This window comes from Ricinus communis, chromosome 2 (assembly GCF_019578655.1).
Source record: "Ricinus communis isolate WT05 ecotype wild-type chromosome 2, ASM1957865v1, whole genome shotgun sequence".
NCBI classification, from domain to species: Eukaryota; Viridiplantae; Streptophyta; class Magnoliopsida; order Malpighiales; family Euphorbiaceae; genus Ricinus; species Ricinus communis.
This window is the reverse complement of record NC_063257.1, coordinates 9,395,107-9,456,054: the sequence shown is the minus strand read 5'-3', so window position 1 is coordinate 9,456,054 and position 60,948 is coordinate 9,395,107. Positions and strand designations below refer to the sequence as shown.

Here is a 60,948-nt window from a genome sequence, read left to right as displayed (position 1 = left end):
AAATAAAATATTATTAATATTATGTTATATTATACAAATAAGATCAAAGAGATAAAATAATAATATAGTAAAATAAAAATATAGTATAACATATATCTTTTAAAATATATGTATATAAATATTATTATAAAAATATTTCTTTTAAAATGAGATTTAAGATTTTTATAATTTTTTATCATATATAATTTATTTCTATTTATAACTATTTTAAAATGTAATCAATATGTCATTAAAGTAAGCAATTATGAATTCAATGGTTAAAATTATTTAAATATGACCTATCATATTAATAATAAAAATTTTAATCTTTAGAGTAAAAACCGATACATTAAGATATATATATATTTTTTAAATCTTATTTCGGCCTGTTGACCTTTGAATATATCCACCTTACTGCTTAATATAATCAATCAAAAAAGAATTGAGGAAAGGAGTGACAGAAGTTGGTGCAATTTGATTTTTTTTCCTTTTTTATTCTAATTGATTATTAAGAGTTTATTGACAGAATATTTCTTTAAAAAATAGTTAAGACTTACTTTGAGTAAAATATATTTATATTTTAAAACCTCTTAAAAAAAATCAAGTGAAAAATGATGACATGTGAAGAAAAAAAAGTATATAAAAACTTATTAAACAGTTGGATCCCTTTCGAACTACATAATTTGCTCATACTTTAAGTTTTAAAATTACAAAGGCTAATTGACAAGTAACTTTTCATGTGGAAATAATATTTTTCTTTTCCGGTCAAATAAAAAACTGCATCAAAGGAATCAACGGATAAAAGATGGACCAATTCCTTAAGAGGGACAAGTGACCCAAGCAAAAGGAAGGCTTCCCCTGAACAAAGCAGACGCCAGCCATCTAGCTGGTCACCCTTACAAAAAAAAATATAAAGTATTACTTTTATAGTAAATATGATTTTAAAAAATACCTAAATTTGAAATAGAAAAAGTTTATAACTAAGGAATTTATATTTTATTATTCTATTTCTACAAAAATTAATAATTTAATTATTCATATTTTCTTCAATAAAAAAAATAAAAATATTAATTAATAAAATATATAAATATTTATAATATATTTATTAATTTCAAACTAAAGAGTGACGTTTCTTCTGCCCCTGACCGACAGCTGTTGTATCTCTCATCTCTTTTAAATTTTCTCCGATCTTCGGCCCGAACTATATGAGGCAAAAACTTATCTCACGTACGGTTCGAAGGCCGAGCCCAAACCTAGCAGTAATAGTGTTGTTTAAATCAACTAACACAAAAAAAAAATATAGTTCACTCAATGATTGCTTTTAGATTTTGAATTCTAATTTTTTATTTTTTATTTTAAAAATTAATAAATTATTAAAATTTTAATTTATGAATTATTCTTTAACAAATATTTAAAAATTATCAAATCTTCTTTCCTATTAATATACTACTATAATATATTTAAAATTATCCAACTATTTTTTAATTTATTATTAAATTTAATTGAGAATTTACATACAAATAACTACATTTAAAATCGTGTCAGTTACTATTCCTAATATCCCGAAGTGATTGTTGATAGTTGATATAATTATTAATGTCGACGTTTATTTTATAATTAATTTTGTCATCATCTATTTGTACCCAAAATTATTAGTTTTCTTTTTATAATAAATGGTTTTTTCTTTTTTACCAGACTAATTTCTACATTTGCTGAATTTTTTAAGGGTTACATGTTATTAATCCCTTGTATTGCGGTTTAATATATAAGTCGATTTGTATTTTCTTATTACATTAAATATTTTTTTAGTTTCAATAAAATTAACTATTACTGTGTTAGTCGAATGACTAAATTTATAATTTAATATTATGATTTGATCCCTAAATTTAATATTAAGTATCAAACTCGTTCAAAATTAATTTTATTATCAAATTAAAATAAAATATTATATTTAGCACAAGTTAATTTTTGTGTTTAATTAAAATAATAAATTTAATATTTTTTCTTGCTCTAATTCTTTATTTTTAATATAATTTAATTCAAGTAAATTTAAACAATTAAAAACTATTTAGATTTATAATAATATTATTAAATTATTATAATTTAATTTTAGTTATTAATATAAAATAAACATTTCTAGTTAAAAAAATATCATTCCATTGTAATTTTTATTATATATTATAGTTAAACTATATATAAAGTAAAAATTAAATTAAATAATCATATCTTAATCTAGTGAAACAATCTAGACACCAAATTGATAAGTTCATTATCATTTAAGAATATTATAATAATCTTGTATGTTAAAACTATAACTTTTTATTAATCATTCAAATGAGATTAATACAAGTAAATTTTTTATTGTTAATATAGTTTAATTTTAGTGTTTAATAAAAATAATAACTTTTAACTATTTATTTTGTTTAAGAATTTAAAATTAAACTACATAGTAATTTAAAAATATTAAAAAAAATTATTAAAAATTAAATTATGGTAAAAAATAAAAGATATAAACAAGTAAACAATATTAAATTTATTATTTCAATTAGACACTAAATTAACTTGTCCTGAAAATAAGATTTTATTTTAAGTTGATAATAAAATTAATTTTAAATGACTTTAATATTTGATAATAAATTTAATGATAAAGTAATTTTAAGTTAGTTGTTTAGCCTTCAACTAATAGAGAATGAGTGCTAATTAGTTTTATAAAAAAATATAAAAATTTAATATAATAAAAAATATAAAAATTGAATCATATATTATACCAATCTCAAAAATGAAACAGTATTTAACCTATTTTTTAATGCAGGTTTCATAACCTAATGGAGGGATTTATCAAAATGTATTTTCTTTCTTTGGCAATTTACTTTCTGTCACGAACCTTTATGGGCCTTCAGGCCCATAAGCCTTATTGCATTCAGAAAGAAAGGGAGAGAAAAATAAAAGAAAGAAAGAGTTAATGACATATATTTCGAAAAAGAAAATATTATTCAATTATTTCGTATGGTCACATTTATAAGTACAAAGTTGAAGATTCTTACAGTAATTAATCTATTAGAATACAAATTTACAATTTACTCTTGGCCCTTTCTCTTTACGTCAATTTCAATTCTAAATTTAATTTCAATTCAAAATTTTATAGTTTTGAGGACGATTTCAATTTTTTAAAATTTTTAATAATAATTACCTTATATTAAATTTTAAAATATAATCTTCCATGATCATCTATGCTCGTCTCGCTTTCCCTCTACCTTATATACGATATGATTTTTCTAGTATAGATGATTAGATCTAGATTTTCATGTTCTTTTGCCCTTTATGCATTGTATACAAAATTCTAGTAAAAGAAACTCAAATAATAAGGAAAAGAAAGAGTTGTCGGTTGTTTTTCCATTGGTTAATTTTGCAAGTGAAGTAATCAAATAAAAGATCATAAAGTAAAGTTTTTATTATTACTATTATTATATTATTGTCATCCTCGTGGAATTTGAAATAATTTTTATCTTTTTATTGAATCAAGGCACCGTTAAGTCCTAATTAATTGAGTTTTCGAAAGAGTGTAATTCATTTTTTAATATTAATTTATAAAAAAAACTATTAAATAAATTTGATTTATCATATTATTTATAAACAAATTTAATTGTATTATAATATAATATTATTCCATTATCATTAATAATAAATATTAGACCAAACTTTGTAATTCTACCAATAAAAACATGGAGCTTTAGTTGACAAGATATGACAATGAGTTGGTCGGTTACAGTTGTCCTTTTCGGATCCTCAATTCTGCATAAACTTAAATGTTTGTCTATATTTCTTCTATTTTGTGCTTTTATAAGTGGAGTTGATTGTTGATTTAGAGGGTTTTGGTGATGTTATTGTCACTAATATGATAGTAGTTAGCGGTGGTGAAAGACATGAAACGAGAGAAATAGAAATGATTAGATGAAGATACATGTCGGATTCAATCATTTTAGAAGAAAAAACAATGTAATTTTGTTTGAATTTGTGTAATTGCAAACTATAGATTTTTATAAATAAAACTTTATCCAGCGAACTTCCTACATCAGTAATTGAATACATTTGATAGCGATTAGATTAAACTAATACATATAATAAAAATAACGAGATTGTAGTCTGATAGTCGGAAATTTTCATGTCTTGAGATGGGTCTCGAACCTTTTTCTCCAAAAACAATTGTAATATTTATGAAAAGAAATGATGGAGTAAATAGATAAGTAGGGTAGAATTGAAAAAGGTGACAAAGTTGAGGATATAAGAGATCAATAGCCATAAACATAATGAATTTATGGTTGTTTTACATGATAATGGATTGAAAATATATTTGTAGTGCCTAAAGCTACATATCTATTGATCAAAATCCAACAAAGATCATATTTTATTGATATTGGCTCCTCCATAATATGATGAGAAAGGAATTTGTGAGTCTTGATTTCCCACGTTAGGGATGAAAGGGAAAAAGAAAAAAAAAAGATGGAAAACTATACAATAATACTCAACTCTCATTTGCTACTTAAAAAGGATAAAACTAAGCATTCTCAAATGGTCACACACAAATTTGATTCTGCAATAATGTGAATCATCTGCCATATATCAGACAGAGATGCACTTGAATGGGCTGCTGGGGAATACCATTGGCTTGACATGGATCAACAGATTTCATCAGCAATATGAAGATCTCTCGATGTTGGGGCTGCTGATTGAAGATATTAGAATATTTTCTCAGTACTTTACTATCTTCTCGTTCTCTCATGCTCGTAGCTCTGTAATTATAATAGCTTATTTCTTAGCTAAGCATTCTATTAATGTGTCTGACTTTATTATTTAGGAGGTATTATTACCCCACATTTTTTAGCAAATGTATTTGCAGTGGACTGCAGTAATCCTTTTTTTATTTTTTTATTATTTTTTTTATTAATGAATTTCACTATTTTTCAAGAAAAATAAATATTTAGAATACATATATTAAGTTGAAGACCTTATAGTGAAACTATAAAAAAAAGAAAGAAAAAAAGTGAGTAGTAAAATTACTAACTCATTTCTACATATTTTAAAGTAATTATTTCTTACCATTTCTGTTTAAAATTCTAGAAATTTAAGGTTTTAAATACTTCAAACCATGCAACAAATATAGAATAAAGATAAATAAGAGATGGATAAGAAGTTAGTTTGTTACATCATTATTTTGAACCCTAATAAAGATCAACAAGATGTTAGAGAAAAACATGCATTGTTAGATAATTTGTTTATTTATTTAAATAATATCTTTTTTTTTTGTTATAAAATAATCCGATAACTCTATTGTTGATTGAATCTTTTTTGTTATTGTCGGAATTATAACCACATTAGAGATTTCTGACGGATTAGTTTGTTGAATATTAAAATTGAAATTAACATTAAAATACAATACGAATTGAAAATTTACGTGTTAAATTTAAAAATAATGACAATAAAAGAGCCATGATGTGATTTATAACAATAAAATCCCTACAAAATTAGTTTAATTACTTATATTTAGCTAGGATGTGACTTATAACTCACAAGCACATGTGGTTTTAGGTGGGTTTAAGAGAAAGAAGAAGTAAGGTTTGAAGACATGGTGGAATTAAAAGTATATATTTAAGTGAGTTTGTTTGTCTTTAACAAGAGATGGAAATCTCAGATAAGAGGAAACAGAGAATTTAATGAGAGTGAAAAAAGGACAAACAAATGAAGATTTTGGTCAACCTTGATGAATGGTGAAATATAGTACAATAAATATATAACATTAAATGCATACGAAAGGGGCCAAATGGACAAGCAGACTGCAAATAGACCACCAAACATACAATTAAATCCCACCCTAATTAAAGAGTGTAGCTTAGGGTTTATGAGGAACACATCAAACAAGAAGAAGCAGAAGAAAAATAAGATAGACATTACAATATTATGAAGACGGAGGTAGAAGGGATCATCAGCTCATCACAAAATGAGGTGACAGCAAAAGAAAAGGAAGCTGCAGTAACTACTGTTAACAGCAATTCCTACAACTACAATATAGATCGTTGCTTTCTAATTGAAGTACTTCTCAGGTGTTTAGGTATTGAAACTAGAACCCATCAGAGTTGCTCTTCTTCTTCTTCATCAAGTAGTTCAGAACAGAATATTAATGGTGAGGTTGAAGAATATGGCAAGGAACCCTCTTCCACAACTGAGCTTGACCCATCAACAGATCCTCCCCTCATTACTGTAAGTTTCTCTCTCTCTCTCTCTCTCTCTCTCTCTTGCTAGTCTATGAAGAGAAGAAGAAGAAAAAGTGTTAGATTATAATATTTATATATATTACATAAATTAATTGTAAATATTGTGTATATATGTACATATACAGGAAGATATAGGTCGAGTTCCTGCCAGAATTAAACCTCCACCAAAGCCACCAGTAAGCAGTGGAAGTGGGCCTCAGATTAATTAATATTTGTATTAATTTTGCATATCTGCTGCTTCTCAAAGCTTTTCCTTCAGTCTTTTAATTAATTGCTTCCTAGCTAGCAATTGCCACCTACCTAGATTTTCTATATCTGTATTCTTCCATCTGCTTGTGTGTGTTTGTAACAGTCTCTCTCCTGCATTATTATTATATATATACATAGTACTTCTGCAAATCTACAATATAAATACCCTTTGATCTGCTCTGGTTTAATATTGCACTGCTAGTTAGTGTAGTATTAATAGTACTTTGGTTTTTGTGAAGGAAACTTCAAGCTCTTCAATGGTTTTATTTACTTTTGTTTTTTTCTTTTTCTATTTAAGGAAAATCTTTTTCTTTCTTGCTTAATTATGTATGCAAAAGTAAGATATAATGTTTAATTAGGTTAACTAACCTCCCTCCACCTTAATTGATGTTCATTTCTAGAGTGTTTATTTTCTTTAAATAAATTTTCTCATACAATGATAATAAAATGTTTAAAAAGGAAAAAAATAAAAGGTTATATATAATTCATTTATAATTATCATTTGAATTTTTCTTGTAGTGCTGCTCTTTAAGTGTCATCACTCTATTCTTACATTGCATCTATCACTCATTCGTAAATATAACTAAACTAATATATAATCTAAAATTAAATAAATTAAATATAATGATTATTTCTATCATAATTTCTTAGAAAAATTGTATAAACACACAGTTGGCTGTAAATTTTGAACAAAGGCTATGTTTTTTTTTTTTTCTTCCTTTTTGACCTGTATTAATCACCTGGAAGAACATCAATTTAAGACGTTAGGGACAGGAATTCCCTATTTCTTAAGGGCAAAAGAGGAAAGAAAAGGATTTACAGAGAGATCAATGTTAATATAAAATTATATTGGTGAAATTTGGTGCATTATCTTTTTCAAAATTTAAGTCAGGTGCATGTACGTACTGCCGATTAGGTATTGCTTGAATTACGAAAGGAATTTGATTTTAGTTAAGCAATGGTAGATGCTTTTATCCTTAATTTATGTGCATGCAAATTGCAAAAGTTGCATGCCACCTTGTTAACAAATTTTGTAAAAAAAGTTTGGGCTGTACGGTATTTATTATTATTTTAATTATAAAATTAAATTTATAAATATAATTTAATTTTTAATTTTAATTTATAATATTTTAGAAAGTAATAATAATTTAACTATATTTTTTAAATTTTTAGAATTTTATTTATATAGTAATATAAAAATTATTTCAAAAATATTTATTAATTAATTATAATATTATATAAATATGTATTTATATTTTATTTTTATAATTTTTAATGCTTATTTAATTTAATACGTCTTTAATTAATAATATTAAACTACATGATATTTAAGACATATTGATATATTAAATAGACTATAAAAATATTTAAATATTATAAAAGATATAAATTACGTATTCTATATCTTTTATGATATATTCAATTCCAATTTCATAAATAAATTTATATCTTCAACTTAACTTTGAATATTTCATAAAATTCACTTCGTAAGAATATTCAAAAATGCTAATTGCAAAAATAATTGTGATTTTAGTATTTTTTACGAATTTAACATGACTTTTTAATTTTAGTAATTTCAACATGAATTTTATAATTTTTTATAATTCAAATCACCAATTGAGAATCCGGCATAATCGGCACCAGAGTTAATAGAGTTATTCCATATAGACGCCATGTCAAGAATCTTACCTTTATCTAATTATAAATAAAATTACAAATTTTGATTTTTTAAGATTTTATTACGTTTTTTAATATTTGGCAAATTGGTATATAAATTTAAACATTTGATATTTAAGATATAAATTCAATTAAAATAAGTGAATAATAAGTTTAATTATAATAATAGAATAATAAAAATTAAAATATTTACTACTTAATATAAAAATTTAATTGCAATAAGAAAGTCATTTATTTAACTAGACAAAATGTGAGACTCCATAAGAATTCGCCTAAAAATATATCTCCTATCTTACTAACACTAATAAGTAATATATATTAATCAATTCCTTTTGAAGAAAATTAAGATAAATTTATTAAAAGTATTTATTCATATCTTATGAAGTGAAACAAATAAATTTTAAATTATGTTAAGCAATTAAGGATTGATCATGAATAAAATTATAGATTATAAATTATAAAATTTATTTTAGAACCTACTTATACCTTATAATTTTATAATTAATTAATATTAATATTAAAATCACATTTATAATTTTCTTAAATAATTTTAGTAATTTAAAAATAAAAAAATATCACTTATTTATTATATTTATATTTTATACTTTAATTAAATGCATAACTTCCTTATTGTAATTAAATCATATATTCAATTACTAAAAAATTTAATTTTAATACTTTTTCTTATTGTAATTAAATTTTTTTATTACTAGTTTTAATTGAAATGAATATTCTTATATCGATTTTTAAAATTTAAAAGTCATGGTAAAATTATAAAAAATAAGTTTGTGATTTTTTTGCAACGAAGCAAAGATGAGATTCTTGATTCGGCGTTTACATGGAGTAGTTCACTTAACTCCCGTGACATGTTAATAAAATTATGCCAGACTTTTCAACCGTTATTTTGAATTATAAAAAATTATAAAATTCATGCTGAAATTATCAAAATTAAAAAATTATATTAAATTCGTAAAAAGCACCAAAGATCATAATCATTTTTACAATTAGCCCTATTCAAAATATTCAATTCCAATTTCACAAATAAATAATTGATTTCTTCTTTTTCCTTTTTATTTAAAAAAAAGAAGTAAATACAATTTTTCCTTTTGAGAATAATTTACAATCTTTAGTACAGTTGCTGTTATTTTCTTATTTTAAAATAATACTTGAATACATAATTTTTTATCCAAGAATATAAAAAATTAATCTTAGTTCGTGTGCAACTAGAGTTTTTTGAATAAAATTTAATAAAATTTTTAAAATAATTAAATAAAAATCTATACACAATAATAGTTCTACATAAATAATAAAATTAAGTATTAACTGTTCAAAAATAATATAAGTAATATAAAAAATATCTATACATTAATTTTGTAAAAATTGAAAAAAAAATCTATAAAAGATCGAGCAGTAAAACTCAAACTATTCCATTTTATGTGATAGATAGAACTTTTGGTTAAATTTAAGAGGAAAAGACGAATTTTCCATTTGCCGCGTTGGATTTTACCATCTCTACTCCATCCACTCGCGGTTAGCTAGCTTCCCAATACAGAATATCATTAAAATTGACCATAAACAAAAATAATTTTAACCAAGAATCCATTTTACTAGTATTTTATAGTTATTAAGTGAAAAATTATAAAATCTAGATTAGTTTATATAATTTTTTTAATAAATTTATATAAGAATATTTTAGTATGTAATTTATAGAACAATGTATATATTAAAATATTTCATGTAAATTTTATTCAAATTTTATAAATTTTAAGTAAATAAATACATAAAGACATTAGTGTGGGCGGCGGTTTCGAGAGCGCGTTCAAGTGTTTTTAGTGACTACAACACTGTAAGGGTTTTTAATCTAATTGAAAATACGCTAACTAGTCACTAACACTGAGACGTGGAAATGAGAGTCGCTACCTGGGCAATTACCGGGACACTTTTACTAATGATGGTATTTCTCAAATTTCATAATGAAGCTTACGCTACAGCGTCCAAAAATAGATCTGGAAGCCAACTTCCTTATTTGTGTATATTAGTCTTTAATTTTATTATTTAATAAATTATTCCCTAAAAATACAAGCAATTTATACATAGGTATATCATATAACACATATAATAAATCTACGTCTAGCCCATTTTATTCAAGCCCAGCCCGTATTAAAATGGTTAATCTAGTTTACTCGTCGATTATGCATGTGGCTCACCTAGTCTAGCCTAATTATATGTTATGCTTTTTGATTTCCACTCTTTAGACCTATTAGATTACTTATTATGATGAGGCTCATTCAGTGTGATCCTAAATCTAATTAAGTCCAAGCCCTAAGTAAGCATGCCAAAACCACTAAGTCTCGTTAGATTTTAGGGTTTTAGGCCTAGTTAAAGTTGATTAGCCTATTAGATTACTAAATTCATATTGGATCAATTTTTAAACCTAAGTCCATGTGCCCATTTTAATTAATCAATCATGCAATCACATATTTCATTAAGTAAACAAAAAATAAACAAAAAAAGTAGAAAGTAAAACCTAATTATTACAACCTGCCTACAACTATGATACGAAAAAACTATACAGAAACCAAAGTACATCAAAAATCGCCATAAAAGCATAAAAATTAGAGGCTAGTTTGAACAACTGATTAGCTTTAGGGTTTTCGAGCTGATATTTGTCATTTGTCAACACATTCTTGCATCCTTAAAGCCGAAATTTATATGCATAGATATTAAAATCGATTAGAATAAAAAGAAAATAGGATAAAACATTAAAATAAAAGCAACATGAGTCGATTAAACTATCAAAATCCTAAATTACTAAAAAAAACTCTAAATATTGTAAACTAATAGAAGGCAACTAAGAACATATTTAACAACTATAATTACCTAATAGAAAAATAAATTTTATATATTAATTATATAATATATTTTTAATTAGATCTAAAATCCTAATTAGTAAAATTTTAGATTTCAAAATCCGAAGTTTTTATTATCAAAATCGAACCCAATAATCATGCATATTCAAAAAACTCTAATCTAATCATATTTATCATAGAACAAAATCCTAATCATGTTTTTAAAAATAAATAATCAATAAGAAAATAAAAGAGGAATGAAGGAACTAATTTTATGATGATGGTGTATGTATAATTGAAAGAATCTTCAAGTTGTCACCGTGAATGTTGAATCTACGGGTTTCAGGTGATGAGGATGCAGTTGAATCGAAGACCGGGCACGAATCTAGTACTGGATCTGGCTTGAGAAATTTTCTGTCGATTTAGAAATTGTTTCAAAAAATGATCTTTCTTTAGTGGCTTGTTTTCTAAAATTATTCTTTCTTAAATGGTTCAGTTCTTCTAATGATGACTAAGAACGACAATATTTTTTTTTCTTTCTGTTTTTCCGATCCTAGTGTCTCTCAAATGCCGATCTCATTTACTGTCAAATTTCAGTTTTTGATTCCTATCTCAAAATCCTAATCATCTCTTTCTATTTATAGAGGTAGAGTTTCAAAAGAAACTTTAAGATAGACTATATAATTTAGAAATATCGATAAATATCTCATTTTTTTTAAAAAATTTAAATAATTATGAGTAAAGATGATAATTATCATAAAAAAAACTTCTAGAATCTATACCTGGACATGAAATTGTTACAGAAAATGATGTCGGAGTGCAAGAATTCCAATCCGCTTTATATAGAGGAAGTTTGAAAAATTTTAATTAGGTCCCTAAATTTATAAAAACTGCCGTTTTAACCTTCAAATTTAATTTTTTTGACAATTAAGTGCAAATTGATTTCAAAAAAATAATTATAGCTGGATTAACTTCAACTTTAGCCTCAGAGTCGCCTATCTTTCACCTCCTGAGACTCGAGAAGGCAGTAACTTTCATCATTAAGATTTTTTTATTTTTTTCTTGATATATAAATCTGGAAAAAGAATACTGAAAATTAAAAAATTAAATTTTATAGAATTTTTATTATTAAAATACTAAAAACATTAAGAAAAACTACACTAAACTAAATGCATACAGAAATTTACCCAAATCCTTTAGCACCTATTGCCGTGTAGCCCGGCCTATCCAATAGATAATAACAAGAAAAGGCATTTGGGGCGATATACAAGCGTACTGGACTTGGGCTTAGTTAAATACGGCCCAATTGTTTCAGGGAAATTTCGTTACTAAGGAACGATGTCGGTTCTCTGATTCTCTCTCTCTCAAATATATTTCCGCAGTTAAGAGCAGACGAGAAATAAAAAACTCCATTTGATTCTGATTAGTCATCTCTGATTAGATATTTTTCAAATAAATTTCTTTAAGGTAGCCAACTTCTGTTATTCTCTTCTTAGTGTTTGTTTGTTTGATTTTTCTTTTTTTAATTCTCACTTCAATTTCTGGCTAAATATACATATCTGTATGTGAATCTTAATTTAACTTGTGTTCTTTGCTTGTGTACAGAGACAAACCCTAGAGGACGCGTCTGCTCAATCTCAATTTTGGTAAAATATGGTTAGCTCCTTTATTTTGTTTATCTGTGCTGTTAAAGTTTCAAATATTAGCTGCATTGCCTTATGATTTACAGTTCTTTTTCTTTTTATATAATTTTAATACTTCGAGTTTGAGTATAATACTTTTGCATTAGTATTGCAATTAGAAATACCTCCGCTTGCAATTTTGAATTTTAAATGAATCAGTTCTGATCGGTATAAATGCATATGTAGAAACAAGGAGGTCAGGGTGAAGTTACTGATACTGACAAGACAATATTAACTATGGAACCTGAGAAAAGCGAGGGCGGTGGAGGTTTATTGTTTGTTCCTGGAAAGGACAGAGTTGAGTTCAAACCTCCTCAAAGAAAGTCCCTTTTAGGTATACAACAATTCTTTTTCTTTTGTTTTTTATTCTTTCTTTTAAATATGTTTAGGTTTAAGTTTTTAATCTGCATTTCAACAATAAGTTATTGAATTTTCTGGTAGTTAACATTGTTTAATTAAAAATTTAACAGGTTTAGATGCACTTGCAAATGCAAAACGAAGTGGATCTGATACTAATGGTGTATTTAAGGTCCCAAAGGAAAGAGTTACTTCTGTTGCGGCATCTATTGATGAAGGAGAGCTTGATTCTTCTTCTGGAATCGATGAAGTAGGAGGGGGTAGTGCATCTAATGGTACGCATAGCAATCATGTGAATAGACGATATCGCGAAACATCTGCTCGTGATACAAGTCATGGAGGTATGTGTACATCGTCAAAATTTACTAACTCTGTTGAATATGTTTAAGTTTTTTGTCTCTGAAGCTAGGATTTTTTGTATTTCAACTCAAATGGTATAGAATCATAAACTGCAGAAAGTACTGTGACGCGAGAAGGATCAGTTAGTGATACCCATGAGAGTCATCGGTCAAGAGAAAACAAATCGTCCAATGTAAGTTAATCCCCTGCCTTTTCTCTTTGTGATACCTATGAGAGTCATCAATCAGCGACTGCTTCTTGCTTCCATCACAGTCGAGCTTTTTGCTAGCTTTTCTTTTTTGCTATTGGGATTTTGATTACAAAATTTGCCAAAATATTGGAGCTGTTTCCTTTTATTTGTATTTTATGAGAGATGAAGAATTAGCACCCTCCGATGACTATTTCCTCAAATGTGGTCCATGCAGTCATATTCTGATGGATATTAGCAATTATGTAGGCAAATGTTTTTTAGCTTGCAATTTTATATATTATATGAGGTGTAATGATGTTATGTTTTTGAATTGAAGGACGCTGTTGGCACTACTTGGAGTCCTAGGAGTGGGAGGGATGACCGCAGCAATGTGAGAAGAGATTTTAAGGATGATTACAAGAGTGAAAGCAGGAGGGTGAAATACAGGCACAATGATGATCGTGAAGAGCGGAATCAAAAAAGGGAAGCACGCAGTTCATATGAACGGGAATATAGTAGAGATTATGGAAGAAAACGAGGTCGATATGAGGATTCACGGTGGACACCAGGTATATGTCATGTCTTTTCTTAGTCTCTTGAATGTCTTCTACTGTACACTGAAGGTAGGACAATCAAACAATAAACATGGATAAACCCAATTTGGGACATGATGCAAACAGCATGTCTCTCTTTTTTTGCTCTGTAAAAGTATGTTATTTTCAATGAATTCTGCTGCTAACCAATCTTCATCCTGATTCACGCATATTACTGATATATTTAGAGAAAGAAAGAGGTTGTGTTGATACTGTTTATTCCAATATTAAAATGTGAATGTGGATCTTGTAGGCAGATCAGACTGGGATGATGGGAGATGGGAATGGGAAGAAACACCTCGCCGCGATAGTCGCTCAAATAGCAGTCGGCACAATCAACCTTCACCTTCCCCAATGTTTGTTGGGGCCTCACCTGATGCACGATTAGTTTCCCCGTGGTTGGGTGGCCATACTCCTTCCTCTACTGGTATGTTTAAGAGGATTGTAATTTCTCTTGAAACTGGCTGTGCTTTCTCTTTTTAATATTTGGGCTCACATCTCATCTTGGGAAATACACAGGTTCTGCTGCTTCTCCTTGGGATCACATTGCTCCATCCCCGGTTCCTATACGAGCCTCTGGATCTTCAGCCAAGTCTTCTGGTTCTAGACATGGTGAGAGGTCACATCAACTTACTTTCTCCTCTACAAGTTCACGACCATTAGAGGTAATATATCGTTGGTTAATGCTTCACTTTTTTTTTTTTTTATTTGCTTATTCTCCCTGTAAAAAGAGTTACGTTTATCAAATTCTTCTGTTTGTTAAGTTATGTCTGTTCACTTCCTCGATATATTGCCTGTCAAATATGTTTTAAGTCAATGTGCTTCCCTGTTTATATATGTGCAGGGGGAAAGAGAAGATAAACCTTATACATCCGAGGAACATCATCATGAGATTACTGAAAACATGCGCTTGGAGATGGAATACAATTCTGACCGAGCATGGTAACTTGTTTCTTAAATTAGTCATGCAAATAGCTCCAATGCTTTTTTGATAGGAGTGCATCTGAGTTTTTTAGGATAAGCTAATGATGTTTGTTTTCTAGGAATAAATCCTAGAATGCAAAAATCCATGAATACCATATTCTTTCATTGATATTTCTTGATTACCCTTTGTCCCATCCCTACAATCATTCTTACCTTTTGGGTTGTTTTCCTGCTTATTAGTGATTGCTACACGTCGCTTGTTGAAATTCAAGCAAATCTCTAGTATTTGATAGCAATCTAGAATCTCTCCTAGTGTTCTTTTTGGTGTTGATTTTTTTATATTATGATTAGTTTCTTTTTCCAATTTTAGGCTCTGGAGTGTTGTGTTTTCCCTACTTTTTGTTAATGGAGTTTTCATCGTATAGGTATGACAGAGAAGAAGGAAGCACGATGTTTGATGCTGATAGCTCATCATTTTATCTTGGGGATGAGGCCTCATTCCAGAAAAAAGAGGCAGAATTGGCCAAAAGATTGGTATGTTTAAAATGCCTGGAAGACCTATCTCTCAATTTCTATGTGTTAATGGGTTTGCAATATTGACATTTTGTTTGATCGGTAGTATCATATGTAACAAACACTGTTAGTGGATGATCTGAGTTTGTTTACTGTCTAACTCGATTTGCTTGGCTTATCAAATTTCTAATCATTTATAATGTTCACCAGTATCTCTGGAATATATATGTTTTTCTTTTTGCATCAAGGGTTCTATATATCTAAATAAACATGGAAAAGAATTAATGGTATTTAACGCCAACTATCAATTAGAGATGTCCTCTTGCAGTCTGTATTTTCAGAAGGTTATTGTTAAGCAGTCAATTTAGACTTTATTCTTGTTCCTGTGTAAATGGGTACGAAATATTCTCCATAGGGAGAATTAAGAGACATGAAATAAGCAACTGTTGGTTTATAGGTGCGTGGAATGTTTTGTCCCTGTTGTAATATATGTGCAAACATGCAGAACTGCATGCATAATTGACCTTTCAAATGCATAAGGTGAATGTGGAAATTGTTCATTAATTCTGGCATGTTGAATTTCCTGTTGACGAATCATGGCATCTATTACACAGGTTAGAAGAGATGGCTCCAGAATGACTCTTGCTCAAAGCAAAAGGTTGTCTCAGCTTACTGCTGATAATGCTCAATGGGAGGATCGACAGCTATTGAGATCTGGAGCTGTAAGGGGTACTGAAGTGCAGACTGAGTTTGATGATGAGGACGAACGCAAGGTTATTCTCCTTGTACATGGTAAGACTTATAAAAGAAATTATGCAAAGCGTATCATTTTATTTATGAAACAATATGCAGATATATCATTGCTCTTTCCTAATGCTAAACTATGTTTTCGTATATTATGTAATAGATACAAAACCTCCTTTCTTGGATGGGAGAGTAGTGTTTACTAAACAAGCAGAGCCCATCATGCCAATTAAAGATCCTACCTCAGACATGGCCATTATTTCACGAAAAGGATCTGCTCTGGTCAGAGAAATTCATGAGAAGCAGAGTATGAATAAGTCACGCCAACGCTTTTGGGAGCTTGCTGGCTCTAAACTTGGTGACATTCTTGGTGTTGAGAAGACAGCTGAACAGGTATGATACTTAAACAACTTGATTATTTTTTCTTTTCAAATTCTTTTGAAAAAATGAGAATATCGGTCTAAATCGAATCCTTTATGTTAATCCTAGATTGATGCGGATACTGCTGTGGTGGGTGAAGAAGGTGAAGTTGATTTTAAGGAAGATGCAAAATTTTCACAGCACTTGAAAAAGGAGGAAGCTGTGAGTGACTTTGCAAAGTCAAAAACCCTTGCTGAGCAGCGGCAATATCTGCCTATATATTCAGTACGGGATGATTTATTGCAGGTTTAACACTTCTCTGATGCTATATGCTTGTTTTCTTTTTTGGCATTCAACAGCATTTTGTGCATGCATTTGAATTGCTCATTTTTGGATGTAAATTAGTGATAGGGTTACCATCATGTAACTAACAGAGTTCTGGTTCAGAATAGCAATGGTGAATTTATCCACTAAGTGATCCTATGGGTGATTCATATTTATGTCATGTGCTTCATCTTATAGGGGCTCTTTCATTTGTTGCTAATCGGCTACCTTTCAAAGCATATATGAAACTTTTTCTAGCCTATTTGTTCACTCTGTTTCTTAACGTACAACCACAGGTAGTTCGTGAAAACCAGGTGGTTGTTGTTGTTGGAGAAACTGGTTCAGGAAAGACGACTCAACTGACACAGGTTTCCTCTTTCTTTTCATTCTCCAATTTATCATGAGAAAAGCTTTTTCTAGTTTTTATGAGTGGAGGTATAGGCACCTTAGAAATTAGAAAGAACACATTTATTTTGTTGACAGTATCTCGATGAAGATGGATATACAAGAAATGGCATAGTCGGTTGCACCCAACCAAGGCGTGTGGCAGCCATGAGTGTTGCAAAAAGAGTTAGCGAAGAGATGGAAACTGAATTGGGGAATAAAGTTGGTTATGCCATTCGTTTTGAGGATGTGACTGGGCCAAATACCATAATTAAGGTGAGTGGCTTTATAAATCTTTGGCAGTAAACATATTTAGTGCTGTTTTGATACTTTTAAATAAGCCTTTGTTGCTAAGATTGCTATATGCAAGGATGCTTTGTGTTTGCATTTTGTTTCTAAATGGTACATCTATTAAAGACAAATAATGGGAGTTATACAGGAAAAAGTTTCCAAGATTTGTGATATTATATTTACATTTTAAAATTTGACACATCTCTTCAAATCTAAGGCACTGGGAATCTTCGAAACTGATCTGAATAGCTCATGAGTTTATGGACTTGGAGAAAAATGTCCTCCGAATTAGGCTTCGTTGTTTATCTTTGATAATGATTTCTCAACGATATAAATTTCATTTTATAGATATCATACAAATACAGACTACCAGATTCATGCGGTATTGTTATTTATTGTTGTTATAGGTTGTTGAGCAATTTTCTCGTGTCTTTTCTTCATTATTTTTCAAGGTTGATCCCAACTTATACAAGGAAATGACATTCTAAACTTCACTACACAATTGTGCAGTATATGACTGATGGAGTGCTTTTGCGTGAAACTCTCAAAGATTCCGATCTTGACAAATATCGGTATGTCTCATTTTTATGAGTAACTCTTATAATTTTGTTGAAACAGGCCTCATTGGATATAATTTTTGCAGGGTCATAGTCATGGATGAAGCACATGAAAGATCGTTAAGCACGGATGTCTTGTTTGGGATACTGAAAAAGGTGGTTGCTCAGCGTCGTGATTTCAAGCTCATTGTGACATCTGCAACTCTGAATGCTGAGAAATTCTCTAATTTCTTTGGAAGGTAACTTATTTGCCTATTGCTATCAAATTAAGACTGAATTTGTACATAATTATTTTATCTTGTCTATGTAATACAAACATGATTATTTTCTAAATGTGTTGCAGCGTTCCAATTTTCCACATCCCTGGGAGAACATTCCCAGTGAATACCTTGTACAGTAAAACTCCTTGTGAAGATTATGTTGAAGCTGCAGTGAAGCAAGCCATGACCATCCACATTACCAGTCCTCCAGGTGACATTCTTATATTCATGACTGGCCAAGATGAGATTGAAGCAGCTTGTTATGCCCTTGCTGAGCGCATAGAACAACTCATCTCTTCCACAAAGAAAGCAGTCCCTAAACTCTTGATACTGCCGATATACTCCCAACTTCCAGCTGATTTGCAAGCAAAGATATTCCAGAAAGCTGAAGATGGGGCGCGTAAATGCATTGTTGCCACCAACATTGCTGAAACATCTTTGACTGTTGATGGAATTTTTTATGTCATTGACACTGGGTATGGTAAAATGAAAGTTTACAATCCTAGGATGGGTATGGATGCTCTCCAAGTTTTTCCTGTTAGCCGAGCTGCTGCAGATCAGCGTGCTGGACGTGCTGGTAGAACTGGCCCTGGCACATGTTATAGGCTTTATACAGAAAGTGCGTACCTAAATGAAATGCTGCCCAGTCCAGTGCCGGAGATTCAGAGGACGAACCTTGGGAATGTGGTTTTGTTGCTCAAGTCTCTCAAAATTGACAATTTGCTAGATTTTGATTTCATGGATCCACCTCCACAAGATAACATCCTTAATTCGATGTATCAGTTGTGGGTCTTGGGTGCGCTTAATAATGTTGGAGGCCTAACTGATCTTGGCTGGAAAATGGTTGAGTTCCCACTAGATCCTCCACTGGCTAAGATGCTCTTGATGGGCGAGGAACTAGGATGTCTAAATGAGGTTTTGACAATTGTGTCCATGCTTTCGGTACCATCAGTCTTTTTCCGGCCCAAAGATAGGGCAGAAGAGAGTGATGCGGCAAGGGAAAAGTTTTTTGTTCCTGAATCTGATCACTTAACCCTACTTAATGTTTATTTGCAATGGAAAGAGCACCAGTATCGTGGAGATTGGTGCAATGATCATTTTTTGCATGTCAAAGGGCTACGAAAGGCTAGAGAAGTCAGATCCCAGCTGTTGGATATTCTCAAAACTCTGAAAATCCCTTTAACTTCTTGCGGACATGATTGGGACGTCATACGAAAAGCTATCTGCTCTGCGTATTTCCACAACGCAGCAAGATTAAAAGGTGTAGGAGAATATGTTAATTGTAGAAATGGAATGCCATGTCATCTACACCCAAGTAGTGCTCTATATGGTTTAGGCTACACTCCAGAGTATGTGGTCTATCATGAATTGATTCTGACAACAAAGGAGTACATGCAGTGTGCTACTTCAGTGGAGCCCCAGTGGCTGGCTGAACTGGGACCAATGTTTTTCTCTGTGAAGGAATCGGATACATCCATGTTGGAGCACAAAAAAAGGCAGAAGGAAGAAAAAACAGCAATGGAAGAGGAAATGGAAAATTTGAGGAAGGAGCAAGCAGAGGCAGAGAGAGAAAGCAAGGAAAGAGAGAAGCAAAAGAGGGCTAAGCAGCAGCAGCAAGTCTCAACTCCAGGGCTGCGGCAAGGCTCTTCCACTTATTTGAGACCAAAAAAGTTTGGTTTGTAAATGTCATATATGTTGTATTAACTATTGAATGTTACTCCTATAGCCACAATTAGCTAATGTACAAGAAGGATAGAGTCGACCCGAGGAGAACAAAATACAGTGGAAAATAGATCTATAATTGATTATTTGAAGTAAAATGTGGGAAGTTTTGGTTTTTCTCCCTCTTTTTATGCAGTTCTTCCCCTTCCATCTTGACAAAATTCTTTTTTCTTTTTTAATTGATGTCAGGATTTCTAATGGACATCTCGGATTCTGAACATTATTTAGAAATGATAACGCTCATATGGACAAACTAGATTCAGGCATGTTTCTTCGATCTCCTAGCAACATTTGAAAATTACTAGCTTGAAAAGCGTTTTTATAGCTGTTTTTGTGGTCTTGGGAACCAGTGACAAACCTTCAGCGCCAACGAGAAGTGAGAACATTGACAAAACTGGAGACGACAGCAGTAAGATTTAAGGTTCGCCTGGTCTTAATTTACATCACCTATGATCTGGTATTCTTCTTTTCCCAACTTGCATATGCATATCTAGGTTCTTATGCTCATAATACAGTGGGCGCCAAGCTTTTTTTGTAGAGCTTTCTCCTTTTTCAGCAACAATTGCTATTTCCATGTTTAAGTTGAGTACGAGCTTAGAGCTTCCTATCATTTATTTATCTACTTGTCTTGTTTTTGCTTTTAGGTAGTGCAAATAACCCATTGAAAGCTAATAATTTCAGCTTGCATGACAATGATCAAGACAGAATTAACAACTTTCTGCTAATGTTAGGAAATTATACCTGGCAAAAGTATTTCGAGCCGCTTAAGTGAATGCTATTTCTATTACCATGAGTATTATTAAATTTGCATAGTAAGTGAGTAGAAAACCTAATGAATCCATATAAAAGTATCATATTTCCTGAGCTTAAGCTTATGGATAGAAAGAACTACAATTAGTGGACTGGTAAAAACTTTGCAAGATGGTAGCTATAACCATAGACTCATCATCATCATTACTATCTTGGATGGCAGTCTCATTGATCTCCATGCTAACTTGCTCCCCATCTTCCATTTCAGGAGATGGTGGTGGGGGCGGAGGAAGAGGCAATGACGGTGGAGGAGATGTTGGAGTTAAGAAAGGGTAGTAAAAATTTGTACGAGCTCTTTCAATGCCACTAAAAGAGATTGAAGATAAATCATATGCAACAGCAGCTTCTTCAGCAGTGTCAAATGTGCCTAACCAATGTCTTTCTTTAGTATATGGATTTCTAATCTCTGCTGCATACCTTCCCCATTGCCTTCTTCTCACTCCAAGGTATTTACTTGACTGCCTTGTGCTTCTTTTTGGGTTCCTGTAAAGCAATGAAGGAAGATTTTCCATTCTTCTTCTTCTTTTTCTCTTTATTTTCTCTTTTGGTTTTTGAATGTGAGGGGGAAAAGAAAAGGGTTGGTTTATATGCATATTAAGTTGAATGATTAATAGGGTTCATGATGATCAAATTATGCACCATTGATCCCCACTAATAGGTGGTAACTGATTTAATATTTAGTCAAGTGGGGCAGGTAAAGAAGCTTAGCTCACAATAGAAATAAATAATTATTTGACAACTTGTTACTCTAATTATTTGCTGTCTCTTAGTTCCTTAAATTCCTCGTCAATGATGAGAATAGTGTAAGCAAAATACATAAATCAGTGCAACCCTTGGGGTACTTGCTACTAGTTGGCTTTTAGTGGGATCTTCTTCTGTCTGCCTCATGTTCAAAGTTCTTAAAGAATAGAATAAACATGGAAAATCAGTTAAGAGCCATATAATAATGCTATGCATAAATTATATGGGATTTATATGTAATGTTCATCAATGCACTTGCACGTGTACGATGGAATTTTGTTGTGATTGTGATCTTTGAAAGGCAGAAACATGAGGTAAAAGCCTTATTAGTGTGCAAGTGTATAATTAATACATATATATATATAATATTCCTATGTGTATTTGCATTAAAAGAAATGTTGAGATCAAGATGATAGATAGTTGAAATTTGAAAATTTTATTAATTTTCAGACGTTTTGATTAACAAATAAGGGAGGGGACTTGGAACTTTTTTATTTAAATTGAAAAAGACACTTATTATTAAATTAAGGCTATGGTGTTAAACATTTTGATTTATTATTAAATCATTGAAGTGATTTAATTCATGGATGTTAAAGAGATTCAACTTAAAAATTGAGGTATTTAGAATCAATTAAATTATAAGTTTAAGGGCTAATGATATTGCTTTAAGTACTTGAAACTTAACTCAATAGTAACGGTGTTTATTTTCAGCAGTAAGAGATTGTAAAATGCTTATGCTTGTATTTAGATTTTACGACGGATGTAAAAAAATATACCTTTTAAGTTGGTTAACTTTTATAATAAGTATAAAAGTATGAGTCATTCTAATTCTAATGTACTATAAGTATATGATTATTTAAGTTTATAAAATTTAGTTTAATTTTAATTTTAATAATTTATTAATATAATTAAATTTTATATTAGTTAGTTATATATAGTATTTGGTTATCGATCAATTAAATATGTTATTTTTATTATTAAATTTCTTTATATATTTTTAGAATTTAATCGATGGTATTTTATAATTATGAGATTTATTTATACAATTTTTATTTGTATAAATTATTAAAACTATATATAGATTCATTGATAATTTAAATTAATAAAAAATACATACGATTAATAAATTATTTATAATAATATCAATTAATTATTTGTAAATTAAAAAATATATTTATAATGGTAGTATAATGGTAAAACTCTAAAAAGATATATATTTTATATAAATTATAACCTAGTCGGTCAAATTTTTTGAAAAAATAATAAAAATATTCATTTTTTGGTAAATTTACAGATTTAATTTTCTTTTACTGTCAGAAAATATCAAAATATAGTTTCATTTTTTTTATATAAAACAATCAAAGAAAAATTTAAAAATAACTGAAAAAAATCACACCATATTTTTAAATATAAAATTTAAGAAAATGGCATCTCTAAAAAACGTTTACATAATTAAAATAATATTTTTTTATCTTTAAAAGAAATTACATAATAAAACTAATATTTTTTTTTTGTAGATTTTAAAATATTTTCTATTTTTTTTAGAAAGGAGATTAATTTAAGTTTGAATTAACAGAACCGAGCCACCCTTTGCATGCAAGTAGGGCTACTTAAATATCCTTTTTAACTAGTTTAAAAAAAAAGGTATCCTTTTTAACTTGGTTTATTTTGATATTTTAAAATCAATGATTAAAGCAACCCTTTTCCCGAAAGTACTTCCTCGTTGCACTAAAATGACCAAGAACAGAAGAATTACTGTGATCTCTAAACAATTTTGGGTCGGTTTGACTCCACCTTTAGCCTTTTCGTTTTCCGTTAAGCTTTTTCAAGGTTCGATTTTCATAAAATAAATGCAATAAAGAAATGTTTATTTGTTAAATAATAATAATAATAAAAAAAGCAAACAACTATTTTCTAGTTTAAAAATTGAATTATTTTCTTGTTGTAATTGGTATCTTATTTTCTAGAGGAAATTTTTTTATGTTTATGAAGTTAACCTCTTCCCTATTGTATTTTAATTTATGAAATCAAAATTTGTAAAAATTTATAGAAAACAAAAGGCAAATTTGGATTCAAATTGACTCAAAATTGTTAAAAGATATTGTAAAATCTCTTTATAATCTTATATTTAAGACTAGATAAAATTTATTATTATGAGAAGATTATAATTTAATAAAGGTTTAAATATTAAATTTTTTTGGACTTAATATTTAATTTTATTGATATAGTATTAATTTTATTGATAAAATAACAGAAATAAGAGATAAAATATAAGTATCTTGTCATATTATACAAGTATGATTAATGAGATAAACTAATACTATTATAAAACAGAATATAACAAAACATATATTCTTTAAATTTATATATAAATATTATTATATAAAGAAATATTTTCTTAAAATAAAATTTAAAAATTTATAACTTATTATAATAAAAAATATTTCTATTTATAACTGGTTTAAATTGAAACTCTAATTTTTTATTATTATATAGAGTGTATTCTTATATAAAGTATCACTATTAAAAAAATCTTACTATATAATAATTTTTTTTTACTATAGAAAGGTTACTCGGTCATTTTAATGGGAGGAGAAAGCACTTTAGACAATTATTTAATGGCATAGGAATCAGTAAATAATCAGTTTATTGCCATGACATAAGGTCCCTTTATAAGTTGACAAAAAAAGAAAAGGTCCCTCTATATTTTTAAACATTAGTTTATATAATTTTTCTTTTTCCTTTTAGCTTGATTGGAGGCTCATCTGTCATGAAGCAATGGGTTATTTCTTCTCTTACAAAATCTGACATTGTAAATGTATTAATTGCATCAATTAGCAGATAGGAAAGGCATAATTAATCTCCACAGACTAGTGACTAAAAAGAATTGAACCCAAAATTTTATCACCGCCCACACCCTCCTCTTACGTAAGAAGACCAATTAGGGCAGTCTGCCTGAACCTTGTTCTCTAAATAAATCTGGAGTATCTGTCAAATTTAATTGTGCAAAATGTTGTTCGCCAGTGGGATGATTGCCCTTAGCTGTGTGGAGGGTACTAACTGGTAAGACAGACCTTCAGGTTTGATACCAAAATCTAAGCTATACATATATCAAGGTTTGATTGCATCTTCTAATAGGAATTAGCTACATTTGTTGGTTTCACTGATTTTTCTAAGAAAAGGAAGCATTCTAAAGTTTCCTTTCTTTTTCTCTTTCTGGATTTATGAAATATGTTTCTCAGGCTTGGCCGGAAAAGAGTAAAACTGGCTGCAATCAACCAGAATGCCTTCCCTGCAAAATCATGAATTTTGTCATCTTTTCAACCAACTTGGTGTTCTATTGTTTTCCCCAGCCTTCCAGTAAATGTTTTTTTGCTTCCTACTAACTTCGCCCTCAGCTTCCATCAATCAGGGCAATCTGATTATAGTTTTTAATATTGGAACAAGATTTTGCTTCTTGTCCATGGGAAAACAATGTAAAGTTTTTCCCTTTTTCTGTTCAACTTTTTATACAGCCAAAAGGAGAAGTAGAAGAGCAGGGGAGATACTAACAGACTCTCCAATGTTGGATGTATTGCTTCAAAATTGTCTACTCCCTGGAGTTTTTTAATCTAGAAATACTTAAGAATTAATATGAACAGCAGCAATAATCATAAAAGAAAACACATCGATGTATCACATCATGGATTGAGTACAGCCAAAAATTTACACTCGTAATCCATGTAATTGGTTCGGTAATTGAACTACATGCAGAGGGATTCTTTTGAAGCTGATAAGGACTTACTACAGTATTGATTTTCGCCAGAGAGATCCTTTGGAAGCTGATAATGACTTGACCTTTGGGAAAACGAAGCCAGCCTTTGGGGGATTTCCATCCACAAGAGAATTCTCATAAATTTCCTTGCACTCTTGTACAACCTGCAACAGTGACAACATCCATTTGAATTTGTAAGATTAAGGCACAAGTTCTCAGAATTCTTCTTTAAATTCCTAAACACAATCAACTAATTCAAAACATCTATATCTCCAATTTAAAGGTGCCTCCCCCAGGTACATGGATAGCAATTAAATGTAGCAAGATATTTCCATCTTCAGGATGATGATTGTGTGCAGATTTTAGTTCTATGGTTGTCAATTAACATTCCAAAACCCCACAATAAATGCTTGGGTTTGATTCATTTAGGATGTTATTATACTTTGAATTTGTACAACAGAATCATATCAATGGGTAACATGTACCTCTTTTGCATCCTTTCGTGGTATGCCTTCTCGCAGTCCAACAAGCTTCTCAACCACTTCAGGCTGTAATAGGGAAAAAGAGAAACACATAACAGGGTTATTGTTGAAAGAAACCTAATTTTGAGATGCACAGATTTACACAGCTTTATTTTAATGGAAGAGAGTAAATTCGGAATGGTTATACAGTACACAGTCATGCTACCAGTCAGAATAACCCAAAAACAAAAAATTTAAGCATTTACCGGACAGTCAGGTTGGTGTTCAAGAATATTTGTATAGATGAGTGTGAAGGTATCCAAGCTCTCTGCCGAAGCAAGTTCTCTTAAATCGCTCAGTATCCTGATTCTACTCTCTACTTTCTATAGCAAGGGTCAAACAAAATTAAGATGAGAGAAAGAAACAAAAAGAAAGAGAAAAAAATGTAAATCACTTGTAAATTAAGTAGAATTTCTAAGAGAGAAGCACTTACAGTGACGCTTATGTACTCCCTGAAAAAGTCCATAATAACCTCTTCATCAAGCCTCATCCTTTCTATAGTTTCTTCCTTGACGTAGTTTCTCTACAACAACCAGAAGCACATTAAGGATGATGTATCATGGAATTCAAAGATGCTGCGGAAGAAGGTAAGCAAGAAGATATGCATGTTCCTAATTTAGAAGGAAGAGAACCTGCGTCAGAAGATGATCAATGTAAACCACTACTGTTTCTTCCAGGCAAGCTTCAACAAATCTCCTAAATGATCTTTCTTCGATATACCTTGATTAAAAAAAAAAAATAAAACCAAGAAATAACTTTTCTTGTTCAAACCATACAAAAAGAATGAACTTAAATTCAAATCAGATAATTTAAGATTCTAATGTTGGTAAAAGTGCTGGGAACCAAAATAATTTAGAGTCATCCAAATTGAAGTTTTGGATTTCAAGATGACAACTTCAGGATAAGAGGAAGTGTGAAATGCACTTGCAACCTTATAGGGATTACACTGAGTGTGAAGTTTTAACCAACATATTGATCAACTAACGAATAAGAGAGGCTTAAAGTACACCACATCTTATTATCAGATCAGAAATTCCTATATATTCAGAATTTTCCTTCAGCCACATCTTATTATGAGATCTTAAACCACAGATCATTGATCAACTTGCTGGCCTTCATCCCAGAAAGTAGCATTTTCCCTCACCAGAGTCGATAAAATCACAAGTGAAGCAGGTTGCACTGCATGAAAAGTTGCGACTATGTAACCCCCTTTAACAATACTTTGGGTAGAGGAAAACAGGTGGCAGGAATACCCAGAGGGGAAAGAAATGGATTGTATTATGTCTCAGAGTATAAGATGACAAAATTGCAAATGGGTTCCACCAAGACACCGAGCAGATGCAACTCATCCCGTAAGTTTGTTTATGAAAATAAGATTAATTGCTTAAAATGTTCAAAAATGGTTTCCATATTACATGTAAGTCTTCAAAATCTATGAGGGCAGAGGAAGAGGAGCTGATAAGAGGGGTGGCCCTAAAATGAAAGATAGAACTTACATCTTGACATCTGTAAAATAATCACCAAATGTTGCTACGAGATACTCTGTAACCTGTCCTTCACACCATTCTGAAACATTTAAGGGAAAAAATCATTCAGATGCAAAACACGCAGATCAAAAGTAATAAGAAAATTATGTTTAGTTACTTTTCTTTAGCATGCAAGGAAATTATTGCATGCAGTGATGTGGTAAAAATGATGCAAAATTCTAATTGAGTATATTCACTACATCTTTCATCGGGCCAAACAAAAATTTCTACAGAGATGTGAACATTTTAAAATAATATGTCCTAAGCGGAACATCTTATCAAGCAGTCTATATGAACAACTCGCATAAATTCTAGATCAGAACACATTTCAATATTCCCCCATTTCAAAGAAAGTATTCCAATGAACCCTTTTCCTTTGAGAACTTAATTACTACTCTAGCAGAAATTATAATTAACTACAGTTCCATGACAAAGGAACAATACAAGAGTCTAGTAGCACCGGACATCCAGTGGAAGTAAATAACTAGGGGAGAGGAGACTAATTAACGTGAACAGTATATAGATACGTCAACAAGATGCACGAAACAAGTTAGATTACACCAATAGGAGTGAATTTAGAAGTTAATAAAGGTCAAAGCTATTTTACCTTTATGATAAAGCTTGACAAGCAACTCCTGCACTCCAGGATCTTCAAAGATAACCCTAACAGTTAGATGCACAGCTTCCTGCCATCAATATGAACTTCAAAATCAAGTTTGGTTATTTTCTTCAGATAAAGGATGCTCATCAAGAATGTCATATATACTATCAAAATAGATTAGCTATATGTCAGAAATATTGTGAAAACAAGACTTCCAAATACCAAGCACCAAGTGTTGTACCTTTGCAACCTCAAGGAAACCTTTGCAAGTATCTTCAAAATTAACCTGAGAAAGCGAAAAGGATCCCAATTTAGAACAATAAAAAAATGCAAAAAAACAACTTACTTTTAATATGCAGGGTCCAACCCCTAGAGTGAGAAATTGATGTCAACTCGTATCAAGACAGGAGATGAAGTGAAAAAAAAAAAGGAAATCTCTTCCAAGATTGTGTGACATCAGTCTCATGCTTATTCATAGAGTGGCGTCTTGTATTGTAACAACAGAGCAAGAGATTTTCTTTTTTGTAAGCAGTGATGAGAATAAATGCTACATTCATCCTTTTTTGTATACATATGCACAAAAAGTAAACCATGAACAAACATAAAACAAACAAATGTAGTAAAAGCATAAAAATAGTCATCATTGTAATAAAAAGAATATTTCATTGCAGAGCAGGACAAAAAAAAAAGAAAGACATGAAGAAAAAAATGTAACAACAGTCATAGAAGTAAACCTAGACAATGGCATACAACAGTAAGAATATCAAGATCCTAGCTCTTGGCAACACATGGCATATTCATTACTTATACGAGAAGGCGTTTCACAAAAGATATCATTGCCTATTCGTAGAAGCATTCAGAGGGTAACTATTTACAAAGAATAATAGACCCTTAATCAATTCAGACACCTTCTATATCTAGTTTAATAGCTAGTTTATAGTCTAGTTTGTAACTGAGGTTGCAAATTTGGGTGCATGTTTTATTGGATTAGAAAAGGAAGAAAGATGACAACTGAGAGTGGTAGAACAAGATGAAAACAGTAGGCAATAGGACAACAGCAATGTTTTAGCATTACAAATTCTCAACAAATTTCCATTCCGCTATTGAGAAAATATCGTACTCCTTAAATGGCTTTCGGAAACCTTAAAACATCAAATCCTTGCCTTTCAAAGCCCTAATTAAGAAAACCAAAGCCCAAGCTAAGTTACTACTAAAGCTCAGTGAATAATATCCACATAAACAGGAGAAACATGAAAACTGGGGTTCCATTAGTTTCATTTAAAAATAAATAGAAAATTTAAAAAATTGCAGGTTTCTTAACAAATTGAATATTCTAACAACCTAGTCAAAACCATGACATAACCATTGCCACATTTCATATTGCCATTGCAAAATCCAGTATGGCAGCATACCCCTCCTCATACCTCCTTCCATCTCTTTTTAAACTTTTTGTTTCCTTTCCAATTTCTTTCCTCCAAACCAAACATACCATCCATGTCTAAGGTCTCTCAACATTGAAGAAACATAACAAAAACTTGGAATACAGTAGGAATAAAGAATAGGGAAAATGTAGCATAACCTGCTCAGCATAATTTTGAGGAAGTGTTTCAATGGTGCTGCTGCTCAGCTCCATTGCAAGCTCATAACAGCGCAGATTGTTGTTTATCTGGATATGAGTTGACATCGGAAAACATAAAGTAAATGCAAGCAGCAACCGAAAAACTAATTAATAGCACAAATTACAAATAGAAATATCTACGAACCATTGCACATAAAGGTTCCAGACCAATATCAGAAGCAGGTTCCTCAAGCCTCTTCCTTTCAGCTGCTTGGAAATCTATCATCACCTAAAGAAAGATAAACAACAAAAACCGCAAATGAAGATTTGAACAATAAAAACTTAAGAGACTGAGGGCAGAAACTGGCAACCCTCGTCCAAATTATGAATGAGTTAAATATGTCTTAACATTTCTCGTTCGAGTTGATGGAGGTCTACATATTCACAAGTAAGAAAAGTGTGCTTAATATGATTCCACATATGATATTGTTTTATCACACATACATAGATTGACAATCAATCCCCAAATACAGCAATTATCTCTATAAAAAATAGCTACACTTGCCTGAATAATAGCCAAGGAAATCCTGTATAGCATGACATCGGTGCTATTTTCCCTAACAATTTGAACTTGCTCCCCAAGGATCCTGAAAAGATCAACAGCAGCTGGTGTGTACAGCTTTCCATCCTCTGTTTTCTTTGGTGGCTGTACCTTATCAGCTTCCAGGATATTCAAGTACCATTTCTAGAGTAATGTAGACAAAATAACAGTGGACAAAAATTAGTGTAAGCAAATTAATACACATAATTACAATATTACAACAAAATGGAGTAATAAAACATGAAATTATTACCCTTGTTGTAGCTTGCATTCTCTCAACATATGAGTTCATGAGGGGATCCATAGCACCGCTCTCTGAACAGACTTGAGCCAGAGACTCATCAACACCAAGCCCAATCAGATTATCTTGGTATTCAACTACCCAACCAGTTACCTAGTTGTAAGCGATCAGAATAATAAACAACTCGATGTACAGCATAATATTGATAACTTTTCTTTTCAACTTGTTACAAATTAATATTTAAAAGTCAGATGGCTTAGTGGTGATTACAAAGATAGTTAGTGAAACCAAATGTAAATCGGGTTAATGATATGCTAATATACACTATGGGTCAAGTTGGCTAATGACTAAACCATCCTGCATGGTAAAACATACAAAAGAACAGCCAGCTCTCAACTGCAACTAAATGCAGCTCATGACCTCATGGATGCCAGATAAGGCATAAAAAATGTACTAGGGACCTGCAGAGATACCTTTAAAATCTCTATATTTGATAGTTCATTGGCCCTGTCGCTGAGCAATCTGAGCATCTGAATAAACCTCTCAGTATACAGATTTACCATCAGTTGGAAAATTTCATATCTGCCAACATCAAGAAAGATCAAATTAATGACTTATGAATATCTTTATGATTACAAGCCCAGCTGAGGAAACTAGTTCTGGGATAAATGAAAGTATATAAGAACAAAAGTTTATCAGGATTCAAAAGTACTATACTTTATGAAAATTCAAAAATCAACCAGAAAAAGAGAAAAGGACAGACAATGAAATCAGAATCTGAGTGCACTGTTCCAAGGTTGATGCGATAGCTTTAAAATGTTATTCTAAGCATGCACCATCGTGCAAAACAGTGGTGGCGTTTTGAAAAACTTCTTTGACAGAAAGGCAGCAAAACTTAATGGTTTACATTGAAAATTCTACTTCTTAGACAGAAAGGCAATATTAGTTCTCTTCTCTTGAATATATGGACTATATTTACTGAATCTCAGAAATGAATAACGCGTAGAGAAGAGAAGAAATTTTGTGTTTTTTTCCCCACTTTATGGGAAAGGAAAGAAAATCAGGGAAATATAGAGGTCTTAAGAGGCACAGATGGGGTTTAGATGATGAGTTCCAATATGAGGGTGAGGCTGTTGCAGATTCGAAATGATGGACTTTAGGGTAGCTAAGAAGATGTGTTTTAATAAATTTAAAATTTAATCTATACAACAAGGTATACAAATTTAGAAGTTTCATTAAAACAAATTCAAACTAATTTTTATCTTTCCTTGTCAACCTTATTTGACTCGATAAAATTAGAAGCGCATGTGCCATGTTGAACTTAAAATAAAGTGCATCTTAAGCGCACATCTGACAGAAGTACAGGCTTCAAAGTGCATTTGGCATAATACAAAAGAAAGGAGGATCGAGCACATTCTTGCAAATGTTATAAAACCATCATGCAGCACAATGAGATTGCACAAAAGTAGGCACAAACGGAGAAAAAAACAGATGATTTTAAGTTTGAAATATTAGCTGAAATCAGCAATAGTCACTTAAATCAACCAAAAGAAGCAGATTTGGCATGGGGCAAACCTTGGAGGAAAACATGGGGCCACATAGTCATAAATGTCTCCAAGCTCTTCTCCAATCTAAATGTTAAAAGGGTGAAAAGAAAAAAGAAGAGAACAGGCACCAAAAAAATCATCATACAACCACATTAAACCAGTTAAACCTTCAAATAGAGATCAGATAAAAAGCAAGCAAGAGAAGTCATATACTTAATAGTATGCATGCAGCAGTTGCTTTGCAAAGCAAATCAGTGCAAGTCTGCACAAGCAAAAACATGCACACATGCTCACGGACTGCCTATATGACAAGAAAATTAGCAACACATGTGCCAGTGAATAATTTCTCATTTCAAACATTTCTCAAAGAGTACAGATACATAAACTTTCTCAAAGGCGATATTAAGACATGGGATTTTATTCTCACAAAGACATGCGGTACATGACTAATAAAATTCCAAGGAACCTGCAACATTTTGATAGTTGATACACTTAAGAACATAAATGGTGCTGTCGATCTGTCAATGATTTCTTAGGCTGATAGCAACAGGAACAATAGATACATGAAAAAACAAAATATATAACAAAGTACTAGATTCAAAAACATGATTGGGGATTAGCTTCCATGGCACTTATTGATGTTTTAACTTTTGCTATTATATAAGCAGTGGACAAGCTAAAATGTACAATACTTATGGAAGTTCTCTAGCTGGCCAATAAACCCTTTTTCTTTGTTACAGTTCGCCACATCAATTACAAGGTCATAATCTTTTGCAAGTCCATATAAAAAGCTTAAACTTACATTTTCACAAGCTATATATTTACTGAATCAATACCAACTTCAAATATGTATTTGCCACAGCATAAATCATTATTTTTTTTTTTTTATCAGAAACTGAGAACAATGCTAATTTCTGAACAATTAAGCTAACTTGTTTCATGCAACACCCAATTCTCAACTAGTATTCTATGTTACACTTACCTAAAAATAAATTCAGGCAGAATAAACTATATCAATATTACTGAAGTCTTAAAATTTAAACATGCAAAAATGTTCAGTAAATTTCCATTCTCAGGGACATAAGATAAATTCAATACTTATCTGACACAATTCTAGATATTAAAAGTACATACCGTACGGGCTTCTTCTAAAGCAGCTTTGAGATCTTCAAAGACAAGCTGTTAACAACGTACTATTAGAAAACTACATATTGAATAAAGATATGATATTTTTGTGTAGGAAGAAAGTACCTCTGTGAGTAGCTTATTAAACCGTGTTTCAACTGACTTCCTGATTTGCTCATAGCATTTATCCTTATACCCCTTTCCTTGAGCCTTTAACTTTTGTTGTGCAAGGTTTTTGGAAGAAGCCATTGCAGAAGTAGACTTTTTGCTGCACATAAGAAACAAGGAAGGAAATTAACTAATATACACTGATATTTGCTTTATGAAACCTAGTAGTAAAACAGCTTGAAATCGAAAAGGCTAATAGAAATACACAATTCAGAAAATAAGAAAAGGCAAAAGAAATTAATTACAAAGCATAACAAACTGAAATAGCTAAAAGAATAATTACTTGGCAGATCTATGCGGATTCGCAATTGTTGCCATCGCACCACCTCCCTCAGCCTCAGCAGCCTCCTCAGCAACTTGTTGATCAAGGATCTCTTGCATTTCAACCACCCTTGAGAGATAAACAAAAGAAGAAATTACTTAAATCCAGTGCAGGCATGTAATAGGTTTCCAACATAAGATTCATTTTCACATTACTCAAATCTCCATGATTATTTTTATTTAAAACAAAACAAGAAAGAAAGAAAAAGCAGATCTACTAGAATAAACCACATCCAGAAAATGGAAGAAGAACTAAAGCATTTGAGAATCACGAGTATTATAATAAGTTTATATATTAATCACTAATCTCAGAAACAGGATTAGCAGATAAACAAAACAAATGATTTCTTAATTTTGTAATGACAGCACCGGCAGATGAAGATTACTAATATCATGCTACGGATAGATGATATTGGTATTTGCTAATTTTGTAATCTTCATCTTTCTTGAACATTTAGCAAATACCAATATCACGGGCAGATGAGAACTATATAAAGAAAAGGTTGATAAATGTACCTCGTGTTTGTGACAGTTCGGGAACATGGACTAATATCATCCAAATTATGTTTAAAAAATATATACGTTATGTAAGTAATTAATTGTATGAAATCAAGTAATTTATTAATGTATAGTATGTTTTACTTTTTTCCTCCATAGAGAAATTTCGTTTTTACAAGAAAACAAAGTGTTAACACAGAGCACATTCTGATGCCTTTGCAGCCATCCACGTTGCTATTGTAAGGATATTTTGAAAGTTTAGTTGTCATCTTATGATAGATGAAGCCATATAAGTATGATCGTTAATGATATTACACATTACCATTTACCACAAATGATACAAAAGCCACCACAATTAAGCATGGTAATAAATGATGTGAAAACTAATGTACCCAAAACCATAAATACAACCACAAGGTAAAGTGAAGGTTTCCTAGGGCTAGCAGCCTATCCTAGATACAAGAAATGTAGGCCTAAGTAGTTCACCAGCAACATACCTCAAAGCACGAACCAGGGTTTGTGGGCTGCAAAAGTACAGTAAACAAACATTGTGTTAGATTTTAGTATGAAACAAATTTCAAGGCAAGAATGTATCAATCTAGTGTACCATCCATGAGCGGACACACACAAATATGCATGTATTAGTAGTGAAAGAAGAACTTAACTAATAACTTAAGAATGGAGCAGGCTATTTGTTTTGTACACGTTGTGCTCAAAGAAAAGGTATGAATCCTTAAAAAGTATAGTGGGAATTATGCTTTAGGCAGAGAAACCGTGTATATATAATCGCTACTTTCTTCAGATATGTGTAAGTTTAAAAAAAGCCAATTTATAAGCAAACATATATAGAGAAAAAACACACAACAATGTTATTCCAGAATAGCTATTACATTTGAACCAGAAGAATAATCTCCTAAAACTTCCAGGCAAATGTACCGCCGAGTATACAACAAAAACAACAGAAAACCAATTCTATGGACCAAGAAACATACTAGAGATAAACTTAGGAAGACTATGATTGTAAATTAATGTGTTAAAAAAGAACAAAATCTTTTCGAGGGATAGAGTTAACTTTTCTTAAATGAAATAATGGACCTCAAACTGACTTCAGCCCCTGGAGCGATTTAGCCCCATTTGAGAGGATGAAATACAAGTTACTGATGCTGCGAGAAATAAAATTAGATGTTATACAAATCGGATGCACTTTCTCTAATTTTGCTAATAGAAACTCCATAAAACAATAATTTCCCTCCATGACCATAGCAAAGAAGAAGATCTTTATGCACCAGGAACAGCCTTTACATGAAACATGCAATCAATGCAAGAAGAATGACTGGAAAAAAACGCATTCCAAGACACAGCCCAAAGAACTATGGGACACTTTAAGATACATAAAGAAGACAGAAACTTCAAATATTTATATTTCAAAATAAATAAATAAATAGTTAGTATACCTTTCTTTTGAAAGTTTGTAGAAGTTAGAGATATGACCCCATAATGTCTTCTCAAAGGTCTCCCACGTTTGGTCAACATCTTCAAAATATTCCCTGGCATTACAGAGACGGGTCCTTCAACCTCTAAGCTTAAGGACAGTACATAGTAAAAATCAAGAGTATCATTAAGTATCAGTTCCAGAGGCTCTATTGTCCATTAAACCAACCAACACTTCTTAGTTGCTCAAGAATTAAGAATTCTATTTTCTCTGCAAGTGGATTGCCAAAGATCACAAACATATGTGCTACATTAACATCTAACTTCACCATCAATTTCCAAGCTCCTTGATACAATTAAAATGCTCTCATTACATATATAATGGCTAATCATTTTTTTCTTTGATATGCTACTGATTTACCACATTTATTAGCTTCACCTATTACACATAGAAATATGAGCAAGAAAAAAGAAACACTTCCAGCTAATACAAATACATTTCTCCTCATTAGTACATATTACACTTTTATGCCAAAATTAGTTTTCGGAGAAGGTACAGACCTTAATCTGCCAACTTCTTCTTTGTGAGATCCTGCAGCTGCTAACGCAAACCTTCGCTTTCCATCAAGTGCTGTTAACCTCTGACAAAAATAAAGATGAAGACAAGATATAGATAAACAAGTCTAATTGAAATTCATTTGACTTGGAAATTAACATGAAAAGTATATGCTAGGTTTACCTCATAAGTATTAACAATCTCTTTATCATCACTCAAAGAATTTCGTGCCTCAGCTGCTTCAACAGATATGGACATCATTCCCTCAACATCCTAAAAAGAATCAAGAGAATAGCCAGACTGCAATTATACAGAAAAAGTAGAATATATTGAAGGATTGATAGAAGCTGAAGCTCAAGGCATCAGAAACTACAGCTTAAAAAAGTGTGTCTTATACAACTAAATCACATAAGAACACCAACGACATTTTAATCCAACAGTCTCAACCCATTCTATGAAAATTGCATCATCAAGCCATTCAACCACACAACAATCTTGCAGACAACTTTAGCAACATCACAAGTGTAAAGCAGCACGCGCGTGCATACGCACAGTTATAATCACTACATTTTAGTCTTTTAATTTATCGAATTAGTCAATAATAAATAGCAAATCATGGCTAACAACTTTTAAGAAACTAATGGAAACATTACGCACCTTTAACGTTGTATTTAGGTTATTCCTTGCATTGCTAAGGAGCTTAATCTGATCATGATTTTCAATCAAATTCTGACATTCTTGGCACAACCTGAACGACAAGCCAATTAATTAATTACACAAAAGGGCAGAGAACAAACCTATAACATAAACAATACTTAACAATCTCACTTTATCATCTCAATATGTTTCATCATCAAAAGCATCATACTTTTCAATTGAGATAAAATTTTCACGAAGCTCGTTTATTGTCTTCTGCGACAAGCTAAGTGCTTCCAAACCAGTTTGTGCTTGTTCAACCTGCATTTCACATTAAACACAAAACACAACATATAAGCAATATCAAAAAATTACCAAAACCAGCTTCACAACATATAAGCAATTTCAAAAATCACCAAAACCAGCTATCTTATAGGTTGATCACTGTAAATACCTGCTCTGCCACCATTGTACTAAGTTGCGCATCATTTGCCTGCAAAACAGAGTATATTAATTCTAAGAACATCATTGCTCGTAATAAAATTCGCAAATCAATTTCACTTACAAAATTCAATGGCAATACCTTTAAGTGTAACACAAGCTAAGTAATCAAACCTCAATCTCAATTAACTACCAGCAGATACAATAATAAGTAACAAAATTCCAAAACATAAGAACGAATACAGGTTAAGTCATTAGCACTTAGATCCAAACCTGTTGGCGCGTAATGTAATCAGCTTTGATGGAGGCAATGGATTGCAGAAGGTCAGGCAGCGGTAACAGCTTCGCCACCTCACGCACGGCGGCTTCTTTGGCTTCGATGCCGAGATCCTCCATTTTAATTGACTTTGTAGTATTATTAACTAAGGATCTAAAAAATGCAAATGCAAAGTACAAAATTTGTGTTCAGCGCAAAATTATATTTGATTAATTTGGTTGTGAAATTGAAATTTTAGGAGCTTAACGACCGGGTCGAACCGGTGCAGCTTTGAAAAATCCTCATTTGTGTCTGTTTGCTCAGTGATATATGTTTTTCTCAACAGGAATTGAAGAAAAGAGTTGCCTCAATATATGTAATAATATCCAAATGTAAATTAATATTTTCCTATACTTTTTAATCCTTTTTTTTTTTTAATTTTACTATTACATTATATGTACCATTATTTGGTTTTGTTTTTTATTTTTTCTTCTATGCATACTTAAATTTTTTTTTAATATAAAGTAATAAATAAACACTTTAATTTTTTTTATTTCTATAATATCAAATAACTAATTCCAAAAGAAAATAAATAAATTCTAAATAGTTCTTTTTTTTTATTTAGTGATATTTATCTCATATATTTGAATGAGGTTCTTATTATTTTTTTCGCATATTTCATAAATTTTCTTTAAAGATTATAATATTTTACCGATTGAAATGATAAGATTTAAATGTGTGTTTCGTTTCATCAGTTATTAATATCTGTCATAATTTTATTCAATCTTAAATATATAAATTCATCGTTATGTTTATAAATTATTTAAATATATAAACAAATTAATTTTATTTGAAATAGACATCATAAAACATGTCTTTCAAAATTATAATTTTATTATTAAATTAATGTAAAATATAACTTTTAGTGGTTATAAGATTATAGAAATAAAACACATAATCATAAATTCCCCAATCTTGACTATGTTTAGACCTTTTTTGTTTTCCAACCCAACTTACCCTGATTAGCATGGAAGAGATTGAATAAGCAAAATCTGAAGCCAGTTTTGCTATTCTCAATTTTTAAATGCAGACTCTCATTAGCCTATAAACAATAGGAATGAATTAATTTAAGTGTGCTTAGCATTAATTAAAAACTTACATTAACAATTGGTTAAAAGCAAAAAAAAAAAAAAAAAGAAGAAAAGTATTGACAACTATTTATGATAAAAAGGAAATTTGGTAATGATTGTTACAGTGGCTTTAAGTCATTATTGATGACTTTAAAGCTCATCAAGATGTTGAATGCAACATAGCTTAAGGTGATTAGAATTATTCCTTTACTTATATCTCTGCTTAAAAAAAAAAAAACATGTTTAGATGATTAATGCAATATTTAATGTCCGCTCAATTTAATCATTTAGACTTTTTTTGCGCGAGCTTAATTTGTTCATTCTAAGAAATAATTTAATTGTGATATTGTTCTATTGGTGGTATCAGCAATAATTTTAGTTTTTTAGATTATATTTATTTTTTTATAATGATAAATTGATAGGTCTGCGAGTGTTGACGGTAATTGTATATATTTTATTTTATTAATTGATGAGTGAAGGATGATAAAGAAATAATATTAATAATATTAGATTATAAATTTTTATTAATGTTTTGTTTTCAAGTAATAATGCTAGTGATTTTTTTATCTTAAAAAGAATGTTGTTGGTTGATGGTGATTTAGAAAAAATAATACTAATTATTCTTAATTTTAAAAATAAAATAAAATTTAATTTGACTCGTCAATTTATTGCTCGGTTTCAAATTTGGACTCTCATTTTTTGCTCGATTAAACCTATTCGAAAAGTTTAGAGCTAAATTGATCATAAAAGTAAAAAAAAGAATAATAATAATTATATTAAACTTGACCACAGAGTTCGAAAGCCAAAATTGAATCATATTCCTAATATATTAATTAAAAAAATTATAATCTTAAAACAAAAAATTAACAATTTAATCTTGGATAACAATATTTATGTTAATAAATGAATGATATCTTTTATCATTATTTATTTAACCGGAAATTAAAAAATAAATCATAATTTAAGTCTTACAAAAAATGGCAAAAAAGGGCTATTTTCTTTAACACAAAAAGGAGTCATTTTTAACAAACAAATAACAGTTAGTTAATTGAATGGTGAATGAGGCTGTAACCTCCCAAGTTTCTGGAGCTCCTCAGTCATTCCTTTCAAATGAGTTCAATAAATTTGTAATTCTGAATTGTCTATAGCAATTAAATATAGATGCATTATTAAAATATGTTCCTGCAGATATTCCTTTATTCATTGCTCAAATAATTAATAAAAATAGTATCTATATCATAAAACTTTTGCATCCATATATGCCAGAATATGAAAAGGAAGGATATTAGTTAATTCATTTATAAAATAAAATATAAATAAAAGTTAAACAATTTCTATGTATGGAAGTTTAGGTTAAGAGTTTGTTATTTTGGCATATAAATCGTTTTTCTATATTATATTACTTTAATTTAATAAATATATTTTTCATTTATTATTGAGATTTTAAAAAAAAATTATAAATATATTTATTATTGAAATTTAAAAAAAATTCATGAATATTTTGATACTCTTTACAGAGTTTAAATCACATGATTTTATGAGATTCGAATTTCTAATTTATAAAAGTATTTATAGAATTTAATAAATTTATTAATATTAATATTAATAAACTTTTTATGATTATTCTTACAGTCAGATTCATTTAAAAATGAATAGACTATTAATAGTTATTGACTAAAATACATTAATTTCTACGTTATAAATTAAAAGAATTTAATTAACATGATTAGACAATATAAGTAAAAGTTTTACTATCCAAGTGGATAAATTTTCTTTTTGTACTTTTTGATTGTGTTTAATCTTTTATCACTAATTAAATCATAATATTAGTATTCAATGAATAGAATACTTATAATCTTGTAGAAAAAAATAAGAAGAATTAATCACATAATAGTAATATTAGAAAAAAATTAGTTTTTTTTAATATCATTAATGCATGAATTTGAATAATTTATCGATATTCAAATTTTATATATATTTTGACAAAATATTATGCATATTTATATTAGTTCAACATATTATTAATTAAAAGACTGTTATTTCAGAAATTTATAAAATCAAGTAATCGACAAACATAAAAAAATATAATAATAATTTATACGTAAAATATAAATCATAATAAAAATATGTTTATATTATTTTAAAAAAATTGAGATAGAATTGAGATGGAGTTAGATAGATTCAACCTCATTCTTATTTCGTTACTGTTACTGTATAGATAACATAAAACTTCTTTTTCAACAAATTTAGTATGATAATGAATCATTCATATAAAATAATCAAATTTTATTATTTTTAGCAAATCGCAATCTGTCAAAAATATAAAATATTATAAAAATTGTTAATGGGTTATGAAATCCGAGGTATAAAATAAGGTTAGACTCCAAATTCTTGCAAAATGTAGGGAATATATATATTTTTTTAATTCCTAATCTATAGACAAAGAATGTTTCTTTTACTAAACAAAGTTTCTATTCATGCAAGTAAAAGAAATAAAAGATGGTTCAAGAAACCTAAACAAAAACAAAACCTAACTAGGGAACATCAGAAACTGATCTGAAAAGGAGGGGAGGACAAAAATCCTGAACCAAAAAATAAAAATAAAAGGCAGACCAATTGTTCAACAGAAAAAGAAAAGAACCCAAAACAAGGAAAAAGAAAAAGAAAAAGAAAAGGATAAAACGTAAAATGAGAAAAAGGAGTTTGAAAGAAATAAAGAAAGTCGTACAGAAATAGGCATCCTATTTATATATTTATGTATGAAAAGGAATTAAATAAAAATAAAAAATTTGGTAAGAATCAAATGCTTTTTTTATATGGGGACAAAATGCACTCTAACTAAAGATCTTAATTTAGGAAGCACACCAAATAGGACTGAATCCAGATATAATAAGCATTGAAAGAATTTACAGCATAAAGTTGGCTAATTTCTTGAAATTTTACTAACCAATTTTATCAAAATGGGGGAAGACTTTGGTAGGATGAAAGGTGAAAGTTTACTCCATGCTCATTATGTGTATGAACCTCACTTTTTCCTTGTGCTTCAATAATTACTTAGTTTTTGTAGGCAAATTCCAGGTTACGTGTAGAAGGTATACTACTTATGCACTCAAGTTTGTTCTACAAATAGAAACTATGTGCAAGCAATTGAACCTGTATATATGAACCATTGTGTTTAACCCTATAATCCAATACACAAGGTAGAGCCAGGGAAAAGTTTAAACCCAGAAAATGAAAGCAAAGATGGGTTGGAACCCATGTTTGGTAGGAGACATTTTTCTTGCTAGTCTGGTTTTTGGTTTGGCTCATGGTGCTGCCCATCATTACTATGACTTCATTGTAAGTAGTAATTTTTCTTCTCAGTATTAACCCATTCCTCCATGGATCACAGAAGCTTGACAGTATATATACCGATTTAGCATGAATCATTTTCTCTTTTCTGTCATTTTTTTTGGGTACGTATTTTGGAGTATAATAGTGCATGTCAAAGTTTCTTATACCACGAGGCATATATTCAGAAGTCAGAGTTTCCTCAAAATTCTAAGAGAAAATATTGAGGGTGAAAGAAGGATAAATTCTGGATTATTACACCATAAAGATAACCCGGACAGTGTCTTCTTTCCACTTGGAGTTACTGCATTCTTTTATTTAGATAGAAATTATTTTTCTTTGTTCTCAAGATTTTTTAACAGGGAGTACCTGGAGAGGAGTTTATTACTGAAATTAAAATAAAGAAAAAACCTGGCAAGATGCTTGATGGAAAGGAAATGATCTAAATTATTTTGGGTAACAATTTTTGAATTGTGGGTGATTGCAGCTGAAGGAAACTAATTTTACAAGGCTGTGTAGCACAAAGAGCATGCTAACTGTAAATGATAGTTTTCCAGGGCCTGAAATTCATGTTCACAAAGGTGACACAGTGTTTGTTAATGTCCATAACCATGGAGAATATGGTGTCACTATTCACTGGTAATATCACTCTTTCTCCCTAGCTAGCAGTAGAGAAATCATGCATTATGTTTGATTTGATCACAACCTATAATTGTCTAGCAATTCAATATTTCAGATCAAATGACTGGAACTAAATTTTAAAGGTTGCAATTTTTCTAATATATATGGATAAAAAGCTAGAGAAAATGTATAATTCTGTGTTGGATGAGACGACAAATGATACTATTTATCAACAATAAAATAAATTTTATATGATTTTTTCTTAAAAAATCTAATATTCAAAGTTATCTAAATAATTTAGAACGTGTTGAATAAGACTTTTGCAGTTGATAAATTATTATTTTAAAAAGTTTTAAAATATATATCTATATTTAAAATTCGCACTCGAAACCCTATTTAAATTTGATTAGACAATCTTCCATATTTTATGTGAACTTTCAAATTAAGGTACCACTCCTTAATAATTTGAGACTTTTAAGTACAATTAAATTAATTTCTAAGCTAATTTTGTAGCTTAATTAATTAGGTTTCCATAAATAAATAATTTTTCTTATAAAAAAAATCTCTGAGCTGTTCTACATATTATTAGCTACGCTTTAGAAGTCAAAAGCTTTTATTATAATGGCTACCTACTGGGTAGAGTGCCTTCTTTTAGGTGCGGATATGCAATTATGGAAACCCATTATGAACATTAAAAAGATCAAAATAGATACATACTACAAACAGACATTTCTCATAGGAATTTCTTTTTTTAAATGATACATATTTTGCACCATAGGATCAAAGAATATTTCACTAAAAATACACCAATTTATGTAGCAAGAGGGTACACGAAATATATTTTTTAGGAATTATTTTCCTGAAGATAACAATAATACAAGAATCACTCTCAAATTCTGAAAGCTAAACATTTTTTAGGCATGGAGTTAGACAACCAAGAAATCCATGGTCTGATGGTCCTGAAAATGTTACACAATGCCTCATCCCACCCGGAACAAGTTTCATCCAAGAAATTAATTTTAGTTCAGAAGAAGGAACCCTTTGGTGGCATGCACACAGCGATTGGTCAAGAGCAACTGTCCATGGTGCCATTGTTATTTATCCTGAACATGGAACAAGTTACCCATTTCCTAAACCTGATGCAGAAAGCACAATTGTTCTTGGTATGTTTATTATCGTTTATGCTCATAAATTTCTTGTCTAAATTATAAGCAAGAGATTCTAGATGGTCATTATACTGCCAAAATAATAATTGTCATAATGGGTGTTACACTCTTACTGATTGAATTTGTGGGCAGCATCTTGGTACAAAGCAGATGTTATGAACATGATTACACAAGCCCTTGCAACTGGTGCAGACCCCAACGTCTCAGATGCCTTCACAATCAATGGACAACCTGGAGATTTATATGACTGTTCGAATGGTAAAACACACATGCATGAAAAATTTATTGTCTAATTTAAATATATGTCTTCACTTATAAATTAAACCGATAGATAATTGATACATTTGTTTGTATTATATAATTAAGTATGTTTAAATTATTCAATATCAAAATATAAAACTCATATATATATATATATATATATATATATATATACTCTTCTAAATTTAAAAAAATGAAAGAATTTTTTTCTAGATAAAAAAGATGATAAACTTAGAAAGTTTATATTGCAGAAACGATATACCGTATGATGATCGAATATGGCAAAACTTATCTTATCCGAATTATCAATGCGATATTAAATGAAGAAATGTTCTTCGGAATAGCACGACACAATCTCACAATTGTTGGCACAGATGGTGCATATGTCAAGCCTGTAACAGTTGATTACATAGTAATAACTCCAGGGCAAACAATGGACGTTTTGGTCACAGCCAACCAAGCTCCTAGCCGCTACTACATTGTTAGTTCACCTTTTGCTGATACTACCTCTGCATTTGACAACACTACTACCACAGCAATTCTTGAGTACACTAATGGAAATTGTACTACTCCTCCATCACCAATTTCACTTCCAATTTTTCCTGCCTATAATGACTCTGATGCTGTAGCAGTCTTCACAAGTAAATTAAAGGCTTTGGCTAGCTCAGAGCACCCCATTAATGTCCCTAAGAATGTCACTAGACATTTATACATGACAATATCTACAAATCTCTTGCCTTGCCCCAATGCATCATGCTCAGGGTCATCCAATGGCGACAGGCTATCTGCAAGCCTAAACAACATAAGCTTCAACTACCCTTTTACATCGATTCTCCAAGCGTACTACTGGTATTGTTTTCTAAACTCTAATACGTAAAATTTTTCTTCTTCTATCAATTGCTCAGCATGAAACCTAAATCTATCAAGCTTATATATGTAAAATAGATTATTTCCTCTGCTAGCTATAAGAATCATAAAGAGTGATTTTACATATAGAGAACTGTTTTAATTGGTCGTGGAAACTCTTATGCAGGAACTGGAGTAATATTTTTACTACAGATTTCCCAGATGAGCCGCCAGTGTACTTTAATTTTACTGGAAATGTGGACAACATTACGTTATACACAAGCCTAGGGACAAATGTGATAATGGTAGATTATAACGAAAGTGTAGAAATTGTTTTCCAGGGGACTAATCTTATGGTCGCTGAAAATCATCCCATGCATCTCCATGGCTTCAGCTTCTTTTTGGTAGGAACGGGCAGAGGGAATTTTGACAATGCTACCGATCCCTTGAAATACAACTTGATTGATCCTCCAGAAGTTAACACCATTGGCGTTCCTAAGAATGGTTGGGCTGCCATCAGATTCTACGCGGACAATCCTGGTATTATATATATATAGATGCCTGGTCCTTCCTTGCAGATCCCATACTTAGATACCCTAAATTAATTCAGTACAATACATTCAAGTTGACACGTGAATCACCTTACTAAGAACGAATAAACAATTCAACATATACTAATCATCAAACATTAGAGTCTAAAAATATTTATAGATATGAAGTATGATTCTCCTATTTATAGCTATATCATGTGATATATATTTGTTTTGTATGGATGATAAAAGTCGATGTGGCCTTTGTCAGGTGTATGGTTTGTGCATTGCCATTTGGAGCGTCATACAAGTTGGGGAATGGATACTGTGATAATAGTGAAGAATGGAGGTACCAATGATACAAGCATCCGCTCTCCCCCTCCTTATATGCCTCCTTGTTCCATGTCTTAGTTTTAAACTAGTTGTTACCCCAATGAACTTTGCTTGTATTATCAGTACTCATGCTCATTTATTATTATTTGAATATGAATATTCCGTTAATAAGAAGTAATAAGTATATTTTGATATAGAAAATAAAAATAAATATCTAACATCAAAAGGTACATATAAAGAAATGTATTTTTAACAATCATCAATCGTATTGTTAGAACAATATATTACAATTCTACAGGAAGAACACTTCACTATATGACACTAAGCTACATATCAACTTTACAGATGTCTTTTGACGAGCTTGATTATTTGAATGTCAGATTTAATCTTTTTTTTTTCACCACTCTTATAGATATAGGAGAACTTAATACTTTCTTAATGGATGACTATAAAACTCCTATAACATAATAACTCAAAACCTCAATAATAGAAAATTATAAAACACTTTAAAGTTATTTAAACTAATTAATAACAAAAAAAGAAAAAAAAATCACTACTATTCTAAAAGTAATTGACAGTGAGCTAAAATATGAAACTTTAATGAAAATTAAAAAAAATAAGAGAAAAAAAATAGCGGTTAGTGTTTTTTGATTTTTGATATCATTTATCATTTGACATGTTATTTGAAAGTGTTTTCTTTCTTTAGTTAGTATGGAATAATCATATAATTATATTTATTTTATAGACAATAACTCCATCAATATTAATAGGTGGCGACAAAAAAATCGAAATTAGAACACTTTTAGTTCTTACAAATGAGAATAGAACGTTAATCATATTATTTGTTGATTGATTATTTAATATATTTTCTTTATGATTCCAAATCAGACAATTTGAAGATGGTGCAGTTTACAGCTGTTATTTTAGTGTAGAAGAATTGAAATAAAACTGAAGTTTGTTCATCCCATTTTTAGTTGATGAAATAAGAACCTAAATTGTAAAACAATGAAAAAAGCAAATCAATTTCGAAGTTAAATTGTTGCATACTTTGCATTCTAAAAGGAACGAAATTATAATTTTCAGTTGTCCAGCTCAATAGCAATCCATTCTCGTTAAAGTTCAACCACCCTATTTCTAATCATTATTATATTGATTTTATTTAAATTCATATTCTATTTATTGTTCTACATCCAACTCATTCACTTAACTCATGCCTTAATCAATTAACTCAAATACTAATAATCATAAAAAGAAAAAAACGTAAAACAAACGGCAAGATCATTAAATTTATCGCATTATTTATAGATAAAATTAATTATATAATAACATAAAAATAATTTGATAGTAATATATAGTCATTTTTTATTTATTAATCACTTATGATTATAAACCAACCACTGCAAATGCGGATTCAACCTTCGTACTCAGTTTTATATATACATATGCCATGACACGTGTTCCACCGAGATAAGATAGACATATTAGAAATTTGCTTCAAATTAACCTAATGCTTAAAATATAAATTCAGAAATTAGAAGAAAGAAATTGTATTGCATTGTACCATTCATCTTAATCCAACTGTGTTAAACATGTAAAATAATATAACTTCATTGATATACATTTTCAATTCTCCTTATTGGCATATACTTAATCATAGTTGAATGTTTAATATGTTTGGACTTGTATATATAAAACTATGAAAATGATGGGTCATTTTTATTTATTTACAGGATAATGATAATGACAAAAATGATTTATTCTTTTTTTTTTTTATAAAATAAATAGCAGGGATGGAATGAATTTGGAGTTATATTTGTCCACTTTCTTTCTTTGATTTGCTCATTAGATAACCTTCAGAAAAAGAAAATTAAACTTCTGCTAACTTATTCCTGAGGAACATAAATGTTTTAAACATGTGAACTTATGTATTATCACTGGCATAATTTTGATATTCTCCTTATTGGCATGGCCATAGCAATTTATAATTGAGTGTTTAATTGGTTTACATTTTCTATATATAATACATTGAATGATAATGAAATATTACCTTTTTCTAATATAAAAAATTATGACGTTTACTAAGCATATATTTTTATTAAGCAATGCCAGGATATAAATTTTAGATTTGTCACAAACACATTTTAATGATCGAACAACAACTTTAAAAAATCAAAACTTCTATAAGATATATTCCCAATGTGTTAAACATGTCAAATATTGTACCTTCACTGACATAAATTATGAATTCTCCTGATTGGTAAATTATGGGTAGTTAAATATTATTTAATTGTTTATATATAATGAATAATATTTTTAATGCCAGGATATAAATTTTAGATTTGTCACAAACACATTTTAATGATCGAACAACAACTTTAAAAAATCAAAACTTCTATAAGATATATTCCCAATGTGTTAAACATGTCAAATATTGTACCTTCACTGACATAAATTATGAATTCTCCTGATTGGTAAATTATGGGTAGTTAAATATTATTTAATTGTTTATATATAATGAATAATATTTTTTACCCAATTTGCAATTAAAATTTTAAACTGATTTCAGCTTACCAATAAATTAAAATATCAGTTTAAAATATTTTTTAAGAAATAATTAAATAATTTTTTTAACCCATGTCATTGCTGTCATCTCTACTTTTAGTGTATGAATATTCAATTAATAATTATTATACTCTTATATAAATTATTACACTAATCAATTTTTCATCAGGAGGGAATGAATTTGGATCAATGGAAGAAAATATTTTTATGTACTTTGTTTTTTTTTTTTTTAAATAACATTTTATATGTATTGTTTAATTTGCTGGTTAGATAACTTTCAAAAAATAAAGCCTCTATTCTATCGAAAGAATAAAATAAAATAAAACCTCTATTAACTTGATATTGATGTCCAATGCAGCAGTACTAAGAACCAAACTTCTTTGCAGGTGCTTCTATAAATAGGACTGAATTGCTTTGCTAAATCTTAGACAAGCAAAAGGCGACCTGAAAACACAAAGAAAATCATACTATATATATTCAGCATTAATTTTCTTTCCTTTTCTTTTATCAAAATGGGTTTTGTGAAGAAGAATCTTGTCCCACAGCTACTTCTAACTCTGGTTCTTAACATCCTGCTGCTTTGCATGGCTGAAGTCCATTATTATGATTTTGTCGTACGAGCTTAATATACATACACTTTCTGCAATATGGCTTTTAAGTTTTTTTATTTACCTTTTACGTGATTTAGTAAGATTGTTTAATCTGGGTGCAGCTGAAGGAAAGCAACTTTACAAAGTTGTGTAGTTCAAAGAATATGTTGGCAGTGAATGAAAGCTTTCCTGGTCCAGTACTTACTGTTCGCAGAGGGGACTTGGTCTATGTTAATGTTCATAACAGAGGCAAATATGGTGTCACTATTCATTGGTATTAACTGTATCCTTTACTTGAATCTTAATTCAGTTTACATGTAGTCAGGTTGTTCATTCTAATACCATTTTCAACTTGACAGGCATGGTGTCAGGCAACCAAGAAATCCGTGGTCAGATGGTCCTGAGTACGTAACCCAGTGTCCAATTCAACCAGGGTCAAACTTCACTCATGAGATTATTTTATCTGATGAAGAAGGAACCCTATGGTGGCATGCCCATAGCGATTGGTCTCGTGCTACTGTCCATGGTGCCTTTGTGATTTTACCCCCTGAAGGGAAAAAATACCCGTTTCCTGAACCGGATGAAGAACAAATAATTGTCCTTGGTATCTTATCTATATATAAACCTTCTGTTTGTTTTCACTTTCAGGAGTTTGTCTGAACTACTGTAGCAAATAACCCATGGCAATAGTACTGATCTGCATATTCTTATGATGAAATGCCAGGATCATGGTACAAGGGGGACGTGATGACTATATATAATGATGCAAAAGAAAGCGGCGGCAATCCGAAAGATTCAGATGCACACACCATTAATGGTTACACAGGGAGTTCAACTGACTGCCCTTCTGGTAAATAAGTCCTCCACTGTCCTAAATCATAATGTAAAACTCGATTAGTCCGTTCACATTCCTAAAGGGTGTCAAAAATCTCGATTTGTGTTTTTTTGTCCAACAAGATTAGGTTAAAATATCTATAATACAAATGAAATGGCAACCTTTTTCTAACTTAAATTAAGGCCTGGAGCTTGAGACAGTAATTTATCACTCATGAAAATCTTACCCGATTACAAAAGAGCCCGCTGAAAATTTTTTGGCAATCAGGACTTGATTGTATGCAATTAATATTTGCAGGAGAAATGTTCCGTATGAATGTGACACAAGGCAAGACGTATCTTCTGCGGATTATAAATGCAGCAATGAATGTGGAACAATTTTTTGGGATTGCCGGACATAACCTCACACTTGTGGGAATGGATGCTGCCTACACCAAACATCTCAACTACGAATACTTGATGATAACACCAGGACAAACAATGGATGTTTTGTTCACAGCCAATCAATCTCCAAGTTAATACTACATGGTTTCAACTCCATATTTTGATGCTTTTGCTCAATTTGATAGTCACAATGTCACAGCAGTGATAAAATACCAAGGCGATTATACTCCTCCATCTTTCATTCCTTCACCCAACTTACCTGACTTGCGAAATGCAACTGCTGCAGTAAACTTCACCGCCTCCTTAAAGAGCTTGGCAAACTCCGAGCATCCAGTTTCGGTTCCGGAAGATATTACAAGACATATATTCATAGCTATTTCCTTAAATGTCTTGCCTTGTGTTCCTGAGGGACGAAACTGCTCAGGGCCAAAAGTTGATAACAGTTCTACCATCATATCTGCAAGCTTAAACAACATAAGTTTTGCAACACCAAGTGTGGACATACTTGATGCATATTACAGGTAATTCTTAAAATTAAACTTTTCTGATTCAATATACATCATGCAAAATCTGCATATATAATAAATATCTTATTACTACTGTTATTACTTTCTTTTCAGCAATATAGGAGGTGTTTTCAACGAAAGTTTCCCGGATAATCCTCATTTCTTCAACTTTACTGGAGATGTGACGGGTATTTCACACTACACAACTCAAGGGACAGAGGTGTTAATGCTGAATTACGGTGAAGCAGTAGAACTTGTGTTCCAGGGGACTAATATTCAATCAGCAGAAAACCACCCAATGCATCTCCATGGCTTTAGCTTCTGTGTGGTGGGAGTGGGTACCGAGAATTTTGATAATCAGACTGATCCCAAGAATTACAATATAAAAAATCCACCTTATGTTAACACCATTGGTGTCCCCAAGAATGGATGGATAGCTATCAGGTTCATTGCTGACAATCCCGGTAAGTAAGTAATATAACTAATAGTTAACTAATTACATATTCTTTTTCGTCTATTAATTGGGTTGAGAGAGAATAATTTAATCTTCATATTGGATTAAAATATACTATATTATATTTTACCATCCATTAATTTAATCTGAGTGATAATTTTCAAATACTTAATGCAGGTGTACAATAGATGAGATAATTAATTAAATAATTATGTTGAAGAAAGTTGATAATTTTGATATTTTATTTTACATGCAGTCTAAATATTCTTCTTTTTATTGCTCAGGAGTATGGTTTATGCACTGTCATTTGGAACGACATGCAACATGGGGCATGGACACTGTGGTTATAGTGAGGAACGGAAGCACACCCGGAACAAGCATTCGGCCACGCCCTCATTACATGCCTAAATGTCAAAACTTGTACTAGTAATATAAGAAAATTAGTGAATGGATGTCCTCTCAACCAAAAAACAAATATGATGCTAATATATAAATCTATGAATAAAATTGGTTTGACTATTTCTAATACACTATGATTGAATCCTTTCATAATTAATATTTTATTTTTAAAATATAAATAGAGTATTTTTGTACATTTAATTAATTAATGTTTATAACTTTTTGTTAATAAATAAGATAAATTATGAAATATAGAAAAAACTATTGAATCTGAATAGAATCTTTCTTTAGTGAAAAACCCATTCCATCTTAATTAGAGAAGGAATTCATCAATATCTTTAGCGAGAAGATATAATTTTACTAACTATTTTGCAAATAAAGGTATTCACCGGCTTATTTAATTATTAGTTTTTTATCTGTGCGTTGAACAACCATTATTACTATTTAAATTATAAAATTAAGTTCATAAATATAATTTAAAAAACTTTTCAATATTTAATATTGATTTATAATATTTTAAAAAATAATAATCAAGTTAGATAATCACTAATTAGTATCAAAAAATTAAATTAGTTACATATATAATTAAAATAATAAAATATTAATAATTATTGATTAATTCTAAGTATATTTTATTCGATTCAATTTTTTTTTTCTTTATACTTTTATATATTATAAATTTATGAGAAAACTAGCACGTTACATACTATACAACATGGACAGTCATTTTTATTATAAGAAAAAACATTGCTGTTATAAAAATATGAGTATTATATGAGTTCCATTCCAACAGAATCACTCATAGCTACTTAAATGGAAAAGAAAAAAGAGAACCGTCATAACTTTATAATATTATTTACAACTAAGCTACGAATAGTTATAATGGAATGGAGCCCATTTAATAATCTGTCACGTTTTGGAAATACAGGGTTGTCTCCATAATAAAATGCCAAAAGGAGAACATTCTGTCAGTTCAATCTAAAATCAATTTAAATTAGCTAATACTGAATAAATTAAAATATTTATAAATACTAACCAAACTAAATTAACAGTCTTACTAATGAATAAAAAAATATTTATGATTTATTTAATTAGATTAAAGTGACAGGAAACAAAGATAATTTTGATTTCTAAACAATATAATATATGATTATTTTAAAATTCTACTAATCTTTAATCTTTCTTTATATATTATTTAAAAATAATAAAATCCAACACCTAATCCAACAGCCATCATTCACGTCAATAGAATTTTGAAACTTATCGTAACAAAAGAAAAAAGAATAATAATAATTACTATCACATGCAGACGTTGAATAATAACTTTATTTTTTTCAACCAATTTAAAGGGAACAGAAAGCTTCTTCAGAATTCTTAATTTCTGCTTGAATAACGGAAACTTGTTTTCCATATATAAATATAATCGTGTGGTTGAGATTGAACTATGACATGCATGCTGACCTCTGTGCCTAGTCCGTAATCTACTGTTTTTGCCTTTGATTTATGTTCTTTTACACGTTAGAATTAATTAAATAACCATTAAACTATTACTTTTTAATTAATAAAATATTAAAAATAATAATTTTAAATATTTTTATCAATATTACGATCATTATTTAGTTAGATACTAATCTATTTATTCTCAAAAAGATACTAATCTATTAATTACTATAATATTAAAAATATTACTATTAAAAATTAAAATTATTACTTAATTATAAATATTACTAATCTATCAATTATAAAGACTGAATAATAATTGTGATTTTGAAAGGGTTAATTAGCAATTTAGTTAAAAATTTGAACTAAAAAGCGGTGAAGAAATCTGAAGGCATACGTAATTGCTAAGAAAGAGATCAACAATAAAAAATCTATAATTAATAAGTTGAAATGAAATATAATAAATTAATATTCATTTTTCATGTTGAAAACAATATGAGACAGGAGGAGGCATTCACATACTGTAAAATCCACTAGGAATGCATTTTCTTTTATCTTTTCTTCTTTTTTCTATTAATTTTAAGCGATATGATAGCATGCATTCGTTCAATTAAATATTAACACGTGTAATATTTATGAATCTAATCTGACTGTAATTATGTATTTTAATTTAAATAAAAGTTTGAATTCGAATTTTTTATCCATATTTATAATGAAATACACAAAAAAATACAAATACAAATGGTTTCACTGTTTAAGAAATTTTAATATAAGATATTTTTTTAGATAAAATAAGATATGTAGTTAAAAGGAAATATTTCACCATTAACAAGTATTAATTGGTAAGAATTTAGTCATTTTTACTTTGATCAACCATTATTATCATATTTTTCAAGTTTAATAATATATATTTAAAACTTAACTCTGTTAAACTAGTATTATCGAATTAATGACTTTTTAAATAATAATTTAATAGTTAAATAATTGAACTGTGAATTATTAAACTCAAAACTCACACTTATGGCTAACTCAAGTGGCGAAAGTGATTGCTCTTGAGAGGTGGAGGTCTTGAGTTCAAATCTCATCTCTATATTAGGTGAGATTTCATTTTTATGGCGAGTGCAAAATGATGATTATCCTTATTGTGTAGCCCATAGCCAATTAGGCTTCCTATAAATTATAAAAAATTAAACTTTGAAATCATATTATTAAATACGTATAAAATAATTATAATAACAATTAATCATATTTACAATTTAAAACTTTTTAATAATAAAATATCTTTCTCTATCATACTGTTTTTTTTATCTAGAAAAGAACTACATATTAAAAGTCATAATACTTATTCTAAAAAAGTATCCAAAAAAAGTCTAACACAACACATGTAAAACGACACTTCATATTCTTCTTGTTTCTTTTGTTTTTTTAATTAAAAATACTGGAACCTTCACCTAACATATGGTGGGGTTGATCTTTTCTTTATATTTCAAAATGTTGATTAGGATTAAGTCTATAAATTGTTTTTGTGTTTAGTTTTGCAAGATTAGGAGATCAGTAATTAGATGATTTAATTGGTTAAATTTGTTTATTGTTTAATTACAAGGCGGTTAATAGTCTTTGTGATACTGATTATATAAATGGTTATGCTAACATGTTGTAAATGGTGGGCCTTCGGTTAAAAAGCTATTCCAATACTAAAATGGCTATTGGAATGTAAAAACACATGTTGATATAAACATAAATAAAAATACACGTCAAATCTAAAAATAAATATAAAGAGATATTGATATTAACTAATATTAATTATGTTAATAAGGCAGAAAATTACAATTACATAAAAGTATTTTCTATTAAATATTGATATATTCTTGAACAAGTCCAGTTATTTAAATGTCAATCTATTTTTTTTATTTTTCTTTTGCTGCTTTCACCCGCACTTTGCTATTTAGATATAAAGAGAAATAATTATTCATCAGCGAATATGAAATTTTTTTATTCTTTCAAAAAGGTATTAAAATTTATTTACTAAAATTGATTAATAAAAGATAAAAAATACTACTTTAGAAAAATTTAATAAAAGATAAAGAAAAAAGAAATTGAGAAAGAGAGAAAGCTAGGATTTGATATAATGAGTTTTTCTTGTAACTAAACATTTTGTTATGTTCTCTTGTATTTTGAGGTTTGAAGGTTTTTCCACATTATATAGTATGTTTCTAACAGTTCTATTTTATTAGAGATTCTTTTTCTATATTTTATCTTAAAATTAATTTTTAAAAGAGTTACTTTATAAAATAATACCTAAAAGATTCTTTATTCTTTAGATAAAAAGTAAGAATTTAAAAATTAATTTTCACTTTTTATTCTAATTTTAATAAATATATTATAAATATTTTTATGTATTTTATTAATTGGTATTTTCATTTTTTTCTATTGGCAATGATTAAAAGAAAAAGTAAAGAACAATTGATACAATTCTTATACACAAAATACATAAGAAAAGAAACGAAATACTATAAGTACAAGTATTAATCGATTTTGTTTTAAATATTGGCAGCAGTGGGATATGCAGAAAGCACAGTTGCTTGATGTTGGCCAAATTCTTTTAGAAAAATTTAATAAAATTATAATAATGGTGGTGGGGAAATATGATGACTCTTTTCTTAAGCCAACTATGAGTTATACTCAAAACTGAACTGCCATTAACATACTATAGATACTAAATCACTAAATATATTAAATTATATTTAAAATTTTAATTTTTAAATCGAAACTTACTAAATTTACATATTATTTTTTATTTACATAACTTTTTTAAAATAATACATTTAAATATTAATAATTTTTAATTTTATATACTATATTTTAATTTTTAAAAATTTTAAAATTTAATAATTAAACTCTAATGAATTCACACACCATCTTTATAATTAATTCTTTAGATCTTTTTTTAGTGATTAGGTCTCCCGATAATCATGTCTTCGAAGTCGTGACAGCAATTAACAAAGGCCTATTGTTAGAATTTTTATTTCCCTAAATTAATTGTTTAGGTTTGCCCCAGCCACCTAAGGGCTGGACCTTTATTCTTTTTTCCTTAACTTAATAATTCCACTATGTGCCCACAATGAAAGACAATTAAAAACTATTTATAGTTTTTACATAGTCATTTATTCTTTTTTTTTTTTTTTGCTTTTTATGATGAGTTAAACAAATAAAAATGTCACGACCCCACCCGTGGGCCCGTGACCGGCACTAGGGAATGGGTAGGCTTAAGGCCACCGAAACCCGTAGTAAGCCTGACACTCACTGATTTAAACAAATCTCAACTCAAATTTATATTATTAAAACCATAAATTATCTTAATAGTTACACTTTACAAAATTACTTCGGTCTACCAGAAAATACTAGGCGAGACCCGAAGCTCAGAAAATTTACAACTGATACATATACTAATTACTACTGCGGAGAATCTAAGATTTACCATTTTACATACCAAATCAAATACTTCACCCGATGATGAAGGAGTTCTTGAATAAGAGTCGCGAGAGAACTAACGATCACGAATCCGAAAAACAATAAATGGAGACCGGTCACCGAGAGTGAGTTAAAATCATACATCTAAAACAGTTTCAAATATCTCAATGTCACATTCATTTAATTTTAAAATAATTAATAAATCACGCGAACCATACGTGTCATGTTAAAACATATGTGTCATGCCATGCTTAAACAAAATTTATTCCACATGCAACGGGATGATTACTTCAGTGAGAACTCTAATCCCAACTCTAAAATCTCGATTATTTCAACACTTATGTCTCAACTAACCTCAACTCTATCATCTCAAACCTCTCATTCCAATAGGACTGGCCAGAGAGCAAAGCTCGACCAGGACCTTACCTCCAAATTCCAGGTCACTTAACTCTCAGCCTTAGCCTTTTGTCTCTCTTATCCAATAAGACTGGCGCCCCGAGAGCAAAGCTCGACCAGGGACCTTACCTCCAGTCTGGTCACTTAAATATCCAAATAAGAAATCTAGTAGCCATTCGGCTCTCTTAATCCAATAAGACTGGCGCCCCGAGAGCAAAGCTCGACCAGGGACCTTACCTCCAGTCTGGTCACTTAAATATCCAAATAAGCCGAGCAATGCTCGACCAGGGACCTTTACTCCGGCAACCACACTCTACTAAGCCCAGAGAGCGATGCTCGACCAGGGCAGGTCCTAATCTTTCTTTCTCAAAATTTTTACCTCTTTACCTTTTTCTTATCTCTCTCATATTATATTGGACACTCATCCAACTCCTATGTTCTACTGCCGTCCCATCCTGAGTCATCATGCAATATTAAAATTGGTAATAAAGGAAAAACATATTTAAATAGTAACTAAAAGCATCATGCAAATGATAATAATAATAATTGAATGAAAAATTGAAATTGCAAATAAATATTCTCAGTAGCAAATCAAATTTTATGCATGACACGTGCGTAAACGATATATGACTTTAACTCACAGAATTAGGCGACCTCCTAGCTCGGCCTTAGGTGTCTCGGTAGGAGCGAGCCGAACAGATGATCATCTAATCACGGAAAACAATTTATCAAAACGATGAAACAATTACAATAGATCCTAGGTCTAGATTCCTAGGATCGCCTAAGAATCTCGACTCGGGAACTACCGAAAATTCGGCAGAACCTCCCCTACAACACGAACATTACCCCCCGTAAAAACGGGTCCAGGACTGCCGGAAAAACACTCCAAATACTTACAATTAAAACAACGGAGTCGGGTCCCCAAACTTCACTATTTCCGACTCCGCCACACAAAGACAAAACACAAGGCGGACAATTATTTTGACCCACAAATACCATCAAATACACAATATAAACCAAAAGACACAATTAAACTAAGAATTTCTAAAAATGACGGGCTAAAGAAAATTACCAAGACGCTTTCGGTCGGCCGACTACGCCTCCGGCCGGAGTCCGATCGACGATCCGAACACACCATCGGACTCACAACGACGCGCTGATGACGATCCCCGCTTTCGATTTTCCGATCTGACACCCGACCATCCGGAGAAATTTGCGGACGATCTCGACCGTCGATTCACAAACGAAGCCCGATCGCCACGAAACCGGTGCCATCGCGAAGCTTGAGCTGAGGAGAGTCGGGATACATCCTCCGATCGTCCCTCCTCCGCCGGATCTCGCCGGAAAAGCTGAAAAACGCCGGCTGCCACCATTTTCTCTCTCCACCGGATCTTCCGTTTTCGGCCACCACTGGCGTCGCCGCTGCTACCAAAGAAAGCTCTCGTCGAGAGGAGCCGATCGCCACCCAACTCGGCCGCCAACAACGCCGGAAACACGCCTGGAAGCTGCTGCCACACGCGCGATTCCCGCCGCCGCTGGAGCTGCTGCTGCCATCGCCGCTGCGCTCGCCAGCGCACGCCGCTCCGTCGGCCAACGCTCCACGCCTTCGACGGTCGCCGCCGACGCCTGCAACTTCCCCTTCTCTCTCTTCCCGACGCCGCACTCTCTCTCTCTCTCCTCCTTTCTTCTTCCCCGACTTCTTTTCTTTCAATATCGACATTAGGCCCCGAACTTTTCCTTATTACAATTTGGTCCCTCAACTTCCTTAATTACTTACAATTTCATCCTGCAGAATTTAAATTTGACCCCCAAACTTCTTTTTAGCCTATCAATTAAGCCCTTAACTATTTAATTTGGGCCAAATTAGAATTACTGAAAATACACAATTACAAAAATACCCCTGACCGACATATTTATTTACGAAAATACCAAACTCACAAATTTCCATTAAAACCCCATAAAAATAAAATTATACTTTCAATCCTTATTCCAAAATAAATTTCCAATTTAGTCCTAACACACAATTAAATTAAATAATCAATTTTTCCAAAATTCTTTTATAAACACATCCTTTACAATTCTACCATAATTTTCCAATATATAATTTTACTTATATAAATATGCATTTGGAAAAATTTGAATAACCAAAATATAATCATTTTAAATTAAACCCAATAATAATGAGGCTAAAATTAACTTAAATAAAAACTCATTATTAAATATATAAAAATTCCGGGTGTTACATTCTCCCCCCCTTAAAAAAAAATTCGACCTCGAATTTTAAAAGAAAAGGGGCTACACTCTAAGACTGAAACTAATTAGGAACCTCTCATCTCCAACCCGGCTTCTCGGAAACTTTTCCTGGTAAACTAACTAAACCACAAGACTCATCGACAAAACCCTTAAACAAAACTGAACTCGAAAATCCGCGATCCTCACTTACTACTCCTCGGAAACCAAATCTTCACTTGCTTCCACACACTAAGGGTCCAACACGAGCAAAGATCGAAAATACACTTCCTCAGCTCAAACTTACAAACAACTGGATTTAACCTCAGAGAACATTACTAATACTTGGCGGCAAGTCCAACTTACATGCCACCTCACCAACCCTGCCGACAAAACCAAGGGTCTCCCACACAAGAAGGGCCAATTCCGATCCCTGCCAAAAATCCACTCACCAAGTTTCCTTCCTAATGACGCGCCTTCGCACGTACGGGGAAAAATCCTTAACATCTACATCACATCATCCTCGACATAACATCCATCCCGATCGCATCAACCGACACAACCATGCCATCCCCGACACAAGATTCCTCCTTGACTGAAATCCAAAAGCGTCCTTTATTATCTAACATGGGGCCTATGACTCCACAAACTTACTCTCATGACTCGTCATCCGGAGAATTCTCAAGCTAACACTATTTACTTTGAAAAATTTACTTATTTATTTACTTTATAATCATCAACGATAAAAACTTTATTATCTTGAAAAATACTTTTACAAAATCGTAAAATCTCTAGCCATTTTTCTTTATATAAAATTCTACAATATCGCTGCGGGTGATGATGCCCCTATCACCAAGGGTTGCAATGCACAATGTATGATGCATGTCCTAAAATGAATTTATGCATGCCTAACGTTGAAATGCCATAATGCATTCTTACGAATCGCAATATTGTATTTTAAAACACTTGTTCTACTTAGAAAAATAAATAATGTTCGCTTAAGTTTCTCCGGATTCGAGCGTCGAAAATCTTCGCCACCTTTCTTAAGCTTCTTACAATCACCAAAACTCAACCATAGAGCTCCGACATCTACTCGACTTCCCGGTGCACTACTTTCGGTAGCTACTCAATAAGACGATGCCCGATGCGATGACGAGGCGAGCTCATGACATGACTGCAACCACGCTCTATACTAAAACAGACCGCGGTGCCCACTATCGGAAACAACAAGACAAACTTGATCCTAACTCCGCGATTGCAGGGAAAAATCTTAACTTAGGTCGAAGGAAATCTAAACCTAAGCTCTGATACCAACTTTGTCACGACCCCACCTTGGGCCCGTGACCGACTAGGAATGGGTAGGCTTAAGGCCACCGAAACCCGTAGTAAGCCCCGACACTCACTGATTTAAACAAATCTCAACTCAAATTTATATTATTAAAACCATAAATTATCTTAATAGTTACACTTTACAAAATTACTTCCCGGTCTACCCGGAAAATACTAGGCGAGACCCGGGAAGCTCGGAAAATTTACAACCGATACATATACTAATTACTACTCTGCGGAGAATCTAAGATTTACCATTTTACATACCAAATCAAATACTTCACCCGATGATGAAGGAGTCGGGTTCTTGAATAAGAGTCGCGAGAGAACTAACGATCACGAATCCGAAAACAATAAATGGAGACCGGTCTAGAGTGAGTTAAAATCATACATCTAAAACAGTTTCAAATATCTCAATGTCACATTCATTTAATTTTAAAATAATTAATAAATCACGCGAACCATACGTGTCATGTTAAAACATATGTGTCATGCCATGCTTAAACAAAATTTATTCCACATGCAACGGGATGATTACTTCA

The 60,948-nt window shown here is 30.6% G+C and overlaps 5 protein-coding genes and 1 pseudogene across 8 annotated transcripts; 4 read left to right on the top strand and 2 right to left on the bottom strand.

The window, feature by feature from the left end:
• The first annotated feature begins 5,737 nt into the window (after positions 1-5,737).
• LOC8281435 lies at positions 5,738-6,672 on the top strand. Its single transcript, XM_002527088.4, has 2 exons — positions 5,738-6,234; positions 6,374-6,672. Exons 1-2 carry the CDS (start codon positions 5,935-5,937, stop codon positions 6,455-6,457), a joined length of 384 nt encoding a protein of 127 aa, XP_002527134.1. The 5' UTR covers positions 5,738-5,934; the 3' UTR covers positions 6,458-6,672.
• A 5,663-nt stretch (positions 6,673-12,335) lies between these two features.
• Positions 12,336-20,380, top strand: LOC8281434 (pre-mRNA-splicing factor ATP-dependent RNA helicase DEAH7). 2 transcript variants are annotated; one of them, XM_015724130.3, is made up of 18 exons: positions 12,336-12,490; positions 12,629-12,669; positions 12,892-13,039; positions 13,176-13,403; positions 13,518-13,594; positions 13,929-14,160; positions 14,438-14,611; positions 14,704-14,849; positions 15,029-15,126; positions 15,534-15,642; positions 16,236-16,413; positions 16,529-16,758; positions 16,855-17,031; positions 17,346-17,417; positions 17,533-17,709; positions 18,235-18,296; positions 18,368-18,520; positions 18,625-20,380. In XM_015724130.3, exons 3-18 carry the CDS (start codon positions 12,943-12,945, stop codon positions 20,222-20,224), a joined length of 3,810 nt encoding a protein of 1,269 aa, XP_015579616.2. In that variant the 5' UTR covers positions 12,336-12,490; positions 12,629-12,669; positions 12,892-12,942; the 3' UTR covers positions 20,225-20,380. The 2 variants fall into 2 exon arrangements, with proteins under 2 accessions (XP_015579616.2, XP_002527133.3); XM_002527087.4 differs by having other exon boundaries at positions 12,629-12,679.
• A 695-nt stretch (positions 20,381-21,075) lies between these two features.
• Positions 21,076-21,629, bottom strand: LOC8281433 (ethylene-responsive transcription factor LEP). The gene has a single exon (XM_025158763.2). It carries the CDS (start codon positions 21,583-21,585, stop codon positions 21,136-21,138), a length of 450 nt encoding a protein of 149 aa, XP_025014531.2. The 5' UTR covers positions 21,586-21,629; the 3' UTR covers positions 21,076-21,135.
• Positions 21,630-25,442: 3,813 nt separating this feature from the next.
• On the bottom strand, positions 25,443-37,948 carry LOC8281432 (exocyst complex component SEC6). Of its 3 annotated transcripts, XM_002527085.4 has the most exons (25): positions 37,613-37,948; positions 37,353-37,391; positions 37,131-37,219; positions 36,920-37,010; positions 36,446-36,535; positions 36,268-36,347; positions 35,730-35,822; positions 34,773-34,799; positions 33,740-33,847; positions 33,415-33,556; positions 33,298-33,342; positions 32,192-32,247; positions 31,090-31,198; positions 30,629-30,769; positions 30,340-30,519; positions 29,980-30,063; positions 29,796-29,882; positions 28,458-28,502; positions 28,223-28,301; positions 27,586-27,655; positions 26,722-26,809; positions 26,523-26,612; positions 26,296-26,412; positions 26,054-26,116; positions 25,443-25,732 (listed from the first exon to the last, which is right to left on the bottom strand). In XM_002527085.4, the coding sequence occupies exons 1-25, from the start codon at positions 37,733-37,735 to the stop codon at positions 25,598-25,600; spliced, it is 2,271 nt and encodes a 756-aa protein (XP_002527131.1). In that variant the 5' UTR covers positions 37,736-37,948; the 3' UTR covers positions 25,443-25,597. The 3 variants fall into 3 exon arrangements, with proteins under 3 accessions (XP_002527131.1, XP_048226999.1, XP_048227000.1); XM_048371042.1 differs by lacking the exons at positions 37,353-37,391; positions 37,613-37,948 and having other exon boundaries at positions 37,091-37,204; XM_048371043.1 differs by lacking the exons at positions 37,131-37,219; positions 37,353-37,391; positions 37,613-37,948 and having other exon boundaries at positions 36,446-36,562; positions 36,920-37,000.
• A 3,963-nt stretch (positions 37,949-41,911) lies between these two features.
• Positions 41,912-46,013, top strand: LOC8281431 (laccase-2). Its single transcript, XM_002527084.3, has 7 exons — positions 41,912-42,064; positions 42,543-42,694; positions 43,595-43,839; positions 43,975-44,100; positions 44,355-44,952; positions 45,137-45,489; positions 45,751-46,013. Exons 1-7 carry the CDS (start codon positions 41,957-41,959, stop codon positions 45,888-45,890), a joined length of 1,722 nt encoding a protein of 573 aa, XP_002527130.1. The 5' UTR covers positions 41,912-41,956; the 3' UTR covers positions 45,891-46,013.
• A 2,851-nt stretch (positions 46,014-48,864) lies between these two features.
• On the top strand, positions 48,865-51,672 carry LOC8281430 (annotated as a pseudogene).
• Positions 51,673-60,948: the final 9,276 nt, after the last annotated feature.

What these genes read in the sequence shown, in the direction of transcription:
- LOC8281432 (XM_002527085.4), bottom strand. Translation starts at nt 37,735, where the DNA reads ATGGAGGATCTCGGCATCGAAGCCAAAGAAGCCGCCGTGCGTGAGGTG. An exon ending in CTTTAGAAGAAGCCCGTACG is followed by an intron (nt 32,248 to 33,297) that starts GTATGTACTTTT and finishes TTTAACATTTAG; the next exon opens with ATTGGAGAAGAGCTTGGAGA. An exon ending in TATTTTACAGATGTCAAGAT is followed by an intron (nt 26,810 to 27,585) that starts GTAAGTTCTATC and finishes TTTTTAATCAAG; the next exon opens with GTATATCGAAGAAAGATCAT.
- LOC8281435 (XM_002527088.4), top strand. Translation starts at nt 5,935, where the DNA reads ATGAAGACGGAGGTAGAAGGGATCATCAGCTCATCACAAAATGAGGTG. An exon ending in CAGATCCTCCCCTCATTACT is followed by an intron (nt 6,235 to 6,373) that starts GTAAGTTTCTCT and finishes GTACATATACAG; the next exon opens with GAAGATATAGGTCGAGTTCC.
- LOC8281433 (XM_025158763.2), bottom strand. Translation starts at nt 21,585, where the DNA reads ATGGAAAATCTTCCTTCATTGCTTTACAGGAACCCAAAAAGAAGCACA.
- LOC8281431 (XM_002527084.3), top strand. Translation starts at nt 41,957, where the DNA reads ATGAAAGCAAAGATGGGTTGGAACCCATGTTTGGTAGGAGACATTTTT. An exon ending in ATCATTACTATGACTTCATT is followed by an intron (nt 42,065 to 42,542) that starts GTAAGTAGTAAT and finishes GGGTGATTGCAG; the next exon opens with CTGAAGGAAACTAATTTTAC. An exon ending in ATTCTCCAAGCGTACTACTG is followed by an intron (nt 44,953 to 45,136) that starts GTATTGTTTTCT and finishes ACTCTTATGCAG; the next exon opens with GAACTGGAGTAATATTTTTA.
- LOC8281434 (XM_002527087.4), top strand. An exon ending in GGATTCACGGTGGACACCAG is followed by an intron (nt 14,161 to 14,437) that starts GTATATGTCATG and finishes TGGATCTTGTAG; the next exon opens with GCAGATCAGACTGGGATGAT. An exon ending in CAAGTTCACGACCATTAGAG is followed by an intron (nt 14,850 to 15,028) that starts GTAATATATCGT and finishes ATATATGTGCAG; the next exon opens with GGGGAAAGAGAAGATAAACC.